A 72,089-nucleotide genomic window follows, 5' to 3' on the forward strand; every position below is an offset into this window, starting at 1 on the left:
ATCTATCTATCTATCTATCTATCAATAGAATGAGATAGATAGATAGAAGGAATTAGATAGATCTATAGATAATAGATAGATATTATCTATAGATTTATCTATCCCATATCTATCTATCTATCTATCTAGAATTCCAAAAAAAGAGGCAGCACTTCATTGTTTCTCTATCTATCTATCTATCTATCTATCATCTATCTATCTATCTATCTATCATCTATCTATCTATCTATCTCATTCCTTCTATCTATCTATCTATCATCTATCTATCTATCTATCTATCTATCTCATTCCTTCTATCTATCTATTATCTATCTATCTATCTTTCTATCTCATTCCTTCTATCTATCTATCTATCTATCTATCTATCATCTATCTATCTATCATCTATCTATCTATTATCTATCTCATTCCTTCTATCTATCTATTATCTATCTATCTATCTATCTATCTATCTATCTATCTATCTATCTCATTCCTTCTATCTATCTATCTTATTCCTTCTATCTATCTATCTATCTATCTCATTCCTTCTATCTATCTATCTATCTATCTATCTATCTATCTATCTATCTATCTATCTATCTATCTCATTCGCACATACCCTAAGTTTACAGGTACTTCTCAAAAAATTAGCATATAGTGTTAAATTTCATTATTTACCATAATGTAATGATTACAATTAAACTTTCATATATTATAGATTCATTATCCACCAACTGAAATTTGTCAGGTCTTTTATTGTTTTAATACTGATGATTTTGGCATACAACTCCTGATAACCCAAAAAAACCTGTCTCAATAAATTAGCATATCAAGAAAAGGTTCTCTAAACGACCTATTACCCTAATCTTCTGAATCAACTAATTAACTCTAAACACATGCAAAAGATACCTGAGGCTTTTATAAACTCCCTGCCTGGTTCATTACTCAAAACCCCCATCATGGGTAAGACTAGCGACCTGACAGATGTCAAGAAGGCCATCATTGACACCCTCAAGCAAGAGGGTAAGACCCAGAAAGAAATTTCTCAACAAATAGGCTGTTCCCAGAGTGCTGTATCAAGGCACCTCAATGGTAAGTCTGTTGGAAGGAAACAATGTGGCAGAAAACGCTGTACAACGAGAAGAGGAGACCGGACCCTGAGGAAGATTGTGGAGAAGGACCGATTCCAGACCTTGGGGAACCTGAGGAAGCAGTGGACTGAGTCTGGTGTGGAAACATCCAGAGCCACCGTGCACAGGCGTGTGCAGGAAATGGGCTACAGGTGCCGCATTCCCCAGGTAAAGCCACTTTTGAACCATAAACAGCGGCAGAGGCGCCTGACCTGGGCTACAGAGAAGCAGCACTGGACTGTTGCTAAGTGGTCCCAAGTACTTTTTTCTGATGAAAGCAAATTTTGCATGTCATTCGGAAATCAAGGTGCCAGAGTCTGGAGGAAGACTGGGGAGAAGGAAATGCCAAAATGCCTGAAGTCCAGTGTCAAGTACCCACAGTCAGTGATGGTGTGGGGTGCCATGTCAGCTGCTGGTGTTGGTCCACTGTGTTTCATCAAGGGCAGGGTCAATGCAGCTAGCTATCAGGAGATTTTGGAGCACTTCATGCTTCCATCGGCTGAAATGCTTTATGGAGATGAAGATTTCATTTTTCAGCACGACCTGGCACCTGCTCACAGTGCCAAAACCACTGGTAAATGGTTTACTGACCGTGGTATTACTGTGCTCAATTGGCCTGCCAACTCTCCTGACCTGAACCCCATAGAGAATCTGTGGGATATTGTGAAGAGAAAGTTGAGAGACGCAAGACCCAACACTCTGGATGAGCTTAAGGCCGCTATTGAAGCATCCTGGGCCTCCATAACATCTCAGCAGTGTCACAGGCTGATTGCCTCCATGCCACGCCGCATTGAAGCAGTCATTTCTGCCAAAGGATTCCCGACCAAGTATTGAGTGCATAACTGAACATTATTATTTTTTTTTTTTGTTTATTAAAAAACACTTTTATTTGATTGGATGGGTGAAATATGCTAATTTATTGAGACAGGTTTTTTGGGTTATCAGGAGTTGTATGCCAAAATCATCAGTATTAAAACAATAAAAGACCTGACAAATTTCAGTTGGTGGATAATGAATCTATAATATATGAAAGTTTAATTGTAATCATTACATTATGGTAAATAATGAAATTTAACACTTTATGCTAATTTTTTGAGAAGGACCTGTATACTGTAATAGCTTGGTACGTGGCTATACACCTTTTGTATTTTTAGGATACAGTAATTTGAAGAGTGAGAAAACATTATGGGAACTGACTCTTTAAACGTCTTTCTTTTTATGGCACGGGGCAGTATTTTCTCAGAATCCTGAGTCTCTGTCGCTCGGAGATGTGTTTAGGCAGAAGTTAACGAGTTCTCTTATTATAGATCCACATGAAAGTATCGCCACGTGTTTTCTGTGTGATTTCTTCCATACATTGATATTTTTAGCACGTTGTCATATAATGGTTCCTTTAGCCGTGCTGCGTACCTGACTGCGATCCATCAATGTGTCAGTTGTATGCAATGAGTTGGAGCTCAGGGAATCTACAGGCTGGGCAGGATGTCACAAGTAAAGTGAAAACGTTCCATAACCCAGGACTTACTCTAAAATATTCTAAAAATGCTCTTTAGTTCGCATTCAGTGTATGGACAGGCAGTAAAAGTAGGGTAAGAAAAAAGCCAACGTGTTCCAAACTCTACTGGTCGTTGGTATGATATGAACATATAGAAAACAATCAAATAAATGCAAGTACTAAATAAAACCTCTATTAAAGGGGATCATGTAAAAAAAAAAAAAGGTTAAGCTGCCTGGAGCTCGTACTGAGAGCCCCGCTGCCAGGAGGAAATTAGTTTTAAGCCACTTCCTCTCCCAGTAGCCCTCAGGCTTTCAGTCATAGAGGTGGGCCACCTCGGCATCAGCCATCGCTTACGGCAGCTCCCAGCTCTGATCGATGGCTCACCAATAGGAAATAGAAATCCTAAATCTCAATATCAACCATTTAATGAGCCTTGAAACATGACTTAAGATAAAAATCAAGCCAGACTCTCGATATGCAGACACATGTTTTGGGGGATATCCTAAGTCACGTGACTAGGCTTGCTAAAGGGTCAATTATAACTTTTAGGATTGCTACTTCCAATAGGTGGCGTTAGAGCTCAAGTTCTCGTCACTTTGCCTATACGTATTGCATGGCCTACAAGTCTCCTTACACTGGTATGTTGCTCCCCAGAAAGAAATACGTATCCCAATAACGGAGAGAAAAATGTATCTAGAGTAGCGAAACACAACGGGAACTTTGAACACTTCCATTTGGATTCTGCAACTGGCCCCAAGAATACCCATAAGTAGGAATTACGAATTATTTCATATTTATTAGTGACTATTTTGTTAGTTTTGTGATGGTTTTCCTATATTCATACTAATACCATTTGAATCATCATACTCTTACTCAGGATTTATAACATTAAGAGTTAATTAAGAATGATACAGTTTGGTCTGACATATGCTTATAAATTATTGTATTTTGTATACTCATATTTTACTATTATTATTATCATTATTTATTTATATAGCACCATGGTGCTATGAGTAATGACCAGTAGAGTTCGAAACGCATCATTTTTTCTTATCATACTTTCTCATAGAGGCTGTCTGTCTAGAACTTTTTCAATTTATTTACATTAATACTGGGTTTGGGTGATAGACCCAACAGCCGTTATATTATGTTACAAGTGTAAGGGTTAACCACAGTTTACTGTATTGTTGGAGATTTGTGATGTAATACATGATCTGTCCAGTAGAGAGCAGCGGCAAGAGGCCGGAGTTGGAGCATGGGGGTTTTTGGCGGTTGGGAGGAATCAAAGTAGAGTGCAGGTGTAAGTGAAACTGCGGATCCTTGGAGAAAGTTTGGATAGGGCACGGCGACTCTGGATCTGTTGTTGGGGACTCGGGAAAATGTTGTTCAACTTGACATGAGACAACTCAGTGAGGACAATCAATTGAACAGCATCTTGAGCTAGGCCACTTGAGGCCTTAGCTCTAAGGACTTAGGGAAGAACTGCGTTGGAGAGATCGGCATTCCCTAAGAGCTTCAAGACGGCATTTCTAATTGTTCTGGACTCAGCCCAGCAAGGACCTTTCTAGTTTAGCTTCAGGACATACAAGTACCATTTTACATCTGAATATATATGTGCATAAGACCATCCTTTCCTTTGTATTATAAACTGGTTAGTAAATATTCATATTATATTATCTAATCTTTGTCCGTGTCTGCTGATTGTTGCTGTACCCCTCACCCTGTGGCCGTCCCTCGTCCACGGTTCACAAGGATGATCCCTCCCATAATAAGAACGATAAAACAGGAGTATCTAGTAATGTAGAAGGCAGAGGACAGGGTTCGAGGAGGAGTGCAGGAAAGAAGTGAGGAACCTACTCAAGGAATCGGTTTATAGAGCTGTGTTGGGCTAAACAACTGGGCTGTGGTGCTTCTACCCTCGCTGGTTGGGGCTTAGTGGTCATAAGATATTGTGACCTACATTGGCTCATATGGCGACTATAGACTTTTTGATGAATCTGCTTTGTCCTTCCATACGAAGCCCTAATTGACCAACAGAAGTCTTGACATGATGTCCAAATCCTTGGTAATCTCTCAAATTGTGTTGTGGAACAGTTATTTTTTCTAATAAACAGTTTGAAATTTCTTAACTTTTGTTATCAAATTACCAAAATTTTACCAAAATATTCTGGTATATGTCATCATTATGTGCAAGGAATAACCGCTAAATTTTCTGTGCTCAACAGATGAGTATGTGATTTACTAGGTACTTACTTTTATAGTTCCCACTAATCGCAGTTACTATTGACAAGCGCCTACAATGACTCATGAGGTATTTACAGGCCCTGACTAGAATCTAAATGTCCTAAATTCTTTTTAATTTCACCATCGAATTATCAATGTTTTGGAGAAGTAATGTTTTTCCTACAAGCAGTTTGAAATTTCTCTTCGTTAACAATTTTACCCAAAATGTTCCCAATATTTTCATATGTATGGTCATCACAAGGCACATGGAACTGCTACTACTGTCATCTCTAGTAGGTAACAGCACAATCTATGATTTATTGGGCACTTCTTTGTGCTGTCTACTAATCTAGGATACCATAGGCAAGTAATTACATTGGCCAATGTGGTGTCTATAGATATTTTGATAAATCTGGGTCACCCCTCTCCACTGGCCTAAACTGTCCAGAAGGCGTGTTTAAGGAAATTTGCTAATTTCTGCATTGGGTTGTGGAACATTTATGTTTTTCTTATCAACGGTGTGAAATTTCTGTACAATTGTTAGCAATTTACCAAAATTTTACCAAAATATTTTGGTACAGTATAGGTTATCACAGTGATACACAACTGTCCCGGGTCCGGGCTCTGCTCCCTTCACCCCGATCCACTAAACTCTCTTGTGCAAAATGTTGAGTTTTGCCAGTATCCCGACACACTCCCATGTGATGATCTACCTAAGCCTCTATAAGGCCCACCAAGACATACACCTGTGTCTTGGTATTTAGACTCTTCGTTTGACAGTGTACCACTACTTGCTCCATACCTGTTTCCCTGTGTCCTGTCTTCCTGCACCCTCCAGTGCTTCAAGTTCCTTTTTCCCGCATGCCTTACCGGGCTGCACTGACACCCGTGTCCCATGTGCCCACCCGGACCTGAGGCTTAGAATATCCACCTAAGAAAATGAGCCCATAACTCACCGGGCCTAAAGAACAACTACTACATCTTCTGTAGGCAACAGTTTAGTCTATGATTTACTGGACACTTATTTTAGTTCTGCCCGCTAATCTATCTTAATTTAGGCAAGTGCCTAATTTGGCTCAATTGGTACCTGTACATTTTAAGATAAATCTGAAAGGGCTCCAAAATATATCTGGATTGGGTTTCTTAATCCTTGATTGTTTCATCATAGTATCCTCAGTGTTATGAAATAGTAATTTTTTTTTTACAAACCGTTTGAAATGTCCCTATATCTGTTTCAATATACTAAAATTTTACCAAAATTTTCTCATGTGGTCAACACAAAGGATGTGAAACAGCTACTGTAATTTTGTAATTGTAGTAGATAATAATTTAATCTATGATTTATTGGATGCTAATTTTTGTTTAAAATGTATTTGAAAATCTTACATTTCTGTGTCTTCTTATCAGTTTACCAAAATTTTCAGATGTATGGTCAATCAGCACAGGGCACATGGATCAACTACTGTAAATTTGTAATTTTAGTAGATCATGGTTGAATTTATGATTCATTGGGCACTTACTTTTGTTTAACATGTATTTGAAATTTGACTTTTTTGTGCCTTGCTATCAATTTACCCAAAATTTTACCAAAATTTTCTCATGTGGTCAACACAAAGGATGTGAAACAGCTACTGTAATTTTGTAATTGTAGTAGATAACGATTTCATCTATGATTTATTGGATACTTATTTTTATTTAAAATGTATTTGAAATTTATGTGCCTTGTTATCAATTTACCAAAATGTTACCGAAATTTTCTCATGTGGTCAACACAAAGGACATGAAACAACTACTGTAAATTTGTAATTGTAGCAAATAACTATTGAATCTATGATGTATTAGTTGTTTACTTTTGTTTAAATGTATTTGAAATTTCTGTGCCTTGTTATCAATTTACCAAAAATTTTACCAAAATTTTCTGATGTCAACACAAAGGATGTGAAACAACTACTGTAAATTTGTAATTGTAGTAAATAACAATTGAATCCATGATTTATTAGTTGTTTACTTTTGTTTAAATGTATTTGAAATTTCTGTGCCTTGTTATCAATTTACCAAAAATTTTACCAAAATTTTCTGATGTCAACACAAAGCATGTGGTACAACTACAGGAATTTATGTAGGAAATAGGTGAGTCATTCAATTAGATGGCATTAATTTTTGTGTTGCCCACTAATCTATGCTACTTCAGGCAAGTGCTTACATTGGCTCATATGATTTCTATAGACTTTTTGAAACATACTTTGACCTTGAAGACTACGGAGTAACGTTGTATTGAGTTGGCCCAGGCAAGATGTCATAGATATTGAGCCCATCTGTACAAATAACTGAGGTTTGTAATCAAAGTAGAGTTCCCACTGCATAGTACAATTAGCCCTGTAGACCACGCATATGATGAGTAATGACACAGACACATTCGTATAACCTGATAACGTATGTATTGATGATATTATAATGGCAGACATAGAAAATTAGTGCCAATTACCAGCCCTGTCTATGGCAGACAAACAGATCGGTTGGTTCATCTGCGCTACAGTAGCCTGACAACCACCGGCGCTTTCCCCATCACATACGGATGCATTGATGTAAAGTTAATGTTGAAGCCAGGGTTCATGGTTATAACTCTTTAGGACTTGCGGATGAGATGGACAACCCTTCCCGTTACATCCTCCCAATGCCCGCCCTAAGCTATCTTAAAAAAAGGTGGCTTTGCCGGTCATCTCTTGACATTCACAAACAAACAAAGCAAAAGAGTCTCAGTCGCTTAACATTGTGCTGCGCCTCTCGGGCACCTTGTGGGGTTCTCAGTCCAAATTGTGAAAGCCACCATCACCTTCTACCTCGAAGCTTCTTCCTTAAGTTCTTTGTTTTTCCTTACTTCTTCTGCATGTTTGTCCTGGAAAGAAGGTAATGTTTCTTTTAATTGTAGATATAACATGTATATAATATGTTTAGAAGATGAATCCATCTCCTGATTTGCCATTTTGAACCCTCTCGTGACTCATTACCCCGGAGAAAATGTAAAAGGTTAAAATCTAACATTTTGTACCAATTTGCATTATTTTATAGAGAGATAATAAGCACTACACCAGCTTAGAGTAAAGATCAGTTCACGAGACCAAACACTGGCCCATTGACATCCTTTGATTAGGTTAGGATGAAGTCTAACCTCATCGTGCTGTGATACTCCCCCAAAAATGGATTATAGTGACCAAATACGTGTTTTCAAAGCCCCATTGTTTACGAAGGTCAGATCCGATTGGAGGAGAAATGTCATAGACATTGAGGTGCCACCTTAACCAAAATTGTTGGTCAATCAAGGCTTGGGGTCTTGCCGTAATTCAGTATGAGTCAACGTTTGCAGGTAGACAATCCCTCAACTTTTCCTCAGATGTAGCACTAGGTCATCGTGTTGTGATACTCCTCCAAAAATGGATTATAGTGACCAAATACGTGTTTTCAAAGCCCCATTGTCTACGAAGGTCAGATCCGATTGGAGGAGAAATGTCATAGACATTGAGGTGCCACCTTAACCAAAATTGTTGGTCAATCAAGGCTTGGGGTCATGCCGTAATTCAGTATGAGTCAACGTTTGCAGGTAGACAATCCCTCAACTTTTCCTCAGATGTAGCACTAGGTAACATAAGCTTTTACACTTGGGAACTCAGGGACAGAAGACAGACTTAAACAGAAGTGAAGAACGTATTGTGACCAACTTTAACTGACCTTTAACTAACCTTCTCCTGCAGACGTTCGATCATGGCGGCTAAGTGGGCTTCCCTGTTCTCCTTGTTGACTTCCATTTTCTGGGTTAGTTTTTCCTTGGCCATTTTGCTGAAGTTGTTGTTTTCTTCTATCGCTTTCTGGATGACTTCACGCTCGTGCTCCCTTTTCTCCGCCAGGTGCTTGAGCAGCTCGGCCTCCTGACACTGCGAGAAGAAAAAGCAAAACAATGTCAGTCTTACAGGTTTACAATAGTTTCATACTTAACAGGATTGAAAAAAACACAGAGGTCAATCAAGTCCAAACTATAATCCTAACATATTGAGGAGGGGAGGTTATCGCAAATTGCCCCACATTGGTTGGAAAATTCCTTCTAGACTCTGGTTCGATGCTCCATTTCCAGAAATATAACTTGTAATACTATACTTTTAAGAGAAGCATTCATTCCCCTCTTGGTGAGGCAGAGAAAGCCATAGTATAATTGCTCTTATAGTAAAGAATCCCTTTTGTGAAGGCGGTGAAAGCTCCTTTTCATTTGACCAGTCTCACGTTTCGAAGAGCACTTGAAGAACTCAAAATTATACTATCTAAACTGGTGACTGAGACATTAATCCAGTGAGTCAACTCATTATCACTTGACTAGAGTATGGTCTAAGCTAAACTTTTCATTTTTCTCAATGACCTTGGGATATTGTCCACCTCCAGGTCATAGGAAGGAACCCACCTCAAGTATATTGGAGAAGGAACATAGTAATCTTGATCAGGAGTGGACATCCAGGTCTATTGTCCTCTACTATCAATTTTTACCTTGAATTTGGCCCTGGGCAAGTCCTGAGCAGATACCTTGGGGGTTGTCCAACATCCTCAATTGGCCGAAATGATTCCCTACCGAATGCTACCCCATGTCACATCACACTGTTGGGTCCAGTTATTCCAAGTCATCTTGTTCTTACCTTGCGTCTTTCTTCAGCGGCTTCCAGTTTTTTCTGAATCTCTTCCAAGGATGGGTCTCGTCGCTGAGGGAGGGCATTAAATTCTGGGACTCCATCGAATGAAGATGGTTTTAGGATGACTTCAAAGGCGTGTCCTGAGGCTCTCTTATTTAACTCTATGACTTCCATGTCTGAGATGACGCACCACGTGAGGTCCACAGTGTCTGCTGTAATAAGGGGAGATACAGAATAGGTTACATTGTATCTAACATTCAGAATCTTCATATAACTAAGGTATCGGCGGCCAACAAAAGCCCCTCAACCAGACATTTCCTGGTCCTTTACATAGAAGACCATGATAGCTTAGAGTAGTGAGACCCTTCAGGGGGCTCCAGTTTTACTAGGACATTCCTTTTAGGAGTTATTGAAGCTAGTAGGACCCAATGCAAAAAATATGACCCTCCCAAGCATTATTAGTAGCATCTCATGCCGTTCTATGTGGCAGACGGGACTTTGGTTCTACTGTAACCTCTGTACCCAAAGGGTCAAGATGCTACAGCGCGGTTCTCACTATTGGGGGCACTGGGGTAAGGAAGTAAATTGTAAATTATACAGCATTCATTTAGCAAAAAGTGGAAATGGGTTTTTAGTGAAACATCGCCTATAGACTGCGGAAGCAGGTGCTGATTTGCCAGATATGTGACTTGTGGTTTTCTATGACGTATGGCCCAAATCTATGGATAACGATGAACAGGTAACATCTATTCCACATCTTATCACCAAGGTCTACAATCACAGAGTACGCCATTAGGATTTCTGTTGAAGATCCACAGATCGTCCTATTATCTCAGCCTCTACTCACCATCATATTTGTACGTCTGCTTCTTTGTCGGATCAGAGAGGAAACAGGAACAGAAAAGAGACACGAGAGGAAGCTCCTTCATCTTCTCCTTGTAGGCTGCGGACAACATGTAACCAGGTCATTCCCTCATAGACTATTCATGTTCTTATAGGAATGAGGTTATCTATCAATAAGTCAGTCTATAATCTATCTATCATCTAACTACTATCTATTATCTACCTATTATCTATCTACTATCTATCTATTATCGGTCTATTATCCATCTATTATCTATCTATAATCTATCTATTATCTATTTATTATCTTTCTATCTATCTATCATCTATCTATTATCTATCTACTATTTATTATCTATCTATTTATCTATTATCTACCTATTATCTCTCTACTATCTATGTACCATCTATTATCTATCTATCTATCTACAGTATCTATGTATCTATCTATCTATTTATTATCTATCTATATCTATCTATTATCGTTCTATTATCTATCTACTATCTATTTATTATCCATCTATTATCTATCATGCATCTATTATCTATCTATTATCTATCATCTATTATCCATTATCTATCTAACATCTATCTATTATCTATCTATCATCTATTTATTATCCATCTATTATCTATCTATTATCTGTCCATTATATCTATCTATTATATATATCTATTACATCTATCTGTTATCTGTCTATTATATATATCTACTGTATTATATCTATCTATTATCTGTCCCTTATATCTATCTGTCTATTATATCTATCTATTATATCTATCTGTTATCTGTATGTTATATGTATCTATTATATATATCTACTGTATTATGTCTATCTATTATCTGTCCATTATATCTATCTATTATATATATGTATTACATCTATCTGTTATCTGTCTATTATATATATCTACTGTATTATATCTATCTATAATCTGTCCCTTATATCTATCTGTCTATTATATCTATCTATTATATCTATCTGTTATCTGTATGTTATATGTATCTATTATATGTATCTACTGTATTATGTCTATCTATTATCTGTCCATTATATCTATCTATTATATGTATATATCTATTATATCTATCTCTCCATCAGTCCTTACCTGCCAGAGTCATGGTGCTGAGGTTCTTGATTGCGATCTCTGAGGTTATAGATTGAGGTACGTCACCTATTAATAGTAAAAATGACAATACATTCAGGGATATTTACGACTCAGGGTAAAGATATTTGTCTGATTATTTGCAGTAAAACAGAATTAATTCTAGAAATATCTTTCTTCTCGATCAGAGAATTACAGAAGCGTCCTCAGCTAATCTCCGCTCTAATGTCTGAATCTTTGGTGATCCTGTGATTTCGGCTCCAGCAGCCGCCTGTAAATCCCACGACGTTCTGCCGAATAATGTACAGACACCGAACGAGGAGAAACTGGGACACAATCCGGCAGCAGCCGACGTACGGACGATGATAACGCTGCGTTATCTTATTCACTCGGAAATTGGAAAATCTAGGAAGCTTGATGACATATATCGAGGTGAGATACATTATAGGGAGTCAGGCTCATATATAGTGGATAGATTTCCTTTAAAGGGGAAAATAAATACAGAAAATATCGATGTATCTATGACCGGGTTTGTAATCTGGCAGCAGAGACCCTGATTACAGCAATGCCTCACTTACTGGGCTGTGTTTTGCTGTTTCAGTAAAATCAGTGTTTTATCAGCAGGAGATTATCACTTCAGGACTAGTGCCTCCTAGTCCAGCCACACCCCCAACACTGATTGGCTATTTTTCTCTTTATTTATTGGGGTCTTTTCGTGCCCCCACCCAGATTCAGGACCTCCTGGTGCTCCTTGTCTTTTATTATACCACAAAACAAAGGAAGGAGCCAAAACAGCGATCACAGGGTAACAATATACGGTCTGTCCTGCGCAGCCATCAGCAGGACGGGCGCTGAGGACACATTACGCGGGATAAGCCATTTCTGGTGGATGTTTTGCCAAAAAGGAACCTGTCATTCACTTTATGGAAAGAAACAAACGAAGCGTCCAAGTGATGTCACCTTGTTTATGAGGAGCCGAATATCCAGGCGTCACATACAAGGCATCTTATAGTGTAAGGCACTACAACTCCCAGCATGTTCTCACAGCCTGCGGCTGACTGGCTATGCTGGAAGTTTTGCAATAAGTACAGGTTGGAGACCACTGATCAAAGGGATTTCTTTTGGCCCATATGTGTACCATTTACCAGAAGTTAAAAGTAAAGAATAAATAATAATAATAATAATAATAATAATAATAATAATAAAACTCTTACAGTATTATTTGTCTATTATGTTCTTAACATACACACATATATATACACGGCTCAAAAAAATAAAGGGAACACTTAAACAACAGAATATAACTCCAAATGGATCAAACTTCTGTGAAATCAAACTGTCCATGCATGAGACGGACTCAACAACCTACACAAGTGGCTCAGGTAGTGCAGCTCATCCAGGATGGCACATCAATGCGAGCTGCGGCTAGAAGGTTTGCTGTGTCTGTCAGCGAGGTGTCCAGAGGCTGGAGGCGCTACCAGGAGACAGGCCAGTACACCAGGAGATGTGGAGGGAGCCGTAAGAGGGCAACAACCCAGCAGCAGGACCGCTACCTCCGCCTTTGTGCAAGACCGGTTGGCCCTGGATTCCTCCTAATGCAGGACAATGCCAGACCTCATGTGGCTGGAGTGTGTCAGCAGTTCCTGCAAGATGAAGGCATTGAAGCTATGGACTGGCCCGCCCGTTCCCCGACCTGAATCAGATTTAACACATCTGGGACATCATGTCTCGCTCCATCCAACAACGTCCCGTTGCACCACAGACTGTCCAGGAGTTGGCGGATGCTTTAGTCCACGTCTGCGAGGAGATCCCTCAGGAGACCATCCGCCGCCTCATCTGGAGAATGCCCAGGTGTTGTACAGTAGGGAGGTCATACAGGTACGTGGAGGCCGCACACAATACTGAGCATCATTTCCTAGTCATGAGGCATTTCCACTGAAGTTGGATCAGCCTGCAATTTGATTTTCCACTTTGATTTTGAGCATCATTCCAAATCCAGACCTCCGTGGGATATTTATTTTGATTTACTTTGATAATAATGTTTTATTGTTCTGAACACATTCCACTATGCAATGAATAAAAATTTGCAACTGGAATATTTCATTCAGAGATATCTAGGATGTGGAATTTTAGTGTTCCCTATTTTTTTGAGCAGTGTATATATATATATATAAATTTCAAAAAGAAAAATATAATCATATATATCATTATATAACTTATATATTATATGATTATTTATATATTTATTTTTTATTCTTAGAAATGTATGCTTTTTTTCATTTATTTTCTTTTTAACATTATATTTTTTTATTATTCCTATTGTTCTGCAGCGTTTCATTCAATATGTCTATATCACATATGCAGTATATCTATCTAACTACACGTATGATATATACACTATATGCAACATATAATTTATATTTAATAATTTACTATATAAATATATTATATTATTCTATACAAATACATATCTATAGCTAAATATATATTATTAAATATCCATCTATCTATATATTTCAACAGCGTAGAAAAAGTTCATTTCTATTTATCAGTGAATTCATTTTATTATTATGCCTTTTATATGATTTTTTTTTTTTTTTACAAAAAAAAAAAAAAAATTCCTTTCATCTACTTGACTTTAAAAAGAACAAAGTAAAAAAAAAAAAACTAAAATCCTCGTCCGGGTAAAATATAAGTGACTCGTTCATGTAAACAAACCTCCCGGAAGCTGCGTGTAAGGCGAATGTGACCTAACAGTCAGGTGACCGCTCCCCGTCATCTGACTTATGTGCCGCGTGATCGAAACTACATGTGATTTTTCCATTTCCCAAAGTATCTTTTTTTTTATTAGAATTTGTTATTACTTTTTGGTTTCTTTGTTTTTTTTCTCCAAATTATTTTTTACATTTTAGCTGTAACTGTATAAAACATTCTATAAAAGTTGAACTTTTTACGATGAGGATTCTAAGCGTCGTCCGGGTAGGTGATACATAATATGGCGCTAGTTCGGAGGTAGAAGCCTATAGAATATGTTTTCCTCCAAGATGTCTACGGCTTCTCTCCCCAGTCTTGGGTATAAATGTATCCACACTAGTTACAAAGTAACTCTGTGCATAGGAACAAGCGATTTGGATACTTTTCCAGCAGTGCAGACCACACCAGTGATTGGGGCACATGATTATGCTCCCTGACACTGAGGGTCCTCATTAACCCTTGTGGGTGCTAACTGGTAATGCCATGGGGGTAGGGGGGGTGCAGGTAGGGGTGCAGGAGATATATATATATATATATATATATATATATATATATATATATATATATATATATATATATATACTCTTCTTCCTTCCTCCTCCGATGCACATTATTCATGACATCATTTCTGTCCATGCAAGTCATAGGGGGCTTTCAGGATCAGGGTGTAAAAAAAAAATGCAAATATGAGCTGTATATACAGAGAATGTATCAGGGTATGAAGAATTCTATTAAAAAAAAAATCCAGATACCTCCCTGGATAGGAAAAGGAAATAATATGACATAATAGACTCCTTTCCAGCGCTTAAGTGGTTAAAAACACAGAATCAAACCCCCGCTCCCCAAATTTTGCCGGTTTAACCCTTTCAGATAATGATGATGTCACGTCTGCCGCGGCTCCCAGATGACACGGACACATGTGGTTCGTTTTACTGATCCCCGGGCGAGACTACACCCTAATTACCTCTTGTCACCCCCCCCCCCATATTCCTGGCGGTATTCGTACAGGTGACCGCTACGTTGCATAAAGGGCGAGACCTTCGCAATAATACATATGTAACAACATAAAAAATACAGAGAAGTAAATACATAAACGATACATTGTAGCAAGTAAACGGCACGAAGCGACAACAAAGCTTTGCAACAATGTTACAAGTGTTATTTTAAATGACTATTTAATAATAGTCTTAAAAATATATATAAATAAAAAACAGATACATTTACTATCGAAATATTACAGTATATACGGGTGACCTTTGCTTTTAGTATGACTTCAGCGATTTCAGTACATTTTTAAACAATCATGAAATAAAAATGTTATTAAGCAAAAAAAAAAAAAAAATCGAATAAGTAGATGAAATAAGTTGAGTAAATGTTGCGGCGGCGTCACTCACCTTTGTCTGGCAGAAGACTGCGCTCCGACCAGATCAACTCCCTGAATTAAATCCCTGGAAGAGACGGAGGCAGCATCAGTACCAGCGCTCGGCTCTCCCCATGACATCATTTCTAAGCCCTCTGATTGGCTGCGCCTGCGAGTCCTGCCATTGGACGGTATCATCCTGGGGAAGCTCGTTCTGGCCAACACGAGGCTTATACAGGAGGAAAAGGATGATGTCACATAGAAACCGGGATCCTCCATCACATCAGGAGCAATGGAGCAAAACAGCAGAGAACGAGCGAACCGGATCCGCACAGCCGAGGAACCCCGGCACTAATCAGGAGGCATCACACACTGCTGACATCATTATATGGGACCGTGATACATGGTGTACAGGAGATGCCCAGGTTATACCGGCTGTACATATATAATTATATACAGGAGATGTCCAGGTTATACCGGCTGTACATATATAATTATTTACAGGAGATGCCCAGGTTATACCGGCTGTATATATATAATTATATACAGGAGATGCCCAGGTTATACCGGCTGTACATATATAATTATTTACAGGAGATGCCCAGGTTATACCGGCTGTATATATATAATTATATACAGGAGATGCCCAGGTTATACCGGCTGTACATATATAATTATTTACAGGAGATGCCCAGGTTATACCGGCTGTATATATATAATTATATACAGGAGATGCCCAGGTTATACCGGCTGTACATATATAATTATTTACAGGAGATGCCCAGGTTATACCGGCTGTATATATATAATTATATACAGGAGATGCCCAGGTTATACCGGCTGTACATATATAATTATTTACAGGAGATGCCCAGGTTATACCGGCTGTATATATATAATTATATACAGGAGATGCCCAGGTTATACCGGCTGTACATATATAATTATTTACAGGAGATGCCCAGGTTATACCGGCTGTACATATATAATTATATACAGGAGATGTCCAGGTTATACCGGCTGTACATATATAATTATTTACAGGAGATGCCCAGGTTATACCGGCTGTATATATATAATTATATACAGGAGATGCCCAGGTTATACCGGCTGTACATATATAATTATTTACAGGAGATGCCCAGGTTATACCGGCTGTATATATATAATTATATACAGGAGATGCCCAGGTTATACCGGCTGTACATATATAATTATTTACAGGAGATGCCCAGGTTATACCGGCTGTATATATATAATTATATACAGGAGATGCCCAGGTTATACCGGCTGTACATATATAATTATATACAGGAGATGCCCAGGTTATACCGGCTGTACATATATAATTATATACAGGAGATACCCAGGTTATACCGGCTGTACATATATAATTATATACAGGAGATGCCCAGGTTATACCGGCTGTACATATATAATTATATACAGGAGATGCCCAGGTTATACCGGCTGTACATATATAATTATATACAGGAGATGCCCAGGTTATACCGGCTGTACATATATAATTATATACAGGAGATGCCCAGGTTATACCGGCTGTACATATATAATTATATACAGGAGATGCCCAGGTTATACCGGCTGTACATATATAATTATATACAGGAGATGCCCAGGTTATACCGGCTGTACATATATAATTATATACAGGAGATGCCCAGGTTATACCGGCTGTACATATATAATTATATACAGGAGATGCCCAGGTTATACCGGCTGTACATATATAATTATATACAGGAGATGCCCAGGTTATACCGGCTGTACATATATAATAATATACAGGAGATGCCCAGGTTATACCGGCTGTACATATATAATTATATACAGGAGATGCCCAGGTTATACCGGCTGTACATATATAATTATATACAGGAGATGCCCAGGTTATACCGGCTGTACATATATAATTATATACAGGAGATGCCCAGGTTATACCGGCTGTACATATATAATTATATACAGGACATGCCCAGGTTATACCGGCTGTACATATATAATTATATACAGGAGATGCCCAGGTTATACCAGCTGTACATATATAATTATATACAGGAGATGCCCAGGTTATACTAGCTGTACATACAATGCCTACAAGTAGTATTCAACCCCCTGCAGATTTAGCAGGTTTAATAAGATGCAAATAAGTTAGAGCCTTCAAACTTCAAACAAGAGCAGGATTTATTAACAGATGCATAAATCTTACAAACCAAAAAGTTTTGTTGCTCAGTTAAATTTTTATAAATTTTAAACATAAAAGTGTGGGTCAATTATTATTCAACCCCTAGGTTTAATATTTTGTGGAATAACCTTTGTTTGCAATTACAGCTAATAATCGTTTTTTATAAGACCTGATCAGGCCGGCACAGGTCTCTGGAGTTATCTTGGCCCACTCCTCCATACAGATCTTCTCCAAGTTATCTAGGTTCTTTGGGTGTCTCATGTGGACTTTAATCTTGAGCTCCTTCCACAAGTTTTCAATTGGGTTAAGGTCAGGAGACTGACTAGGCCACTGCAACACCTTGATTTTTTGCCTCTTGAACCAGGCCTTGGTTTTCTTGGCTGTGTGCTTTGGGTCGTTGTCTTGTTGGAAGATGAAATGACGACCCATCTTAAGATCCTTGATGGAGGAGCGGAGGTCCTTGGCCAAAATCTCCAGGTAGGCCGTGCTATCCATCTTCCCATGGATGCGGACCAGATGGCCAGGCCCCTTGGCTGAGAAACAGCCCCACAGCGTGATGCTGTCACCACCATGCTTGACTGTAGGGATGGTATTCTTGGGGTCATATGCAGTGCCATCCAGTCTCCAAACGTCACGTGTGTGGTTGGCACCAAAGATCTCGATCTTGGTCTCATCAGACCAGAGAACCTTGAACCAGTCAGTCTCAGAGTCCTCCAAGTGATCATGAGCAAACTGTAGACGTGCCTTGACATGATGCTTTGAAAGTAAAGGTACCTTACGGGCTCGTCTGGAACGGAGACCATTGCGGTGGAGTACGTTACTTATGGTATTGACTGAAACCAATGTCCCCACTGCCATGAGATCTTCCCGGAGCTCCTTCCTTGTTGTCCTTGGGTTAGCCCTGACTCTTCGGACAAGCCTGGCCTCGGCACGGGAGGAAACTTTCAAAGGCTGTCCAGGCCGTGGAAGGCTAACAGTAGTTCCATAAGCCTTCCACTTCCGTGTGATGCTGCCAACACTGGAGACAGGTAGGCCCAACTCCTTGGAAAGGGTTTTGTACCCCTTGCCAGCCTTGTGACCCTCCACGATCTTGTCTCTGATGGCCTTGGAATGCTCCTTTGTCTTTCCCATGTCGACCATGTTTGAGTGCTGTTCACAAGTTTGGGGAGGGTCTTAAAAAGTCAGAAAAGGCTGGAAAAAGAGATAATTAATCCAAACATGTGAAGCTCATTGTTCTTTGTGCCTGAACTACTTCTTAATACTTTAGGGGAACCAAACAGAATTCTGGTGGGTTGAGGGGTTGAATAATAAATGACCCTCTGAAAAGACTTTTCACAATTTAAAAAAAAAATAAACAAAGAAATAACATTCTTTTTTGCTGCAGTGCATTTCACACTTCCAGGCTGATGTACAGTCCAAATGTCACAATGCCAAGTTAATTCCAAATGTGTAAACCTGCTAAATCTGCAGGGGGTTGAATACTACTTGTAGGCACTGTATATAATTATATACAGGAGATGCCCAGGTTATACTAGCTGTACATATATAATTATATACAGGAGATGCCCAGGTTATACCAGCTGTACATATATAATTATATACAGGAGATGCCCAGGTTATACCGGCTGTACATATATAATTATATACAGGAGATGCCCAGGTTATACCAGCTGTACATATATAATTATATACAGGAGATGCCCAGGTTATTCCAGCTGTACATATATAATTATATACAGGAGATGCCCAGGTTATACCGGCTATACATATATAATTATATACAGGAGATGCCCAGGTTATTATTATTATTTATATACCACCACTGATTCCATGGTGCTGTACATGAGAAGGGGTCACATACAAGTTATAGACTGGTACAGAGGGGTGAGGAACCTGCCCTTGTGGTCTTACATTCTACAGGATGGTGGGGCGGTGACAGTAGGTTGAGGGTTGCAGCAGCTCCGATGGTTGTGGTGGTCCTGGTTATAGCAGAATGCTCCACATTACTATGTATAAGAGGACGTCTTGCTTTTACCTCTGATCTGTAGGGATTTGTCCGGTTGGTTAGTTTCAGCCATGAGCACCAGACCCCGGTCGCTGGATGTATGTGATGTGTTGGCTCCCACCATGGTTCCCAGTGGGGAAGATCAGGGTTGTGGCGCTCGAATGTCAGGGATTACATTGTTGTACGCACAGTATTCTCTAGTCTTTGATGTATTACTACATGTGTGCCGTTTATTAATTTACTGGGAGAACCCCTTGAAAACATCTCTGTATTTTTCCTGCAGTCCTATGTAAATGTAATAAACTGTAATACCACACACAGCCACTAAAACCATCGCAAATGCTGAAATGTGCATACAATGCAAAGAAATGCAAAGAGCCAGCACACGTATTCCGCCATGTTTCGATAGTATTCATATATCTGTGAGTAGTGATACTAGCTCTAGCTGCTCTCTGCTTCCTGACATGTATATAAATGCCTAGACCTGATGTTACTGGTATAATTATGTCAAGATTTGTGGCAGAATACCTGAGTAACCCTATAGAAAAATTTAAAGTAAATCTCCACTTACCTGATTGACAGCGGCACAAAGTCCCTCCTCCCTGCTGCTGCTGAATCTCTACAAAAATGGCCAGTGTTACAGCTCCTCAGTGTCCCTCCTCCCTGCTGCTGCTGAATCTCTACAAAAATGGCCAGTGCTACAGCTCCTCAGTGTCCCTCCTCCCTGCTGCTGCTGAATCTCTACAAAAATGGCCAGTGTTACAGCTCCTCAGTGTCCCTCCTCCCTGCTGCTGCTGAATCTCTACAAAAATGGCCAGTGCTACAGCTCCTCAGTGTCCCTCCTCCTCGCTGCTGCTGAATTTCCACCCCTATACACTAATGGACAACTTCTCAGTGACCCTTCTTCTCCCTACTACTATTTAATCTCTGCCCACCCGGAAGTAATAACAACTCCTCACAGTTACTGGCAGCTCCTCAGTGTCCCTCCTCCCTACTGCTGAATATCCACCCAAAAAACCTGAATGACAGCTCCTCAGTGTCTCTTCTGTCTAAAAACCTGAATGACAGCTTCTCAGTGTCTCTTCTGTCTAGTAATAAATCTCCAGCCACATCACATACAGTATGTCAAACTTTGGCAAGAGGGCCAAATCTGGTCCGCAATGCTTGGTGGGTCGCCTGAGTATATTTGGCCCTTGACGCCTATGTGGGGACATTGTACTATATGGAGCACTATGTGGGGCCATTATACTGAATGAAGCACTATGTGAGGCCCATTATACTGTATGGAGCACTATAAAAGGCCTATTATATTATATTGAGCACTATATGAGGTTATTATACTGTATGGAGCACTATGTGGTGCCCATTTTACTGTATGGAGCACTATGTGTGGCCCATCATACTGTATGGAGCACTATGTGAGGCCATTATACTGTAAGGAGCTCTATGTGGGGCCCATTATACTGTATGGAGCAGAATATGGGGACCATTATTCTGTATGGAGCACTATGTGGGGCCATTATACTGTATGTAGCACTATCTAAGGACATTATACTGTATTGAGCACTATGTTGGGCCATTATACTGTGTTGAACACTATGTGGGGCCCATTATAACTATATGGAGCAAAATATGGGGACCATTATTCTGTATGGAGCACTATGTGTACCTATTATGCTGTATATAGCACTATGTGGGCCCAGTACACTATATAGAGCAATATGGGGACCATTATACTGTATGGAGCACTATGTGGGCCTAGAATACTGTATTGAGCACTATAGCGGCCCATTACACCATATAGAGCACTATGTGGGTTTATTATACTATATGGAGCACTATGTGGACCCATTATACTGTATGGAGCACTACTGTACAGTATGAGGGCCCATTATACTGTATGGAATACTTTTTAGGGCCATTATACTTTATAAAGCAATATTATGTGGGGGTTATCATATAGTATGGAGCACTATGTTGGGCCAATATACTGTATGGAGCACAAAGTGGGGCACATTATATTGTATGGAGAAATATGTGATGCCCATAATACTGTATGGAGCATTATGTGGCCCTTTTATACTGTATTGAGAACTATATTGGCCCATTACACTGCATGGAGCACTCATTGGGGCCAATATACTGTATTGATCACTATGTGGGCCCATTATGCTGTATAGAGCACTATGTGGACCCATTATACTCTATGGAGCACTATGTGGGCCCATTATACTGTATGGAGCGCTATGTGATGCTCATAATATTGTATGCAGCACTTTAATGTATGGAGCCATTTCTGTGGCCATTATACCGCGTGGAGCACTTTGTGGTGCCACTATACTGTAAGAAGCGCCATATATGGCCATTATACTGTATGAAAGACTATGTGGGGCCTATTATACTGTACGGAGCACTTTTGTGGCATCATTATAATGTATGGAACTTTTTCTGTGGCCATTTTAAGGTATGGAGCACTGTGTGGGGCCAGTTACACAGTAATGAGCACTTTTTGTAGGGCCATTATAATGTATGGAGCTCTTTCTATGGTCATTATACTGTATAGAGCACTATGTGGGGCCATTATACTGTATGGAGCACTATGTGGCGCTATAATACTGTATCAGTCACTATATGGGGTCTATTATACTGCATGGAGCACCTTATGTGGGGCCTTTATACTATTTGGAGCCCTTTCTGTGGACATTATACTATATAGACCACTATGTGGTTCCACTATACTGTATTGAACATTATGTGTGGCCATTAAACTATATGAAGGTCTATGTGTGGTCATTATACCGTATGGACCACTAAGTGAGGCTATTATACTGTATGGAGCACTATGTGGGGCTATTATACTGTATCGGTCACTATATGGGGCCAATTATACTGTACGGAGTATTTTATGTGGGGCAATTATAATATATGGAGCCCTTTCTGTGGACATTATACTATATAGAGAACTATGTGGTGCCACTATACTGTATTGATCACTATGTGTGGCCATTAAACTGTATAAAGGACTATAATTAATTATGTGGGCCCATTATACTGTATAAAGCACTATGTGGGCCTATTATACTGTATGAAGCACTATGTGGGCCCATTATACTGTATGGAGCACTATGTGGTGTCTATTATACTGTATGGAGCACTATGTAGGCCCATTATACTGTATGGAACACTATGATGGGCCCATTAAACTGTATGAAGTACTATGTGGGCCCATGATACTGTATGGTGCATTCTTTGGGGGCGTTTATAGTTTATCAAGCACTATGTGTGCCGATTATACTGTATAGAACACTCTGTGGGCCCATTATACTTTATGGATCACTATTGGGGTCTGTTATGACCTGGTGGTCAGGACAATAATGAATGGACCTGGTGGTTAAGAGCACACGGAATGACCTGATAGTTACTGATAATAAGGACGAGCTCTGGGACGTGGGAACTCTGCTGACCGCAATCCCTAAACCTATCAAACACACTAGAAATAGCCGTGGATTGCACCTAACGCTCCCTATGCAACTCGGCACAGCCTAAGAAACTAGCTAGCCCTGAAGATAGAACAATAAAGCCTACCTTGCCTCAGAGAAATTCCCCAAAGGAAAAGGCAGCCCCCCACATATAATGACTGTGAGTAAAGATGAAAATACAAACACAGAGATGAAATAGATTTAGCAAAGTGAGGCCCGACTTACTGAACAGACCGAGGATAGGAAAGGTTACTTTGCGGTCAGCACAAAAACCTACAAAAAGACCACGCAGAGGGCGCAAAAAGACCCTCCGCACCGACTCACGGTGCGGAAGCGCTCCCTCTGCGTCCCAGAGCTTCCAGCAAGCAAGACAACAAATTAAATAGCAAGCTGGACAGAAAAATAGCAAACCAAAGAAATACAAGCTGGAACTTAGCTTCTGATGGGAAGACAGGTCACAAGAACGATCCAGGAGTGAACAGACCAATACTGGAACATTGACAGGTGGCATGGAGCAAAGATCTAAGTGGAGTTAAATAGAGCAGCAGCTAACGAATTAACCTCGTCACCTGTGAAACTCAGAAACACCCACCAGAGGAAGTCCATGGACAGAACCAGCCGAAGTACCATTCATGACCACAGGAGGGAGCCCGACAACAGAATTCACAAATTCACAACAATACCCCCCCCCTTGAGGAGGGGTCACCGAACCCTCACCAGAGCCCCCAGGCCAACCAGGATGAGCCAAATGAAAGGCACGAACCAGATCGGCAGCATGAACATCAGAGGCAAAAACCCAGGAATTATCTTCCTGACCATAACCCTTCCACTTGTCCAGGTACTGGAGTTTCCGTCTCGAAACACGAGAATCCAAAATCTTCTCCACCACATACTCCAACTCCCCCTCAACTAACACCGGGGCAGGAGGATCAACGGATGGAACCACAGGCGCCACGTATCTCCGCAATAACGACCTATGGAACACATTATGGATGGCAAAAGAAGCAGGAAGGGCCAAACGAAATGACACAGGATTGATAACCTCAGAAATCTTATACGGACCAATGAAACGAGGCTTAAACTTAGGAGAGGAAACTTTCATAGGAACATAACGAGACGACAACCAAACCAAATCCCCAACACGAAGTCGGGGACCTACACAGCGCCGGCGGTTAGCGAAACGTTGAGCCTTCTCCTGGGACAATGTCAAATTGTCCACCACATGAGTCCAAATCTGCTGCAACCTATCCACCACAGTATCTACACCAGGACAGTCTGAAGACTCAACCTGCCCTAAAGAGAAACGAGGATGGAAACCAGAATTGCAGAAAAACGGCGAAACCAAAGTAGCCGAGCTGGCCCGATTATTAAGGGCGAACTCAGCCAACGGCAAAAAGGACACCCAATCATCCTGATCAGCAGAAACAAAGCATCTCAGATATGTTTCCAAAGTTTGATTAGTTCGTTCGGTTTGGCCATTTGTCTGAGGATGGAAAGCCGAGGAAAAAGACAAATCAATTCCCATCCTAGCACAAAAGGATCGCCAAAACCTTGAAACAAACTGGGAACCTCTGTCAGAAACGATGTTCTCCGGGATACCATGTAAACGAACCACATGCTGGAAAAATAATGGCACCAAATCAGAGGAGGAAGGCAATTTAGACAAAGGTACCAAATGGACCATCTTAGAAAAGCGATCACAAACCACCCAAATGATCGACATCTTTTGAGAGACGGGGAGATCCGAAATAAAATCCATAGAAATATGCGTCCAGGGCCTCTTCGGGACCGGCAAGGGCAAAAGCAACCCACTGGCACGAGAACAGCAGGGCTTAGCCCAAGCACAAGTCCCACAGGACTGCACAAAAGAACGCACATCCCGCGACAAAGACGGCCACCAGAAGGATCTAGCCACCAAATGTCTGGTACCAAAGATTTCAGGATGCCCAGCCAACACTGAACAATGAATCTCGGAGATAACTCTACTAGTCCATCTATCAGGGACAAACAGTTTCTCCGCTGGGCAACGGTCAGGTCTATCAGCCTGAAATTTTTGCAGCACCCGCCGCAAATCAGGGGAGATGGCAGACAAAATTACCCCCTCTTTGAGAATACCCGCCGGCTCAGGAACACCCGGAGAGTCAGGCACAAAACTCCTTGACAGGGCATCAGCCTTCACATTCTTAGAGCCCGGAAGGTACGAAACCACAAAATCAAAACGGGAGAAAAATAATGAAAAATCGAGCCTGTCTCGGATTCAACCGTTTGGCAGACTCAAGATAAGTCAAATTCTTGTGATCTGTCAAGACCACCACGCGATGCTTGGCTCCTTCCAGCCAATGACGCCACTCCTCGAATGCCCACTTCATGGCCAACAATTCACGATTACCAACATCATAGTTACGCTCAGCAGGCGGAAACTTTCTAGAAAAGAAAGCACATGGCTTCATCACCGAGCCCTCAGAACTTCTTTGCGACAAAACAGCCCCTGCTCCAATCTCAGAAGCATCAACCTCAACCTGAAACGGAAGCGAAACATCTGGCTGGCACAACACAGGGGCAGAAGAAAAACGATGCTTCAACTCCTGAAAAGCCTCTACAGCCGCAGAAGACCAATTGACCACATCAGCACCCTTCTTGGTCAAATCAGTCAACGGTTTAGCAACAGTAGAAAAATTAGCGATGAAGCGGCGATAAAAATTAGCAAAGCCCAGGAACTTTTGCAGGCTCTTCACAGATGTCGGCTGAGTCCAATCGTAAATGGCCTGGACTTTAACAGGGTCCATCTCGATAGTAGAAGGGGAAAAAATGAACCCCAAAAATGAAACCTTCTGAACTCCAAAGAGACACTTTGACCCCTTCACAAACAAGGAATTCGCACGAAGGACCTGGAACACCATTCTGACCTGCTTCACATGAGACTCCCAATCATCCGAAAAGACCAAAATATCATCCAAATACACAATCAGGAATTTATCCAGGTACTCTCGGAAGATGTCATGCATAAAGGACTGAAATACTGATGGAGCATTGGAAAGCCCGAATGGCATAACCAGGTACTCAAAATGGCCCTCGGGCGTATTAAATGCTGTTTTCCATTCATCGCCTTGTTTAATACGCACAAGATTATACACCCCTCGAAGATCTATCTTGGTGAACCAACTAGCCCCTTTAATACGAGCAAACAAATCAGACAGCAACGGCAAAGGTTACTGAAATTTGACTGTAATTTTATTAAGAAGGCGGTAATCAATACAAGGTCTCAAAGAACCATCCTTCTTGGCCACAAAAAAGAACCCTGCTCCTAACGGTGATGGCGATGGGCGAATATGGCCTTTCTCCAAGGATTCCTTTATATGACTCCGCATAGCGGCGTGTTCTGGCACAGATAAATTGAACAATCGGCCCTTAGGAAACTTACTACCAGGAATCAAATTAATTGCACAATCGCAATCCCTATGAGGAGGTAAGGCACTGGCTTTGGGCTCCTCAAATACATCTCGGTAATCTGATAAAAACTCAGGGACTTCAGAAGGAGTGGAGGACGAAATAGACAAAAATGGAACATCACCATGTACCCCCTAGCAACCCCAGCTGGACACAGACATAGATTTCCAGTCCAATACTGGATTATGAACCTGTAGCCATGGCAACCCCAAAACGACCACATCATGCAGATTATGCAACACCAGAAAGCGGATATCCTCCTGATGTGCAGGAGCCATGCACATGGTCAATTGGGTCCAGTACTGAGGCTTATTCTTGGCCAAAGGCGTAGCATCAATTCCTCTCAATGGAATAGGATACTGCAAGGGCTCCAAGAAAAAACCAGAGCGCCTAGCATACTCCAAGTCCATCAAATTCAGGGCAGCGCCTGAATCCACAAATGCCATAACAGAATAGGATGACAAAGAGCAAATCAGAGTAACAGACAATAGAAATTTAGACTGTACCGTAACAATGGTGGCAGACCTAGCGAACCGCTTAGTGCGCTTAGGACAATCGGAGATAGCATGAGTGGAATCACCACAGTAAAAACATAGCCCATTCCGACGTCTGTGTTCTTGCCGTTCAGCTCTGGTCAAAGTCCTATCACATTGCATAGGCACAGGCCCATGCTCAGATAGTACCGCCAAATGGTGCACAGCTTTACGCTCACGCAAGCGTCGATCGATCTGAATGGCCAAGGACATAGACTCATTCAGACCAGCAGGCATGGGAAACCCCACCATGACATCCTTAAGGGCTTCAGAGAGACCCTTTCTGAAGATTGCTGCCAGGGCACATTCATTCCACTGAGTGAGCACAGACCACTTTCTAAACTTCTGACAATATATCTCCGCTTCATCCTGACCCTGACACAGAGCCAGCAAGATTTTCTCTGCCTGATCCACTGAATTAGGTTCGTCATAAAGCAATCCAAGCGCCAGGAAAAACTCATCAACATCACGCAATGCCGGATCTCCTGGCGCAAGGGAAAATGCCCAGTCTTGAGGGTCACCACGTAACAAAGAAATAATGATCTTTACTTGTTGAACAGGGTTACCTGAGGAGCGAGGTTTCAAGGCAAGAAACAATTTACAATTATTTTTGAAATTCAAGAACTTAGATCTATCACCAAAAAACAAATCAGGAATTGGAATCCTAGGCTCTGACATCGGATTCTGAACCACAAAATCTTGAATGTTTTGTATCCTTGTAGTGAGATTATCCATCCAAGAGGACAGACCTTGAATGTCCATGTTTACACTTGTGTCCTGAACCACCCAGAGGTAAAGGGGAAAATAGAGACAAAACACACTGCAAAGAAAAAAAAAATGGTCTCAGAACTTCTCTTATCCCTCTATTGAGATGCATTAGTACTTTGAGCCACCTGTACTGTTATGACCTGGTGGTCAGGACAATAATGGACCTGGTGGTTAAGAGCACACGGAATGACCTGATAGTTACTGATAATAAGGATGAGCTCTGGGACGTGGGAACTCTGCTAACCGCAATCCCTAATCCTATCAAACACACTAGAAATAGCCGTGGATTGCGCCTAACGCTCCCTATGCAACTCGGCACAGCCTAAGAAACTAGCTAGCCCTGAAGATAGAAAAATAAAGCCTACCTTGCCTCAGAGAAATTCCCCAAAGGAAAAGGCAGCCCCCCACATATAATGACTGTGAGTAAAGATGAAATTACAAACACAGAGATGAAATAGATTTAGCAAAGTGAGGCCCGACTTACTGAACAGACCGAGGATAGGAAAGGTTACTTTGCGGTCAGCACAAAAACCTACAAAAAGACCACGCAGAGGGCGCAAAAAGACCCTCCGCACCGACTCACGGTGCGGAGGCGCTCCCTCTGCGTCCCAGAGCTTCCAGCAAGCAAGATAACAAATTAAATAGCAAGCTGGACAGAAAAATAGCAAACCAAAGAAATACAAGCTGGAACTTAGCTTCTGATGGGAAGACAGGTCACAAGAACGATCCAGGAGTGAACAGACCAATACTGGAACATTGACAGGTGGCATGGAGCAAAGATCTAAGTGGAGTTAAATAGAGCAGCAGCTAACGAATTAACCTCGTCACCTGTGAAACTCAGAAACACCCACCAGAGGAAGTCCATGGACAGAACCAGCCGAAGTACCATTCATGACCACAGGAGGGAGCCCGACAACAGAATTCACAACAGGGGTCATTATACTGTATGTAGCACTTTTTGTGGGGCCATTATAATGTATGGAGCCTTTTTGTGGCCAGAATTCACAACAGGGGTCATTATACTGTATGTAGCACTTTTTGTGGGGCCATTATAATGTATGGAGCCTTTTTGTGGCCATTATACTGTATGGAAAACTATGTGGGGCCACAATACTGTATGGAGCACTATGTGGGCCATTATAGTGCCTGAAGGACTATTGTGGGGTCATTATACTGTATGGAGCACTATGTGGGGTCATTATACTGTATGGAGCACTGTGTGGGGTCATTATACTGTATGGATCACTATGTGGGGTCATTATACTGTATGGAGCACTGTGTGGGCCCATTATTCTGTATGGAAGACTATGGGGGTCATTATACTGTATGGAGCACTTTTTGTGGGGCCATTATAATGTATGGAGCCTTTTTGTGTCCATTATACTGTATGGAAAACTATGTGGGGCCACGATACTGTATGAATCACTATGTGGGCCCATGATACTATATGGTGCATTCTTTGGGGGCGATTATAGTGTATCAAGCACTATGTGTGCCCATTATACTGTATAGAACACTCTGTGGGCCCATTATATTTTATGGATCACTATTGGGGTCATTATACTGTATGTAGCACTTTTTGTGGGGCCATTATAATGTATGGAGCCTTTTTGTGGCCATTATACTGTATGGAAAACTATGTGGGGCCACAATACTGTATGAAGCACTATGTGGGGCCATTATAGTGCATGAAGGACTATTGTGGGGTCATTATACTGTATGGAGCACTATGTGGGGTCATTATACTGTATGGAGCTTTGTGTGGGGTCATTATACTGTATGGAGCACTATGTGGGGTCATTATACTGTATGGAGCACTATGTAGGGCCATTATACTGTATGAAGGACTATTGTGGGGCCATTATAATGTATGGAGCCTTTTTGTGGCCATTATACTGTATGGAAAACTATGTGGGGCCACAATACTGTATGGAGCACTATGTGGGCCATTATAGTGCCTGAAGGACTATTGTGGGGTCATTATACTGTATGGAGCACTATGTGGGGTCATTATACTGTATGGAGCACTGTGTGGGGTCATTATACTGTATGGATCACTATGTGGGGTCATTATACTGTATGGAGCACTGTGTGGGCCCATTATTCTGTATGGAAGACTATGGGGGTCATTATACTGTATGGAGCACTTTTTGTGGGGCCATTATAATGTATGGAGCCTTTTTGTGTCCATTATACTGTATGGAAAACTATGTGGGGCCACGATACTGTATGAATCACTATGTGGGCCCATGATACTATATGGTGCATTCTTTGGGGGCGATTATAGTGTATCAAGCACTATGTGTGCCCATTATACTGTATAGAACACTCTGTGGGCCCATTATACTTTATGGATCACTATTGGGGTCATTATACTGTATGTAGCACTTTTTGTGGGGCCATTATAATGTATGGAGCCTTTTTGTGGCCATTATACTGTATGGAAAACTATGTGGGGCCACAATACTGTATGAAGCACTATGTGGGGCCATTATAGTGCATGAAGGACTATTGTGGGGTCATTATACTGTATGGAGCACTATGTGGGGTCATTATACTGTATGGAGCTCTGTGTGGGGTCATTATACTGTATGGAGCACTATGTGGGGTCATTATACTGTATGGAGCACTATGTAGGGCCATTATACTGTATGAAGGACTATTGTGGGGGTCAATATACTGTATGGAACACTGTGTGGGGCCATTATACTGCATGGAGCACTTTTTGTAGCTATTATACTGTATTGAGGGCTGTGTCGGGATTACAGTTAAAAAATCATTCTGTGATGGGGTATGTTTGCTTCTTTTTTTATGTTTTGTCAGGGGAAATGAGGGAGAGAAGTACAGTAGGGTCATCATACTGTGTGTGTGGAAAATACTGTGGATGAATTCAGTGTGGGTGTATCATATTGTATTATCTGTTTTATTCAAGCTTTTTTATACTTTGTTATTACATATTTATGTTAGGCCATTGGGCCATATACTTTGTAGTGTTCTTACATAACATATTATATTATTCCAATATCTATGAATTAAAATACACTTTGTTCGTGGCACAACCCCATTAAGTTGTTTCCATATGAAAAAGTTTGTTATTATATTTGCTGATCGGGAAAACGTCCTCAATTGCAGACATTTTTAAAAAATAAATATTCAGGTTGGCCCCAACTTTGTCCAGGCTTTAAATTTTGTCCCCCTGTGTATTTGAGTTTGACATCCCTGACATATGGATCGCCCCCAGATACAGGGCCGCGGGGTACTCGGTACCGGTCCTCTCTGTCTCAGTTCTAGGGGCGTCACGGTGGCTGGACCCGGTCCGTGACCCTGCTAAGGGGCGTCCAATGAAAGGTGATGCAAGTTTGTCAAGGATTCACGACGCCACCTGTGGTGTTCGGTCAGGGTGACCGACGCTGCTGAGGGGTCTTCTGGGGTGATAGAATGGCAGCTGGATGGTATACCTTCCCACAGGTGAAGTATGTCCCCAGGGCTTCCCAGTAAGGTGGATGGCGATGATGTGAGGCGCAGGTAATAACGAGGACACAGGGTTGCAGTCTCTTTACCTTTTTTACCGAAGACTTCGGGATCTGCAATCCAGAGCACGGTTAACAGGGCTCTCAGAGACCGGCCTGTCTGAAGGCACATCCGGAGTTCCCTTTGCAGATGGAAAACGTTGCCTACCACTAGCGCCTGTGTGTTGTAGTCCTACCCTGCTGAGCACCTGCTGAGCACCTGCTGAGCACACTAAGTCCTCACAACTCTCGTATCAGTTCTTTCTCTTCTCCGTCCCCCAAGTTTATCTGGATAGGACGCACTCGTATGACGGGTAGGCTCGGAGCTATTCTGGGACCCTAGAGACTCCCCTCTCCACGTTTGCCCCCTATGTCTGCTTAGGTGATTTAAGGTAGACAGCCAACCTGTAATCAACTGTCCTGCGGTATTTGAAGTAATGCTTGGAGTCAGTTACTTCCTCGGCGTTCCGGCCACCGGCTACGCGCCTCAGTAGGATGTTGCCGATCTCGGGGCACGACTCCTACTGGTTTTATCTCCTTGTGCTGTGATCTCGTTTCTCACTTCTCCACAATAAACTTCGCTTCGTGTCCTTTCCTAGGATGCCGCCGCAGGGTAGCGCAGGCGCGGCTCCATCACGTTCTGTCCTTTCTGCTAGGTACCTGCCAGGAACCCACCCCTGACAGGTCCTCCCTGTAGCTCTCCCAGGTTGCTTTCTTTCTAACTTCCTATCCAACCCCCAGTTTTACCAGAGTGTGAGGAGTGGCCTAATACATAGAGCCTTTTGCTCCCCCTGGTGGCCGGAGTGTGAAGTATAATGTGTGACTGTGGTACCTGGTCAGGTGAACTCCTTTAGTGCAATCAGATATAACATCACTCCCCTTAGTGGCAGAGTGACATTACCGCAACGACCAGGACTCTGGGGCGCTGCACTCCCCCCCCCCCCCCCCCGGTTAAATCCAGTACTCCCGGACTGGGAAAAGAAGAACAACAATAGATGTTAGAAAAAGACATACATAGTTTGAAATGATTTGAACAATGTAAATATTACAATGCTTCCCTTTATGGGAGGTGAGGTCACTTGAACGTTACAAACAGAAACATATTGAAATCTTTTAAATAACATTCTAATCTACTGACTATAAATAATTGCTATTACCCAGCTGGGTATTCTATCTACTAAGTGCAAATTTTGAACAATAATTTAACTTCTCCTTTAAGGGCGTATAAGCTGAACCCACTAAAGGTTGACTATAAAACTCTATGGTACAAAGGTAACCTTTTTCTTCTTCAATTTCACATATGCAGGACCGCCTAGCCACTTGTCTGGGCCTACTGCATCTCTCCTTCTCGGTTCACAACATGAGACCTATCAACCATCTCTCTATGGCTTTCAGGAGGACTCACTAACCCCTATGGGTTCACTTACTAGCTTTCTAGCTAAAACATTATTACTTAAGGCAACAAGTAACATTCCCTTTAAGAGGGAAAATCAGTCTTCTTCGAGGTAGTGCAAACAATCACCAAGTCTCTAATAAACTGTAAGACACAAGAAACTTTCACGTCGTCACCTGGAATAGTTTCTTCGCAAAGTCTTCTTTCCTTGTAAAACCAGTAGAGAGCACCTTTAAGAAGGCGCAAACTATTTACAAAACCAGTTCGTGAATCATTCACCCTCCATGATTCGGCAGTCTCTTGAAACAATGATAAACTTGTGCAAAAACATAAAACAATAGGGATCCCGGGTGAACAAAGGGATCCCTTTAAGGATTAAACCTAAACGGGTTGAAGCAGCAAGAGAGCAGGAAACATACAGTTAACTATTTACATGTTCGGGGTTTTGAGGTTTACTCCTGCTCCGGTGATCTCCACCAGGGCCAAACCAGGCAGGTAGGCCTCTGTGGCTTGGGAAGGCTCGCATCCAAGTCTGCTCCCGGCGCCAGGTGCGCCTGATGAGTCCAGTGAACGATTCCAGGGACGTTAGCGGCGGCTGCCGCCGCTTCAGCAAGTTCCTCCTCTAAGGTCTTGGAGACGACTAAGACAGCGGTACATCGCTGGATATCTCGGGCCCACCAGCCATGGCCCCTTTGGTATCGACGATAACTTACTGCATCCCCCGGCGTCAGGACGGGACCTTTACTGTTGCCACTCAGGCAGGACTCTACCTCTTCCCGGGTGATGTGGACCCTTACTGACGACCCGATCTCCTGGACGAAACCTTTTCCCCTCTGGGCTGGTAGACGATCACCACTCCCCATTTCGGTAGGGAACCATCCAGCAACTCACCGCGGGCCTCTCGGTCCACCTCTCTAGCATATTCCACAATTAGGTGCCTCCGATAGTCCCTCCAGGGGTAGGGCCCAAGATACCACCCACACGATTCCGGGCCTGATAGTGGGGACTCCGGAGCTCCGTCAGCCATGGTGAAGGTCGGGTCCAAGGTCGGAGGAATACCGACTCCCGGTCTGTCGGGACACCGAGCTCTCTCACAGGTGGGGGCTCTGCCGGCGCCACGCCACTCCTCTGGGGCTGCCGCCAGAGCTGGTACCGGCAGCGGAGGCTCCGCGGACAGCTCCCAGGGATCGATCCTTTCCAACGGTGGCATGCCGGTGTAATCCTCCGGTGATGGGGATCTATGCAGGGCCATTCTCTTTCGTAGACCTTCTCTGCTCTCCAGTTCCACTTCATCTGAGTCATAGTTTCGTTTCTTCAGCCTCCGCCCGCCATAGAGAATTAGGAGGCGGACCTCGGCTGCTGACGGACACGTCCTCAAGACACAGAAATTTTTAGACTGGGCGGCCATTGTTTTTCGCGCTTCTCAGTTCGTTCACGCCCACAGCTCCACGCCCTTCTTCTTCTCCTGCGCTCCTCGTGGCGCTATAATGGCAGCAGTTTTGGCGGGATTCTTTGCGGCAGTTAGCAATACACAGTCTTTGCAATAAATCACAGTTCAAGCACGATTCAATCACAGTTCCAAGGCTCACATGACCTGATTCTTCAGGCTTAAGTAGATCCTGTTCGTGACGCTAAGTTGGAGCGCCCCCAGACGCAGGGCCGCGGGATACTTGGTACCGGGCCTCTCTGTCTCGGTCCTGGGGTTGTCACATTGGCTAGACCCGGTCCGTGACCCTGCTAAGGGGCGTCCAATGAAAGGTGATGGTGCGTGGTGCAAGACGCGATGAATAACGAGGACGCAGGGTTGCAGTCTCTTTACCTTTTTACTGAAGGCTTTGGGATCCGCAATCCAGAGCACTGTTAACAGGGCTGGCTGAGACCGGCCGGTCCAAAGGCACATCCAGAGCTCCCTTTGCAGCTGGAAATCAGTGCCTACCCACCAGCGCCTGTGTGTTGTAGTCCTTCCCTGCTGAGCACCACGGGATAGTCCTTACAACTGTCGTGTCTGTTGTCGATGTTCTCTCTCTCTCTGTCCCCCAGATGATATGGTTAGGACACACCCGTATGACGGGTAGTCCTGTAGTTATTCTGGTACCTTAGAGACGCCCCTCTCCCACAATTGCCTCCTATGTCTGTTTAGGTGATTTAGGTGAGACAGCCAACCAGCATGGCTACCACAGCATCTTGCAGCGGCATGCTATTCCATCCGGTTTGCGTTTAGTTGGACCAGCATTTATTTTTCAACAAGACAATGACCCCAAACACACCTCCAGGCTATGTAAGGGCTATTTGACCAAGAAGGAGAGTGATGGGGTGCTACGCCAGACCTGAACCCAATTGAGATGGTTTGGGGTGAGCTGGACAGCAGAGTGAAGGCAAAAAGGCCAACAAGTGCTAAGCATCTCTGGGAACTCCTTCAAGATTGTTGGAAGACCATTCCCGGTGACTACCTCTTGAAGCTCATCAAGAGAATGCCAAGAGTGTGCTAAGCAGTCATCAAAGCAAAAGGTGGCTACTTTGAAGAACCTAGAATATAAGACATACTTTCAGTTGTTTTACACTTTTTTGTAAAGTATATAATTCCACATGTGTTAATTCATAGTTTTGATGCCTTCAGTGTGAATTTGCAAATTTCATAGTCATGAAAATACAAAAAAATCTTTAACCCCTTTACCCCCAAGGGTGGTTTGCACGTTAATGACCAGGCCAATTTTTACAATTCTGACCACTGTCCCTTTATGAGGTTATAACTCCGAAATGCTTCAACGGATCCTGGTGATTCTGACATTGTTTTCTCGTGACATATTGTACTTCATGATAGTGGTAAAATTTCTTTGATAGTACCTGCGTTTATTTGTGAAAAAAACGGAAATTTGGCGAAAATTTTGAAAATTTCGCAATTTTCAAACTTTGAATTTTTATGCAATTAAATCACAGAGATATGTCACACAAAATACTTAATAAGTAACATTTCCCACATGTCTCCTTTACATCAGCATAATTTTGGAACCAATTTTTTTTTTTGTTAGGGAGTTATAAGGGTTAAAAGTTGACCAGCAATTTCTCATTTTTACAACACCATTTTTTTTTAGGGACCACGTCTCATTTGAAGTCATTTTGAGGGGTCTATATGATAGAAAATGCCCAAGTGTGACACCATTCTAAAAACTGCACCCCTCAAGGTGCTCAAAACCACATTCAAGAAGTTTATTAACCCTTCAGGTGTTTAATAGGAATTTTTGGAATGTTTAAATAAAAATGAACATTTAACTTTTTTACACAAAAAATTTACTTCAGCTCCAATTTGTTTTATTTTACCAAGGGTAACAGGAGAAATTGGACCCAAAAAGTTGTTGTCCAATTTGTCCTGAGTACGCTGATACCCCATATGTGGCAGTAAACCACTGTTTGGGCGCATGGGAGAGCTCGGAAGGGAAGGAGCGCTATTTGACTTTTCAATGCAAAATTGACAGGAATTGAGATGGGACGCCATGTTGCGTTTGGAGAGCCACTGATGTGCCTAAACATTGAAACCCCCCACAAGTGACACCATTTTGGAAAGTAGACCCCCTAAGGAACTTATCTGGATGTGTGGTGAGCACTTTGACCCACCAAGTGCTTCACAGAAGTTTATAATGCAGAACCGTAAAAATAAAAAATCATATTTTTTCACAAAAATTATATTTTTGCCCCCAATTTTGTATTTTTCCAAGGGTAAGAGAAGAAATTGGACCTCAAAAGTTGTTGTCCAATTTGTCCTGAGTACGCTGATACCCCATATGTGGCAGTAAACCACTGTTTGGGCGCATGGGAGAGCTCGGAAGGGAAGGAGCGCAGTTTGACTTTTCAATGCAAAATTGACAGAAATTGAGATGGGACGCCATGTTGCGTTTGGAGAGCCACTGATGTGCCTAAACATTGAAACCCCCCACAAGTGACACCATTTTGGAAAGTAGACCCCCTAAGGAACTTATCTAGAGGTGTGGTGAGCACTTTGACCCACCAAGTGCTTCACAGAAGTTTATAATGCAGAACCGTAAAAATAAAAAATCATATTTTTTCACAAAAATTATATTTTTGCCCCCAATTTTTTATTTTTCCAAGGGTAAGAGAAGAAATTGGACCTCAAAAGTTGTTGTCCAATTTGTCCCGAGTACGCTGATACCCCATATGTGGCAGTAAACCACTGTTTGGGCGCATGGGAGAGCTCGGAAGGGAAGGAGCGCCGTTTGACTTTTCAATGCAAAATTGACAGGAATTGAGATGGGACGCCATGTTGCGTTTGGAGAGCCACTGATGTGCCTAAACATTGAAACCCCCCACAAGTGACACCATTTTGGAAAGTAGACCCCCTAAGGAACTTATCTGGATGTGTGGTGAGCACTTTGACCCACCAAGGGCTTCACAGAAGTTTATAATGCAGAGCCATAAAAATAAAACAAAATTTTTTTCCCACAAAAATTATTTTTTAGCCCCCAGTTTTGTATTTTCCCTAGGGTAACAGGAGAAATTGGACCCCAAAAGTTGTTGTCCAATTTGTCCTGAGTACGCTGATACCCCATATGTGGGGGGGAACCACCGTTTGGGCGCATGGGAGGGTTCGGAAGGGAAGGAGCGCCATTTGGAATGCAGACTTAGATGGAATGGTCTGCAGGCGTCACATTGCGTTTGCAGAGCCCCTAATGTACCTAAACAGTAGAAACCCCCCACAAGTGACACCATTTTGGAAAGTAGACCCCCTAAGGAACTCATCTTGATGTGTTGTGAGAGCTTTGAACCCCCAAGTATTTCACTACAGTTTATAACGCAGAGCCATGCAAATAAAAAATATTTTTTTTTCCACAAAAATTATATTTTAGCCCCCAGTTTTGTATTTTTCCAAGGTTAGCAGGAGAAATTGGACCCTAAATGTTGTTGTCCAATTTGTCCTGAGTACGCTGATACCCGATATGTGGGGGGGAACCACCGTTTGGGCGCATGGGAGGGCTCGGAAGGGAAGGAGCATCATTTGGAATGCAGACTTAGATGGATTGGTCTGCAGGCGTCACATTGCGTTTGCAGAGCCCCTAATGTACCTAAACAGTAGAAACCCCCCACAAGTGACCCCATATTGGAAACTAGACCCCTCAATGAACTTATCTAGATGTGTTGTGAGAACTTTGAACCCCCAAGTGTTTCACTACAGTTTATAACGCAGAGCCGTGAAAATAAAAAATCTTTTTGTTTTCCCACAAAAATTATTTTTTAGCCCCCAGTTTTGTATTTTCCCAAGGGTAACAGGAGAAATTGGTCCACAAAAGTTGTTGTCCAATTTGTCCTGAGTACGCTGATACCCCATATGTTGGGGTAAACCCCTGTTTGGGCACACAGGAGAGCTCGGAAGGGAAGGAGCACTGTTTTACTTTTTCAACGCAGAATTGGCTGGAATTGAGATCGGACGCCATGTCGTGTTTGGAGAGCCCCTGATGTGCCGAAACAGTGGAAACCCCCCAATTATAACTGAAACCCTAATCTAAACACACCCCTAACCCTAATTCCAACGGTAACCCTAACCACACCTCTAACCCTGACACACCCCTAACCCTAATCCCAACCCTATTCCCAACTGTAAATGTAATCTAAACCCTAACCCTAACTGTAGCCCCAACCCTAACCCTAACCCTAACCCTAGCCCTAGCCCTAACCCTAGCCCTAACCCTAACCCTAGCCCTAACCCTAGCCCTAACCCTAGCCCTAACCCTAACCCTAACCCTAGCCCTAACCCTAGCCCTAGCCCTAACCCTAGCCCTAACCCTAACCCTAGCCCTAGCCCTAACCCTAGCCCTAACCCTAATCCTAGCCCTAACCCTAGCCCTAATGGGAAAATGGAAATAAATACATTTTTTTTTATTTTTCCCTAACTAAGGGGGTGATGAAGGGGGGTTTGATTTACTTTTATAGCGAGTGTTTTAGCGGATTTTTATGATTGGCAGCCGTCACACACTGAAAGACCCTTTTTATTGCAAAAAATATTTTTTGCAATACCACATTTTGAGAGCTATAATTTTTCCATATTTTGGTCCACAGAGTCATGTGAGGTCTTGTTTTTTGCGGGACGAGTTGACGTTTTTATTGAAAACATTTTTGGGCACGTGACTTTTTTTATCGCTTTTTATTCCGATTTTTGTGAGGAAGAATGACCAAAAGCCAGCTATTCATGAATTTCTATTGGGGGAGGCGTTTATACCGTTCCGCGTTTGGTAAAATTGATAAATCAGTTTTATTCTTCGGGTCAGTACGATTACAGCGATACCTCATTTATATCATTTTTTTATGGTTTGGTGCTTTTATACGATAAAAACTATTTTACAGAAAAAATAATTATTTTTGCATCGCTTTATTCTCAGGACTATAACTTTTTTATTTTTTTGCTGATGATGCTGTATGGCGGCTCTTTTTTTGCGGGACAATATGACGCTTTCAGCGGTACCATGGTTATTTATATCTGTCCTTTTGATCGCGTGTTATTCCACTTTTTGTTCGGCGGTATGATAATAAAGCGTTGTTTTTTGCCTCGTTTTTTTTTTTTTTTTCTTACGGTGTTTACTGAAGGGGTTAACTAGTGGGACAGTTTTATAGGTCGGGTCGTTACGGACGCGGCGATACTAAATATGTGTACTTTTATTGGTTTTTTTTTTTTATTTAGATGAAGAAATGTATTTATGGGAATAATATTTTTTTTTTTTTTTCATTATTTTGGAATATTTTTTTTTATTTTTTTTACACATTTGGAAATTTTTTTTTTTACTTTTTTACATTGTCCCAGGGGGGGACATCACAGATCAGTGATCTGACAGTTTGCACAGCACTCTGTCAGATCACTGATCTGACATGCAGCGCTGCAGCCTTCACAGTGCCTGCTCTAAGCAGGCTCTGTGAAGCCACCTCCCTCCCTGCAGGACCCGGATCCGCGGCCATCTTGGATCCGGGGCTCGAGCAGGGAGGGAGGTGAGGAGACCCTCGCAGCAACGCGATCACATCGCGTTGCTGCGGGGGGCTCAGGGAAGCCCGCAGGGAGCCCCCTCCCTGCGCGGTGCTTCCCTGCACCGCCGGCACATCGCGATCATCTTTGATCGCGGTGTGCCAGGGGTTAATGTGCCGGGGGCGGTCCGTGACCGCTCCTGGCACATAGTGCCGGATGTCAGCTGCGATAAGCAGCTGACACCCGGCCGCGATCGGCCGCGCTCCCCCCGTGAGCGCGGCCGATCGGCTATGACGTACTATCCCGTCCAGGGTCAGATAAGCCCAGGGCACCTCGACGGGATAGTACGTCTAAGGTCACAGAGGGGTTAAATGAGAAGGTGTGTCCAAACTTTTGGTCTGTACTGTATATATATATATATATATATATATATATATATATATATATATACATTTATATTTCATATAGTATATATATATATATATATATATATATATATATATATATATATATACACACACACTAGATGGTGGCCTGATTCTAACGCATCGGGTATTCTAGAATATGTATGTATGTATGTATATAGCAGCCACGTAGTACAGTCATGGCCAAAATTTGTGAGAATGACACCAAAATTATATTTTCACATGATCTGCTGACCTCTGGTTTTATTAGTGTTTGTCTGATGTTTATATCACATACAGAAATATAATTGCAATCATATTATGAGTACCAATAGGTTATATTGACAGTTAGAATGAGTTAATGCAGCAAGTCAATATTTGCAGTGTTGACCCTTCTTCTTCAAGACCTCTGCAATTCTCCCTGGCATGCTCTCAATCAACTTCTGGACCAAGTCCATTCTTGCATAATCAATGCTTGCATTTTGCCAGAATTTGTTGGTTTTTGTTTGTCCACCCGTCTCTTGATGATTGACCACAAGTTCTCAATGGGATTAAGATCTGGGGAGTTTCCAGGCCATGGACCCAAAATCTCTGTTTTGTTCCATGAGCCATTTAGTTATCACCTTTGCTTTATGGCAAGGTGCTCCATCATGCTGGAAAAGGCATTGTTGGGCGCCAAACTGCTCTTGGACGGTTGGGAGAAGTTGCTCTTGGAGGACATTCTGGTACCATTCTTTATTCATGGCTGTGTTTTTAGGCAAGACTGTGAGTGAGCCGATTCCCTTGGCTGAGAAGCAACCCCACACATGAATGGTTTCAGGATGCTTTACAGTTGGCATGAGACAAGACTGGTGGTAGCGCTCACCTCTTCTTCTCCGAATAAGCTGTTTTCCAGATGTCCCAAACTATCGAAAAGGGGATTCATCAGAGAAAATGACTTTGCCCCAGTCCTCAGCAGTCCACTCCCTGTACCTTTTGCAGAATATCAGTCGGTCCCTGATGTTTTTTCTGGAGAGAAGTGGCTTCTTTGCTGCCCTCCTTGAAACCAGGCCTTGCTCAAAGATTCTCCGCCTCACAGTGCGTGCAGAAGCACTCACACCAGCCTGCTGTCATTCCTGAGCAAGCTCGGCACTGCTGGTAGTCCGATCCCGCAGCTGAAACAGTTTTAAGATACGGTCCTGGCGCTTGCTGGCCTTTCTTGGGCGCCCTGGAGCCTTTTTGACAACAATGGAAGCTCTCTCCTTGAAGTTCTTGATGATGCGATAGACTGTTGACTGAGGTGCAATCTTTGCAGCTGCGATACTCTTCCCTGTTAGGCCATTTTTGTGCAGTGCAATGATGGCTGCACGTGTTCCTTTAGAGATAACCATGGTTAACTGAAGAGAAACAATGATACCAAGCACCAGCCTCCTTTTAAAGTGTCCAGTGATGTCATTTTTACTTAATCATGACTGATTGATCGCCAGCCCTGTCCTCATCAACACCCACACCTGTGTTAATGGATCAATCACTAAAACGATGTTAGCTGCTCCTTTTAAAGCAGGACTGCAATGATGTTGAAATGTGTTTTGGTGGTTAAAGTTCATTTTCTGGGCAAATATTGACTTTGCAAGTACAGTAATTGCTGTTAAGCTGATCACTCTGACATTCAGGAGTATATGCAAATTACCATTAGAAAAAATGAAGCAGTAGACTTTGGAAAAATTAATATTTGTCTCATTCTCAAAATTTTTGTCCATGACTGTATATAGCACACGCCACGAAGTATATAGGAGCCATTTAGTATATAGCAGACAAATACTACATGGCCTGTGCTATATACTATGTGGCTGCTATATACATACATACATATTCTAGAATACCCGGTGCGTTAATACAGGCCACGCAATATATAACAGTGGCCACGCAGTATATAACACAGCCCAAACAGTATGTAATACAGCCCACGTACTATATAACACAGCTCACGTACTATATAACACAGCCCACGCAGTATATAACACAGCCCACGCAGTATATAGCAGCCACGCAGTATATAAAACAGCCCATGTACTATATAACACAGCCCACGCAGTATATAACACAGCCCATGTAGTATATAACAGCCCACGCAGTACATAGCAGCCACGCAGTATATAACACAGGCGATGTAGTATATAACACTGGCCACATAGTATCTAACACTGGCCACGTAGTATATAGCAGCCACGCGGTATCTAACACAGCCCACGTAGCATATAGTATATATCCCCGTTAAAAAAAATAATTAAAATAAAAAAGTTATATACTCACCCGCCGGGATCCAGCGAAGCTCTGGTGATGCGCGGGCGGCTGCCGCCATCTTCCGTTCCCAGGATGCATTGCAAAATTACCCAGATGACTTAGCGGTCTCGCGAGACTGCTAAGTCTTCTGGATAATTTCGCAGTGCATCTCTGGGATCGGAAGCTTGCGGCAGGCGCGCGCGGCTCGGCGGACTACGGAAGGTGAGAATAGCAGGTTTTTTATTTTTATTATTTTTACCATTGCATCTTTTTACTATTGATGCTGCATAGGCAGCATCAATAGTAAAAAGTTGGTGACACACAGGGTTAATAGCAGCGGTAACGGAGTGCGTTACCCGCAGCATAATGCGGTCCGTTACTGCTGGCATTAAACCTGTGTGAGCGGTGACTGGAGGGGAGTATGCGGGCACTGACTGCGGGGAGTATGGAGCGGGCACCGGGCAGTGACTGCAGGGGAGTAGGGAGGGATGTTATGATCTGGTGGCCTAGGAGCAGCATGAGACGTACTCTGGAGAAGGTGGTACCTGTACTGACCGCAGACCCTGAACTTAACACCGCAACTAGAAGTAGCCGTGGGATGTACCTAACACTCCCTAGACACCTCGACACAGCCGGAGGACTAAATACCCCTAGAGATAGAAACAGGAAAACTATCTTGCCTCAGAGAAAATCCCCAAAGGATAGACAGCCCCCCACAAATATTGACTGTGAGAGGAGAGGGAAAAGACATACGCAGACTGAAATCAGGATTTAGCAAAGGAGGCCATTCTAGCTAAAAAGAAAGAATAGGATAGAGTACTATGCGGTCAGTATTAAAACACTAGAAAATATCCACCACAGAAAATACAAAATCTCCACATCTGACTAAAGACATGGAGGGTATATCTGCATCTCCAGAGATACCAGCTTGGCTGAAAAAATCCTTACACAGACAAAGCTGGACAAGACAAAACATGGAAATGCACTGAACTATAAGGCATGCGGTGGGACTGCAAAAACAAAGCCAGAACTTATCTTTGTTGAAATGAACAGCAAAACAGGAGAGACCAGGCAGGGATGTGAATCCTCCAAAAACAATGGACAACTGGCACTGACTAAAGAATCAAGCAAGACTAAATAGCCCAGTCCGAATTGCAATAAGTGGACACACCTGATGAATGCTGCGATCCAAAGACAGCAGCACTACCACTCATAACCACCGGAGGGAGCCCAAGAGCAGAATTCACAACAGAGGGACTAATCAGACTGTTGCCATCGCTGATTGGTCATGGCAGCCATGACAGGCAGCTGGCGAGACCAATCAGCGACGCGGGATTTCCGTTACGGAAGCTGCAGACAGAAAGACGGACGTCCCCCTTAGACAATTATATATATATATATATATATATATATATATATATATATATATATATATATATATATATATATATATATATATATATATATATATATATATATATATATATATATATAGACGGTATATACAGTTAGGGCCAGAAATATTTGGACAGTGACACAAGTTTTGTTATTTTAGCTGTTTACAAAAACATGTTCAGAAATACAGTTATATATATAATATGGGCTGAAAGTGCACACTCCCAGCTGCAATATGATAGTTTCCACATCCAAATCGGAGAAAGGGTTTAGGAATCATAGCTCTGTAATGCATAGCGTCCTCTTTTTCAAGGGACCAAAAGTAATTGGACAATGGACTCTAAGGGTTGCAATTAACTCTGAAGGCGTCTCCCTCGTTAACCTGTAATCAATGAAGTAGTTAAAAGGTCAGGGGTGGATTCCAGGTGTGTGGTTTTGCATTTGGAAGCTGTTGCTGTGAGCAGACAACATGCGGTCAAAGGAACTCTCAATTGAGGTGAAGCAGAACATCCTGAGGCTGAAAAAAAAGAAAAAATCCATCAGAGAGATAGCAGACATGCTTGGAGTAGCAAAATCAACAGTTGGGTACATTCTGAGAAAAAAGGAATTGACTGGTGAGCTTGGGAACTCAAAAAGGCCTGGGCGTCCACGGATGACAACAGTGGTGGATGATCGCCGCATACTTAATTTGGTGAAGAAGAACCCGTTCACAACATCAACTGAAGTCCAGAACACTCTCAGTGAAGTAGGTGTATCTGTCTCTAAGTCAACAGTAAAGAGAAGACTCCATGACAGTAAATACAAAGGGTTCACATCTAGATGCAAACCATTCATCAATACCAAAAATAGACAGAAAAACACCTCAAGAAGCCAGCTCAGTTCTGGAAAAGTATTCTATGGACAGATGAGACAAAGATCAACCTGTACCAGAATGATGGGAAGAAAAAAGTTTGGAGAAGAAAGGGAACGGCACATGATCCAAGGCACACCACATCCTCTGTAAAACATGGTGGAGGCAACGTGATGGCATGGGCATGCATGGCTTTCAATGGCACTGGGTCACTTGTGTTTATTGATGACATAAGAGCAGACAAGAGTAGCCGGATGAATTCTGAAGTGTACCGGGATATACTTTCAGCCCAGATTCAGCCAAATGCTGCAAAGTTGATTGGACGGCGCTTCATAGTACAGATGGACAATGACCCCAAGCATACAGCCAAAGCTACCCAGGAGTTCATGAGTGCCAAAAAGTGGCACATTCTGCAATGGCCAAGTCAATCTCCAGATCTAAACCCAATTGAGCATGCATTTCACTTGCTCAAATCCAGACTTAAGACGGAAAGACCCACAAACAAGCAAGACCTGAAGGCTGCGGCTGTAAAGGCCTGGCAAAGCATTAAGAAGGAGGAAACCCAGTGTTTGGTGATGTCCATGGGTTCCAGACTTAAGGCAGTGATTGCCTCCAAAGGATTTGCAACAAAATATTGAAAATAAAAATATTTTGTTTGGGTTATGTTTATTTGTCCAATTACTTTTGACCTCCTAAAATGTGGAGTGTTTGTAAAGAAATGTGTACAATTCCTACATTTTCTATCAGATATTTTTGTTCAACCCTTCAAATTAAACGTTACAATCTGCACTTGAATTCTGTTGTAGAGGTTTCATTTCAAATCCAATGTGGTGGCATGCAGAGCCCAACTCGCGAAAATTGTGTCACTGTCCAAATATTTCTGGCCCTAACTGTATGTTTTTATGAATATTTGAGGCCATGGATCCTTTCTATGTCCATTTTGCAAGCTGGTGAGATTTTCTCGCCATACGGATGCCATACGGATGACACACGGATAATTTTTGGAGAAAAAAAATCGCATCCTCGCATTGAATATGGATCACTGTTCAGGAAATTTTCTGCGTATCTCGGCCATCAAAAACGGACCGTATTTTTATGCATTGTGTGTGACTCCAGCCTAACACTCTCACATCTCTCCAGTCCGTCCTTAATTCTGCTGCTTGACTAATCCATCTCTCTCCTCGCTACTCCTTCGCTTCTCCCCTCTGCAAATCCTTTCACTGGCTCCCAATTCCCCATTGTATCCAGTCAAATTCCTAACACTGACCTACAATGCCGTCCATAATCTGTCTCCTCCATATATCTCTGAGCTAATCTTACAGTATCTTCCAACATGTAATCTCCGCTCCTCCCAAGACCTCTTTCCCTCCTTCCTACATATTCATTCCTCACCCAATCACCTCCAAAACTTCTCCTACGTTTCCCCCATCCTCTGGAATTCTGTGCCCCAACATGTCCGATTATCTGCTACATTCGGAACTTTCAGACAGACCAGGCTGGAGCGAGCCGCCCCACCCCCTCTCCCGGGCGACGTACGTGAAAGCCGACATGACAGGGGGTTTGGAGCAGGGAAAAAGGGGGTGTGGAGTCTTGTTCCCGCTCTGAGGACCTGTGAGCAGGAAGCACCAGCAGCTTACCATGGCAGCCATTGAAGGAGTCCTGTCACAGCTGCGGGCGGCGGCATCACAGCCTCCAGGCTGGTTGGGGGCTCTGGTGTCCAGCATCCTCGGCGGTGGCAGCGGCAGCAGCGGTGCGGATCCCCCGGCGGTCGGGCCCAGTGAGCGGCGGTCCAGGTGAGTGCGGCCCCCGCAGCGCTTATCCCCCGATGTCACCTGGGTGTCTCAGCGGCGGCGCAGGAGCACCTCAGCGGACCCTCCAGGCTGCGTGCCTGCTCAGAAGCGCCCCAGCAGGCCGCGGTCTGGGAGGAATCCGCCAGCCGCGCTGAGGCCTGCGGCGGCAGTTAGGCCTTCTCCCCCAGCACGCCAGGGGGCGGGGCCTATGCGCACCAGAGCTACTAACGGCCGGAGTGACATCACGGTGGGCCACCGCGGTGATGACCAGGCCAGGTGGCCTGCTTCCTGTGGCAGCGCGAAACGGCTGGGGAGCCTCCCAGCGGCGGGCAGCGCCCCAGACCCAGCGGGGCTGCTGGACACAACCGGGGGGCACCATTCCTTTCAAGCACCGGCGACCGGGCCTGTATCCTCTCAGGTAGCGGCGTCAGACAGCAGCGTTTAGGACGGCGGGTCCGGGTCTGGGCCTACAGGACATCAGGCGGTCACCTCGGCTGACGGATTCAGCACGGTCCCATCTGCAGGGGGCAGATCGGTTGGAGCGGTATTGCGGAGCGAAGTTCACATCCGGGAGGGCCCAAGGATGGCTTCAGGATCGAGAGGTGGCTGGACGGCGACAGCGTCTGCGGCTGGCGGGATCACAGCTCCCTTGCAGCCTGGTGAGAATCCATCTATGTATTGTTTGTCCCCGGCGTTTTCGACGCCGACTTTGACTTCTGTGAATCGGGTTGAGGGGTATGTGGAGCGCGGTAATGGAGTCGGTATGCGGGCTGATGCGAGTCGTGAGGGGGTGGGGGAGTTGTTGTCGGGTGTACGTGAGCTGTTGTCACGGTTGGGCATTGGTAGGCCAGGGCCATCCCCTTTGTCAGCTTGGGTCAGATCGTCTGGTCCGGGGTTGGCGTTATCCGGCAGCGGGTCTGCCGAATCGGGCAGGTTGACCGAGCCGGTCTCGGTATCTGTGCAGACTGAGAAAGAGAAGGAAGGGGGCATTCGGTTGGATGATAATACGCGGGGCGAGGTGTATGTTTGCTTTGAAGGGCCGTTGGGGGAGCACTTCAAAAAGGAGGTGTGTGAGAAGATTTGGAAGGACGAATATGTCGAGATATGTTCGCTTTTGCCGTTGGAAAAATGTAACCTTGATAAGAGTAAAAAGGAAGATCGTAAGAAGGAGGACGAGGAAAAGCGGCGATGGCGCCTTATTCCTCAGACGTTTGTAAATTGGCATCAGGCGTTCGCGATTTTGGCAAACGTTGTTGGCGAGAAGGCTCCCGAGAACTGCTCCACCTTGTTTTGTTATGTGGATTCCATAGGTGAGGCGCGTAGGGCTTATGGTGGGCAAGCATGGTTACAATACGATGAGCAGTTCCGGCAGCGGAAGGCGGTCCGTCCGGCGATCCGGTGGGATCAGAAGGACATTGGTTTGTGGTTACGGGTGATGGCGCCAACAAAGTTTGGTCACTCCTTTCAAAGCGGGGCCGGAACTTCCGGCCAAAGCGCTTCGCAGGGGGTGACTTCGGTGAGGTTGGACGCGATGGCCCCCTATCTAAATAGGTTTCCCAACAGGGAGAGAGCAGAGTTGCTCCGGGCTGGTTTAGTGTTGTTTTTTGTATACCTGCCCCGGCTTTTGTGGTACCACCGAGTTTAAAGAACCTCAGATCGGCCTTGTTGCATGCATCAGTCGTGTCAGAAAAGTTGGGCAAAGAGGTGGCTTTGGGTAGGATGTCTGGACCGTTTCCAACTCCTCCCTTGGACGATTTGGTGGTGTCGCCGTTGGGTGTGGTTCACAAGAAGGAGCCTAATAAATTTAGGCTCATTCAGCATTTGTCCTACCCGAAAGGGAGGTCCGTGAATGATGAGATCGATCCAGAGCTTTGTTCGGTGGTGTATACGTTGTTTGATGAGGCAGCCAGGTGGTAGAGGGGCATTGTTGGCTAAGACCGATATTGAGTCAGCCTTTCGTTTATTGCCGGTTCACCCCGATAGCGTGAGGTTGTTAGGCTGTTATTGGGACGGCGGGTTTTATGTTGACCGTTGTTTGCCGATGGGCTGCTCGCTGTCGTGCGCTTATTTTGAGGCCTTCAGTTCTTTTTTGGAGTGGGCGGTGCGGGATGTGTCCGGTTTGGATTCAGTGATTCATTATCTGGACGACTTCTTGTGCATAGGGCCTGATCAGTCGCAATTTTGTGAGGTCCTGTTGAGGACAGTTGTTTGGGTTGCGGAGCGTTTTGGGGTCCCGCTGGCACCAGGCAAGACTGAGGGTCCGTGCACGAGTCTGTCTTTTTTGGGTATTGTTAGTTATCGATTCTGTGAAGTGGGAGTTTAGGTTGCCAGTTGACAAGGTGTTGGGTTTGAGAGACGAGGTGGCCCGTGCTAGAAGTTTGAAGAAATTGCCGCTGCGAGAGGTGCAGTCGCTTATGGGAAAATTGAATTTTGCATGCCGAATTATCCCAATGGGGAGGATTTTTTCACGTAGATTGGCTAGCGCTACAGCCGGGATTACCGCCCCACATCATTTTGTTCATTTGTCGTCCGAACACAAGGCCGACTTGGAGGTTTGGGACCGTTTTTTGTCATGTTACAACGGGCGTTCATTGTTGATGGAGGAAGCAGTGGGTAACGCGGATTTGGATTTGTTTACCGACGCCTCAGGCGGTATTGGATTTGTGGCCTTTTTCGGGGGCCGTTGGAGTGCTGCTCGATGGCCGGAAGCTTGGTTTGAAACAGGGTTGGTACGGAACATTACTTTGTTGGAGATTTTTCCGATTTTGGTGGTGGTGCAGCTTTGGGGCGACGATTTTCGAAACAAAAGGGTGCGCTTTAACTGTGATAATATGGCGGTCGTGTGTGCCATTAACAGTTTGACGACAGCGTCGCCCCCCCGTGATCAGAGTTCTTCGGCAGTTGGTTTTGTCTTGTTTATCCTTGAACGTTTATTTTTTCGGCATCACACGTGCCCAGTGTTAATAACTGCATTGCCGATTCTCTGTCTCGTTTCCAGTGGGAGCGTTTTCGGTCGCTGGCTCCGGAGGCCGAGGAGACGGGGCTGGGATGCCCAGCGGAGCTTTGGAGCGTGGTATCCGGGCTGCAGAACCTTTAATTCAAGTGTCCTTGGCGCCGAGTGCGTGGTCGTGTTATCAAGCGGTATGGAGTTCGTGGCAGAGCTGGTTGGCGTCTTGTGGTGTTGCGGGTACTGGTCGGGAACAAGTGGGGGCGTTGTTGTTGTGGATGAGGCACGGGGCAGACCAGGGATGGTCGGCAGCAAAGGTTGATAGGATGAAAGCGGCTTTAGCTTTTGGTTTCACGCTCCGGGGCCTGCAGGACTTGACAAAGTCCTTTTTGGTAAGGCAACCTGCGAAGGGGTTGAGAAGAACGGGTAGCCGTGGCGATTGCAGGCGCCTGGTGTCTTTTGAGATGTTGGAGCGGTTGGGGGAACGTATGGGCGATATGTGTTTCCGGTTTTGAGGTTGCGCTATTTCGTCTGGCTTTCTCGTTGGCCTTTTACGGGGCCTTGAGGGTGGGGGAGTTGGTGTCCCCCACTACAGTTCATCAGGGGGGCCTTTGGGCGGGGGACTTTTTTGTTTCCGAGGGGTTGTTGCAATTTTGGAGTCGGAGGTCTAAGACGGATCAGATGGGACGGGGTAAAAGGGTGGTTTTGGGCGCCGTGCCGGGTCCGTTATGTGTCCTGTCCGTTGCTGGCAGGATTTTGATAGGCTTTACCCGCGGGGTGATGGGCCTTTGCTACGTCATGAGGACGGGTCTTTTCTGTCTAAATACCAGTTTGTAGTGGTTTTTCGGCAGTCTTCGGAGGCCATTGGCGTGGATTCTTCCAGGTTCGCCTCGCATTCTATTTGGATCGGGGCCGCTACGGAGGCGGCGCGAAGTGGTTGGGCTCCTGCGGTGGTACAGAGGATAGGGCGGTGGGAGTCTGGTCGTTATCAGAGTTACGTGAGGCCCTGAGAGGCTGGTGACTGTCGGTCATTGTACTCGTTGTTGGCGCGTGCCTAAGTTGTTTATGTTTTTCAGGTTCATCCTCGCTGTTGGTGTGGATTGTCGGCCACTCTTACGTGTACTGGGGCGCAAAGCAAGCAGACGTCTGATGGGATGGAAGACAGCTCGTCTTTTCCAGGGACGTGGCCGTCATCAGGTGGTTGGGGTTTCGGGGCTTAGGTTAGAACAGAGTCCTGGAGGAGGTACACAATGGCGTGCGGTTGGACACGCCTCCCGACATTTTGGTTTTACACGTTGGGGGAAACGACTTGGGAGTTCATCCTTGCCGTGAGTTGATCTGGGACATTAAACATGACTTGCTACGGTTATGGGTCTCTTTTCGGGACATGTCTATTGTGTGGTCGGAGATTGTTCCACGGAAATCCTGGAGGTACGCTAGGTCGGTGGACAAGATTAATAAGGCCCGCATCAAGGTGAATCGGGCCGTGTCTGGTTTTGTCGTACGGAATGGGGGCTTTGCCGTGCGTCATTTTGAGTTGGAGGGTGGTGGTGACCAATATCTTTTGGGTGATGGCGTTCCTCTGAACGCGGTGGGCATTGACTTGTGGGCCCTTGGGCTACAGTCTGGAATTGAGCGGGCCATAGCGGTTGGTGGGGTCTCGGATACTTGAGGGGGTCAAGTATCCTCGTGGTGGCGGGCGGAGGAGTCCTTGGAGTTGGTGCTAAATTGGCCTGGGGGGTCCGTCGGGATACGGATTCTCCAGTTGGTATAAGTTTTGGTTGCGGGTCTGGTGATTTGGGGGAATCTTGGTAATGGTGGGCCAGATTCCTAAGTTGGAAGTGGACCAGGGTAACCCTTCGGGGTATTTTGGTGCTCTCGAGCCTGTGGGGTAACGGCTGAGAGTAATCTACGGTTGGTCTCTTGTCCACTTGTTTATACTATGGTTGACACCAGACTTTTAGCTTCAAGGACCCCTTCCCATCTCATGTTACGGTTAAATGTTTTGTTTGTTTATAGTAAAGGCCGCTGTGGCCAATTATATCCAACTTGAGACTCATGTCATTATTCGGATGCTGGGAAGAAAAGGGGTCGGAGACCCTTGGGGCGACACTTACTCATGGTGGTCGACAATACCAATGTCAAGAACTTGAAAACGCATCTCTTGAAGAAAGCTTACAGCCTGCAATGACCAACCTCACCACCTATTACCTTCCCCATTACCCGGCAGGCAGTAAGCCCGCAAGGGCAGGTCCATCTCCTTTCTGTATCAGTCTGTCTGCCATGGAATCAATGTGCTTTAAAAATATGTAATACTGAATATATTTTCCATGTATGATATGACATATTTTTTATGGACACCCCTTTTTGTACTTGTTTTTGGATTTATCATTCAGTCCTATTACCGCCGGTGTTTAACATCTGATCTGTCCCCACGCATTGCTCCACCTATCTCAGAGCTGAACAGGATTGGTTTTAACCCCTTCATGCTGCAGCCCTTTTTCGTTTTTGCGTTTCTGTTTTTCTCTCCGCTTCTTCCCAGAACCATAACTTTTTTAATTTTTCCGTCAATATGGCCGTGTGAGGGCTTATTTTTTTTGTGGGATTAGTTGTATTTTTGAACGACATCATTGGTTTTACCATGTCGTGTACTCGAAAACGGGAAAAAAAAATTCCAACTGCGGTGAAGTTGCAAAAAAAAGTGCAATCCCACAACTGTTTTTTTTACATTTTTTTTTATCCTACCCACCAAATGCTAAATCTGACCTGCCATTATGAATCTTCAGGTCATTACGAGTTTCTAGATACCAAACATGTTTAGGTTGTTTTTTATTTAAATGGTGAAAAAAAATCCTAAGTTTGTTAAAAAAATAAAAAAAATTATCGATGTGAATACTTTTCTGCCCACTGATGACAAAAGTATTTAATATTGCTTCTCTAAGGGAGACTAGAAGCTGCGATACCCCGATCACAGGCGATGATCAGGGCAGCAGGGTGGCTCAGTGGTTAGCACAGCAGCCTTGCAGCACTGGAGTCCTGGGTTCAAATCCCATCAAGGACAGAATCTGCAAACAGTTTGTATGTTTTCCCCGTGTTTGTGGGGGTTGTCTCTGGTTTCCTCCCACATTCCAAAGACAGACTGATAGGGAATTTAGATTGTGAGCCCCATCGGGGACAGCGCAGATAATATGTGCAAACTGTAAAGCGCTGCGGAATATGTTAGCGCTAGGGTTGAGCGAAACGGATCGTTCATTTTCAAAAGTCGCCGACTTTTGGCAAAGTCGGGTTTCATGAAACCCGACCCGATCCCTGTGTGGGGTCGGCCATGCGGTACGCGACTTTCGCGCCAAAGTCGCGTTTCGTATGATGCGCTTGGCGCCATTTTTTCAGCCAATGAAGGAGCGTGGGAAGAGTGATGACATAGGTCTTAGGGGTGTGGACGCCTATCGCCATGTTGTCACTTGTGATTTGCAATGTGTAACACCAGCTTTTCAGTTGAGAGAGAGAGAGAGAGAGAGAGAAAATTCCCATTGTCTTTGCATTGGGTTTCGGTCGATCCTCGACTTTTCGCCATAATCGGCCGATTTCACTTGACTCGACTTTTGAGATAGTCGGGTTTCGCAAAACCCGACTCGACCCTAAAAAGCTCAAGGTCGCTCAACCCTAGTTAGCGCTATATAAATATTATTTATTATCAGATCGCCTGCATGTAGCAGAAAAGCTTACTTGCTATGAGCGCCGGCGGAGCGTCTAGCAGCGCTCATAACAATCCGGCAATGACAACCATAGAGGTCGATCCATCAGTGACCTGCGATCATGTGAGTCACCGATGGGCAGGATTAGTGATCCGCTTCCAGAGCGATCACATTAAATGCCACTGTCAGCGATTGACTGCGGCATTTAATGGGTGGATCGCGATTCCAACCGCAGCTGTTAGGGGCACATGTCAGCAGTTCAAATCAGCTGACATGTGCCGAAAAAGATGTGGGCTCCGGCGCTGAGGGAGGGATACGACATGCGGCCCATGTCGTGAAGGGGTGAAAACACCCAACTTAAAAAAAAAAAAAAATCATGCCAGAATTCTGGAGAAAACTGGTGAACTGGGGCCTGTGTATTTTCAGATTTTTTGTAATGTAATTAATGGGACATTTTTCTTAATAGATTAATTTTTATTTTATGATTTACTTCAATACCATACAAGCATGTGTGACACATTCTATCAGTGTTTTTGGTCAGTATTATATTAGTGTTTGTAGCTAAAACCAGTAGCGGCTTCAAATCACATGACTTTTGGATATGGGATGGACCCCACTCCTTCTTAAAACCACCATAACTACTGTAAACCTAGGTACTAAAATAAATACACAAAACACATTATTTTGGTTGTCAAAATGGCCACAGCTTTTATTCAAATCACAGGATTAAATAATCACAGTAGGAGTCAGGTGGAGTGCTAGTACATTGGGATTCACAAGTACTGCGATATCCCCAGCTGTCTGACATACAGCACCAGGACAGACAGCCATAAAGGGGCGGCATGCACTGGCTTGCCATTCAAGCAGAGCCAGTAAACTTTCAGGGCACCAATGACCCTATTATCCTCACTCCTGTGCTTAACCACTGTGCCCGCCCCTGATTGATGTTACCATTACAACGTCCTTGAGGCTGGCCACCAAAGCCGAGCCTGCTCACCACCATGAGGTTTTACATCCTCTATTAGTTAAAATGAGTCCACCTTAACTTGTCTGCAACTTCCACCTGACTCCTAAACCGCAAAGCCGTGACGGGTTATAAATTCCAAGTCTCATTTGACACCTTTTTTTTTTTTTTTTATAATTAAATCATTTTTGCAAACTTAAAAACTAGGAGTCCCTGCAAAAGCATTAATGGGACTAACCTTGGCAAACCCCCGACTCACAAAGAGTCATCCTACAGCGCTCAGGAGAGGAAAAACCCCCTGTGGAGGAAACCTCCAGGGAACCATGGCTGAAGGATTGCCCTTCCCTTGGGCTTAGAAGGTTACCGCAAATAATAACTCTTTATAGCCAATATACAATTGAACCTGGTACAAGATATACAATGACAAATTCAAAAATACAATAAAGCATTTATCATTATACAAGCAATAATTAAAAAGTTTAAGGACAGAGATTATAAACAGGGCGGGAGGGCGGGTAATATTTCCTCCTGTCCATCGTTTGAGAGAAAGAGGGAGAGCCAGAGTTGCCTCCCCTATAGAAGCCCCACCCTCCTCACAGTAATAGACCAGGCACAAACATCTAAACTCCTTCCTCTTAAAGCAACAACACTCTTGTTTAAAATCTACACTGCAATACAAACAAAGGCTGCAGGAGTTCTCAGTCCACCCATCCCCAAGTCATGTCCACCTCCGTCTAGTCTCCGGTGGTTTCTTGACTTTTGGATATGGGATGGACCCCACTCCTTCTTAAAACCACCATAACTACTGTAAACCTAGGTACTAAAATAAATACACAAAACACATTATTTTGGTTGTCAAAATGGCCACAGCTTTTATTCAAATCACAGGATTAAATAATCACAGTAGGAGTCAGGTGGAGTGCTAGTACATTGGGATTCACAAGTACTGCGATATCCCCAGCTGTCTGACATACAGCACCAGGACAGACAGCCATAAAGGGGCGGCACGCACTGGCTTGCCATTCAAGCAGAGCCAGTAAACTTTCAGGGAACCAATGACCCTATTATCCTCACTCCTGTGCTTAACCACTGTGCCCGCCCCTGATTGATGTTACCATTACAACGTCCTTGAGGCTGGCCACCAAAGCCGAGCCTGCTCACCACCATGAGGTTTTACATCCTCTATTAGTTAAAATGAGTCCACCTTAACTTGTCTGCAACTTCCACCTGACTCCTAAACCGCCACCAGCGAGGCCATTTGACACCTTGAATGGACTCGACCCCCATCACCCATGCCTAATAAAGTCATCAACCAGCTCTGCATGCTATGGAAAGACTGTGCATATAAGGAACAAAATTCCAGGACTGCAACAGATTAATTTTATCAATGCAACACTACCAAATTATGATCGATAATACGGTAACTACAGCAAAACACCAGCCGCTAAACATCCTGCAATTTGGATCCTATAATGGGGAATGCAGAAACTAAACCACAATAAAGGGGTAGCCACAGTATGACTACCTGTATAATGACATCTGTGATGCCTCAAAAACTATTATACTGCATGTATTGTAGCCAGCTCTAATAACTCACTAATTCACAGATTTCAGTTCAAGAAACCACCATTACATACAGTAGCTGGGCTGTGCAGTAACCAATTCTTAAACCCACTTACTATTACTACCCAAAAAGTGATGAGTGTATAGAAAGAGAAAGATACTATAAACAAGGAGTAATTAAAAGCCATACACAATATAATATCGACATTATAACCGATCATTAAATAATTTAAATAATTTCTGCAATATTTGGACATGGCAAATGAAATAAGCCTATAGCAGAAAAGTCTACAAAGACATTATTAATAACCAGGGGCGTAGCTAGAGCTTTTGCCGCCCGGGGCTGCTCCCGAGTTTGGCGCCTTCCCCCCCCCCCCCCCCGGCTCAATACACACAAAGGTTACCAAAAATAGGGCAACACACATGATAGGGTCTGCAAAAAAAAAAAAAACAAGTTCTGCTTACCTGACCGCGCTCCTGCTCTCTCCACGCAGCTGAAGCGTGCACTCGCCGGCGACTGACAATGACGTCAGAAGCCGTCGACGTGTGCGCTGCGGCCGACTTCAGCTGCCAGCCTCCAAATGGCTGGTGGCTGTTGTTAACTATTGACGTACGGGCGCGGGCCCGCACGTCAATAGCGTTAAACAGCTATGATGCAGATACAGCAGAGAAATATAGCATAGCCACATAGCATATAACACAGCCCACGTAGCATATAGCACAGCCACGTAGTGTATAACACAGCCCACGCAGTATATAGCACAGCCCACATAGCGTATAGCACAGCCACGTAGTATATAACACAGCCACGTAGTATATTGCCCAGCCACGTAGTATATTGCCCAGTCACGTAGTATATTGCCCAGCCACGTAGTATATAACACAGCCACGTAGTATATTGCCCAGCCACGTAGTATATTGCCCAGCCACGTAGTATATTGCCCAGTCACGTAGTATATTGCCCAGCCACGTAGTATATTGCCCAGTGATGGAGTATACAGCACAGAGCCACGTAGTATACAGACTTAAAATAAAAAATAAACATATACTCACCCTCCGATGAATTCTGGCCCTGTATCGCACGAGGCAGCTTCCAGTCCCAGGGTTGGTATGAGAGCAGGACCTGTGATGACGTTGCGGTCACATGACCGTGACGTCATGGCAGGTCCTTCTCACATACCATCCTTGGCACCGGAAGCTGCCACTTGCATGGAGCGGGCACTGGAGCGTTGCGAGGAGCGGGAAAGGCGATGGAGGGTGAGTATAGCAGGTTTTTTCATTTTTTTATTATTTTTAACATGACCTATTTTTACTATTGATGCTGCATAGGCAGCATCAATAGTAAATAGTTGGGGACACACAGGGTTAATAGCAGCGGTAACGGAGTGCTATTACACCGCGGCCCGTTACCGCTGCTATTAACCCTGTGTGAGTGGTGACTGGAGGGGATTATGGAGCGGGGGCTGATTGTGGGGAGTATAGAGCAGGCGCCGGGCACTGACTGCAGGGGAAGGACTAATCGGACTGTGCCCGTCGCTGATTGGTCGCGGCAGCCATGACAGGCAGCTGCCGAGACCAATCAGCGACAACAGACAGAGGCCGCGACCAATGAATATCCATGAAAGAAAGAAAGACAGAAGGACAGACAGAAAGACGGAAGTGTGACCCTTAGACAATGATGTAATATATATATATATATATATATATATATACATATATACTTCTCACCTGTGTCTTGCCTCTCTGTTATTTTCTGTCTCTGTTCTCACATCTTTTCTGTCTCCCGCTCTGATTTTCATATTTCCTTCTGCCTCTTCTTCCTGCTTGTCCGTGGCTCCGCCCCCGACATTTAGCCCCGCCCCTCCATGGCTCTTCACATTGTGAGAGCTGTGACGCTGCTGGAGGGGCGGGATCGGAGCTTCTGCTGCTGACTGCAGGTGCGGGGGTGAGTCACAGCGTGTGTGACTGTGTGCCCCTGCTACACTGCAGCCAGCAACTCTGCACGGCCACGCGCACTGCCAGCGCTCTGCTCCAGTCCTCATAATGCAGGGAGGAAGGAGCAGAGAATGAGTGCGCGCAGCCGCGCTGATAGCCGCCCCCACATTGTGCCGCCCGGGGCGGCCCGCCCCCCCCCGCACCCCCCTTCCTACGCCACTGTTAATAACCTTGCCACGCCATTGTTAATTGCTTTACAGGCACTTGATAACATATACCATTAACCTTCTCCAACTGGGACAAAGGCATTGGGAATAGGCACATTGCCCTTCGTGTTAATGCACCCCTAGCCGCTCCCACTGGCTCAAGGGCATCGGGATGCACTTTATTACTTTTCTCTTAGTCACTCATACTGACTCCAGGGAACCCATATTAGGTACATTGCTCTTCAGTTTATTGCCCCAGATTACTGCATTGTCCAGACAACAACCTTGAAAGAAATAGGAGTTGGTCAATATAAACAGTCAAAATCTGTGCCTCAGCATTCTCAAGTCACAGGTACTATTCAGGACCTCATCCAACACCCCAGGCATATGACCTGTCCAGGTGCTATTCAGGACGTCAGTCCAACACCCCAGGCATATGACCTGTCCAGGTGCTATTCAGGACATTAGTCCAATACCCCAGGCATATGACCTGTCCAGGTGCTATTCAGAACGTAGTCCAACACCCCAGGCATATAACCTGTCCAGGTGCTATTCAGGACATCAGTCCAACATCCCAGGCATATGACCTGTCCAGGTGCTATTCAGGACATCAGTCCAACATCCCAGGCATATGACCTGTCCAGGTGCTATTCAGGACATTAGTCCAATACCCCAGGCATATAACCTGTCCAGGTGCTATTCAGAACGTAGTCCAACACCCCAGGCATATGACCTGTCCAGGTGTTATTCAGGACCTCGTCCAACACCCCAGGCATATGACCTGTCCAGGTGCTATTCAGAACGTAGTCCAACACCCCAGGCATATAACCTGTCCAGGTGCTATTCAGGACATCAGTCCAACATCCCAGGCATATGACGTGTCCAGGTGCTATTCAGGACGTCAGTCCAATACCCCAGGCATATAACCTGTCCAGGTGCTATTGAGAACGTAGTCCAACACCCCAGGCATATGACCTGTCCAGGTGTTATTCAGGACCTCGTTCAACACCCCAGGCATATGACCTGTCCAGGTACTATTCAGGACCTTGTCCAACACCCCAGGCATATAACCTGTCCAGGTGCTATTCAGGACATCAGTCCAACATCCCAGGCATATGACGTGTCCAGGTGCTATTCAGGACGTCAGTCCAATACCCCAGGCATATAACCTGTCCAGGTGCTATTGAGAACGTAGTCCAACACCCCAGGCATATGACCTGTCCAGGTGTTATTCAGGACCTCGTTCAACACCCCAGGCATATGACCTGTCCAGGTACTATTCAGGACCTCGTCCAACACCCCAGGCATATAACCTGTCCAGGTACTATTCAGTACCTTGTCCAACACCCAATTTGTATGCATGTAGAATATGATTGCCATGACCACAGGGACTTTACCCTAATAGGGTCTAGTAAGATATAAATGCTTCTGGAGACTAGGGGGCCATACCGTGATGGTCACTCCTCCACACCAGGGGGCCATACCAAAGATGGTTACATCTCCATTCCAGGGGGTCATACTATTATGTACACCCCTCCATCCAGGGGCCACACCCGAGATGTTTACTCCTCCACACAAGGGGTGATACTATGATGAACACTTCCCCCCTAAACAGAGGGTCCATCCCTGAGATGGTTACCCCTACTGACCAAATTATAATTAGCTTCAAGGACCCACTAAAAAAGAAACAAGTGCTTTTTTTTTTTTTTTAAATACACACCTTTATTAATACAAACATACAATAACCCAACAAAGCATAAATAACCTTAGCTAGCTGGGAGGAGTCCTTGAAGCTCATAAGATCTGGAGATTACCAAGCATAAAGTGAACATAAAATGTACCAACAATTACTCCCAGCCGTTACCCCACTAGCTCGGGAGCACCATAACCACAGGGTTCCAATGTTCACTTGAACATCCTGAGGATCGGACAAACCTTTGCCGAAACTCCCCTCCACATTTCACCAGATCAGAACCATATTTAATACCAAAAGGAAGAATCCATATCCCAATGGATCCCCCAGACCAATTTGTAACGAACTTCAAGGAACCCCCCAACTGCCCGGCTCCATGTAATCCACTTAGTCTGTGCTATCCACCATCTTAGGTAATATAAAATTTAGCACTCAGTGGATATACACCATTCCTGCAAATATATGAAGGGGACAATATAAGAATTAAAAACAGCATACAATAAAACATCAAAGCATAAAGAACATTAACATGCAGGGAGGAGTCCTTGAAGCTCATAAGATCTGGTGATTACCAAACAAAAAGTGAACATAAAATGTACCAACAATTACTCCCAGCCGTTACCCCACTAGCTCAGGAGCACCACAACCACAGGGTTCCAATGTTCACTTGAACTTCCTGAGGATTCAACAAACCCTTGCTGAAAATCCCCTCTACCATTCACCAGATCAAGAACCAAATTAAATTCCAAAAAGAGGAATCCATATCCCAATGGATCCCCCAGACCAATTTATAACCAACTTCAAGGACCCCCCCCCCCCCCAACTGCACAATAAGTGGGATAAGTGAAGATGAAAACACCATGTAAGTTTACAACCAAGGCATATTACAGGTTGATCCTGGAAAATGTCCCATCATAAGGTCAGATACATTCGATGATGGGCAATGCTGTTATAAGAAGCCGCCTGCTCCTCTACAGCAGTTACAGACAGGCTCTCTAATCACCAGCTGCACATACATCATAAGAAAATATAATATGTAGGTCTAGTATAAGCTGCCTGCAGCCATAAGTGTATGTGCAGAAAACTGCAAGGTCTGTGTCCCCAGTCAGTCACACTACCTATATAGACGAGAGACAGGGCTGAAAACTGGGCCCATGATGTGTTCTCAAGAGCAAGGTGCAGCATCACACTAGGAGTGCCCACTCACTGCCCGCCATGTGCTGAGTTATTAGTGCCCACTCACTGCCCCCGCCATGTGCTGAGTTATTAGTGCCCACTCACTGCCCGCCATGTGCTGAGTTATTAGTGCCCACTCACCACCCCACCATGTGCTGAGTTATTAGTGCCCACTCACCACCCCACCATGTGCTGAGTTATTAGTGCCCACTCACTGCCCCCGCCATGTGCTGAGTTATTAGTGCCCACTCACCACCCCACCATGTGCTGAATTACTCCCCGAATAATTATTGACACCTGATAAAACATATATAGTAAGGCTCCAGGTAATCCACTCAGGCTTGTGATAAGCTGCCTGCAGCCATAAGTATATACAGAAAAAGGGGTGGATATATCAGGCAGGACAGCATGCAACATAATGAGACTAAAGGCTGCCTTATCTCCAGAAATTATATGTGCAGCAAGGAAAATAACCTGGAGACCCGTGATCTAACATGTACTCAAAGTCTGTATACATGATAAGCATGCTGCGCAGAGATGGAGCCTTTTCTCATATATCACATATAGATAGTGAGAGTAACCTGGTTATCACCCAGCATCATCAGACTGTACTGCAGCAGAGATGAGGTCACATGCAGGTCACCAGACTCCATAAATGGGAAGAGGGGAATCAGCACATAGCAGCATGCAATGCACATACATGAAGCCTCTTACCCTCATATATATGAGGTATATATATATATACCATCCCTTTACTGCTCCCTCTCACCAGTGACTAGTCCCTGTAACTGCCCAGCTCCAACGCTACCAATAGCAGACACTGTATGTGCCAATGCTCTGACCCATCACACAGATACACAAAACTCTTGAAGACTCTGTATAATACAGCAGAAATAAGACACAACAGCCATGTCTGTAGGGAGGTCACACAGGAGCCGTCTCTGCAGTGTGTGAGGCAACTTGTAACAGACCCATGAGGGAACATGGCAGCTACATGAATCTCTGAGGTAATATTGCTCCCAAATAAGATGTAAGAGCTGAGACTACACTAATACATGATGAATGTGGAGTAGTATATCAGCCATGTCTCAGGGAGGTACACATGAGGGAACATGGCGGCTACATGAATTTCTGAGGTAAAATTGATCCCATATATGATGTAGGAGCTGATACTACACTAATTCATGATGTGTGAGGTGAATGCGCTCCTATCAGCTATAATGTGAGGTGATAACCCCAGTATTATACTCCCTCAGACTGCAGACATGTTTCCTCCTGTCCATCGTGTGAGAGAAAGAGGGAGAGCCAGAGTTGCCTCCCCTATATAAGCCCCACCCTCCTCACAGTAATACACCAGGCACAAACATCTAAACTCCTTCCTCTTAAAGCAACAACACTCTTGTTTAAAATCTACACTGCAATACAAACAAAGGCTGCAGGAGTTCTCAGTCCACCCATCCCCAAGTCATGTCCACCTCCGTCTAGTCTCCGGTGGTTTCTGAAGAGGTTGGAATCTTTCCATTAGGCCACGTTCACACGGTCAGGATTTGGTCAGGATTTGAAGCCAAAACCAGGAGAGGAACAATCAGAGGAAAAGTCTAACATAAACTCGTCACCGTGTCTGCATTATCAGTATCACCACTCCTGGTTTTTGCTTTCAGATACTGATGTAAAATACTGACCGAATCCTGGTGGTGTCCATTCTGGCACATCGTGGTGATCTCGTCTCCTTCTATGTGATCTTCATGGCCGCCAGTGTCTCTGTTCCTATATTCCCTGATCTTCTGGACCTTTAGCTCCCGGCTCTCTATCCCGCACACCTGCGGATTTCTGCACAGGTGACATGTGGTGCGGAGAGGACTCCATCCTGACTTTTGGCTGCTGTTTTCTCCTTTGGTTCCAGCTCAGGTTTTCAGAATCCTTTGTTACATATAAATCCCAGCTCTGCCTCCAGCCTGAGACTCCTGAGGAAGCTTCTGGGGGCGGTGATACAGTTTGAGCCTCTCTGGCCACGGCGGTCTTGTCTCCAGATTTAGTTGGTAAATTTGCTTCTTTATTTTCTTTTTTGCCTATAGGTCAATGTCATTATTATTTCTTTTACTCTGTTTCTCCACCATGCGTGGTTTTTTTTTTTATGTTGACTAATATGGCTGTTGCCACCACACCTAGCAGGTCTATTCTTTTCTCATTATCTTACCCCCCTCTCAGGTCACATGCACAGTAGTGCTGAGCGAGCGTGCTGGAGTGCTGACAGGCTCTGGTGCGCCATAATACTATGTTAAAGTCACAGTGGCTAGTGCACATGTTGAGTATTTGGTGAGGGTCCCTTTTTTTTTTTTTTTTTTTTTTTTTTAATTTGCGGGACGAGTTGCACTTTTGAACGACACCATTGGTTTTACCATGTCTTGTACTAGAAAACGGTGGAAAAAATTCCCAAGTGTGGTGAAGCTGCAAAAAAAAAGAGGTGCAATCCTACACTTGTTTTTTGTTTGGCTTTTTTGATCGGTTCATTATATGCTAAAACTGAGCTGCCATTGTGATTCTCCAGGTCATTACGAGTTCATAGACACCTAACATGACTAGGTTATTTATTTATTTTTTTTTAAGTGGATGTGGGGGGTGGGGTGGGGTAATAAAAAAAAAAATTGCGCCTCTTTCCGATACCCGTGGCGTTTCCATTTTTCGGGATCTCGGGTTGGGTGAGGGATTGTTTTTTAGCGTGCCGAGCTGGCGTTTTTAATTTCTTTTGATCGTCTGTTATTGCATTTTAATGCAATGTCGTGGCGACCAAAAACTTAATTCTGGCGTTTTCAATTTATTTTTTTCTCACTACGCCGTTTAGCGATCAGGTTAATCCATATTTTTTTTTTTTTTCAATCGAGCGATTCTGAACACGGCGATGCCAAATATGTGTAGGTTGTTGTTGGGCTTGATGTGTGTGTGTGTATATATATCTACACATATTTGGTATTGCCGTGTTCAGAATTGCCCGATCTATCAAAAACAAAGGATTAACCCGATCGCTAAATGGCGTAGCGAGAAAATCGAAACGCCAAAATTACGCTTTTTTGGTCGCCGCGACATTACATTAAAATGCAGTAACGGGCGATCAAAAGAACGTATCTGCACCAATATGGTATCATTAAAAACGTCAGCTCGGCACGCAAAAAATAAGTCCTCACCCGATCACGAAAATTGGAGACGCTACGGGTATCGGAAAATGGCGCATTTTTTTTTTTTACCACTTAGATAAGAGAACCTAGACATGTTAGGTGTCTATGAACTCGTAATGACCTGGAGAATCATAAAGGCAGGTTAGTTTTAGCATTTAGTGAACCTAGCAAAAAATCCAAACAAAAAACAAGTGTGAGATTGCACTTTTTTTGCAATTTCTTCGCACTTGGAATTTTTTTCCTGTCTTCTATTACATGACATGGTAAAACCAATGGTATCGTTCAAAAGTAAATCTCGTCCTGCAAAAAATAAGCCCTCACATGACCATATTGACGGAAAAATAAAAAAGTTATGGCTCTGGGAAGGAGGGGTGCGAAAAACGAAAAAGCTCCAGGGGTGAAGAAGTAAAACTTTTTATCTAAAAAAAAAAAATATATATATATATATATATATATATATATATATATAATTTATATTTTTAAACTCTTGCCATGCTTCAATAGCCTCCATGGCTAGAAGCTGGCACAACTGCATCGACTCTGCTACATAGGAGCGATCATCAGATCGCCCCTATGTAGTAGAATTACAGGCTTGCTATGAGCGGCGACCACAGGGTGGCGCTCACAGCAAGCCGGCATCAACAACCATAAGGGTCTCAAGGAGACCTCAGGTTGTCATGCCGACGCATCGCTGACCCCCGCTCACATGACAGGGGTCGGCGATGCGTGCATTTCCGGCCCGATGGCCGGAAGCGGTAGCTAAATGCTGCTGTCAGCGTTTGACAGCGGCATTTAACTAGTTAATAGCGGCGGGTGGATCGCGATTCCACCTGCTGCCACTGCGTGCACATGTCAGCTGTACAAAACAGCTGACATGTCGCAACTTTGATGTGGGCTCACCGCCGAAGCCCACATCAAAGGGGGAGACACGACAGGCGGCGTACCCAGTGCGGTGCATGTCGTGAAGGGGTTAATCTGTGCTGCAAAAAAAAAAAAAAAAAAATATATATATATATATATATATATATATATATATATATATATATATATATATATATATATATATATATATATATATATATAATTTTTTTTTTTCTTTTTTTTTTTTTTCTCCTCATGTGGACCTGAAGCCTATGTGCTAGTTCACATGGTCAAGATGTCACTGCGGTATGTTGTGCACATGGACAGGAGACAAGTTCTAGTGACCATAGCCTTAGACCTCAGACATCCGTTTTTTGACATACAAGCACATTTTGTTTTTTCACCGACTTATATGGTGTCTGGTTTATAAACCGTGTAATGAGAATCGCTGATTTGGTAAAAACGGACAAACGGATCCAGCTGACGGACAAAGCTCAGTGTGCCAGTTCACGTATCAAAGAGAAATGGACATTTAAATAGTAGATTTCTTATTTTGTGGGATTTTTGGTGCTCGACCTCATGTTTGTCAATTGTAATGAGATCACACGCACTCTTCTGAGGTCCTTATAAACTTGTCCCTTCATATCTTCCCTCTGCTGTCAGAGATGGCGTCTGCAGGTCTTGGAAGAATTGCTGGAATGTTCCATCTGTCTGGCCCTGTATACGGATCCTGTCACCCTGAGATGTGGACACAACTTCTGCCGGGTCTGTATTAATCGGGTCCTGGATACACAGGACGGGTCTGGAATCTATTCCTGTACTGAATGTAGAGAAGAGTTTCGGGAGCGTCCAACGCTGATGAAGAACATAACTCTGTGTGAGGTAGTGGAGACTCTCTGGTCTAACCGTGGGGATAAGGCCTCAATCCGCTGCACTTACTGTGATCACTCTCCTGTACCTGCCGTTATATCCGGTCTACACTGTGAGGCTTCTCTATGTAATAATCACCTGAAAGATCACAGCAAGGAAGAACACGTCCTCCCTGATCCCAGCACTTCCCTGGAGACCAGGAAATGTTCTGTCCATAAGAAGATCCCTCGAACTCATCACCTGATAACGTTAGAATCTCTCTGCTGTTTCTGGGCAAATCTGGTATATCCCTGTCCAGGTCACAGTTTTTAGGTCGTCTGATGAAAGGAGATTATTCTGAGCCGTATTTATATCCAGTAATATGTCTGCAGGATCCTGCATATAGAAGGCCACATTTATATCTCTTATCATAGCAGATAATGATTGTGAGATCAGCTCCACAGCCCAGTCACCTCAGTCGTGGCCGCGTCACCTCCGTCGTGTCCTCCTGTGGCCTCGTCACCTCCGTCGTCACCTCCGTCGTGGCCTCGTCACCTCCGTCGTGGCCTCGTCACCTCCGTCGTGTCCTCCTGTGGCCTCGTCACCTCCGTCGTGTCCTCCTGTGGCCTCGTCGTGTCCACCTGTGGCCTCGTCACCTCCGTCGTGGCCTCGTCACCTCCGTCATGTCCTCCTGTGGCCTCGTCACCTCCGCCGTGTCCACCTGTGGCCTCGTCACCTCCGTCGTGGCCTCGTCACCTCCGTCATGTCCTCCTGTGGCCTCGTCACCTCCGTCGTGTCCACCTGTGGCCTCGTCACCTTGCACAGGATCACACAAGTCACCGGTGTCTAGTTCCTGTAAGACAGTCAGTGGATCTGTCATGTTACAAAGCTCCTCAACGTGCCTCATCTTCCTGGACAGCTCGTCCTTCTTCATTTTCAGTTTCTGTATCACATCAGACAGTGACATCTTCCCTTCCATCCTACTGATGTCAAGCAGGACCCTCTTCTCCAGGTCATACACCCGTCTCCTGACATCTAGAAACAGGGCAGTGACCCTGTCCGTTGCTACAGCTGCTTTTTCTTGAGCTTTTCTCCTTAACTCTTCCAGACTCTGTATTGTTTCTTCAGTCCACTTTCTTATTCTGATCAGTTCCTGCTGAACATTGCTCAGGTTCTTCAGCTTCTTCTTTTCAGAGGCCTCATCCAGTGTCTCCACCCGGTGTCCCCGATGTTCTCCGGCCAAACTGCAGGACACACAGATATAAGCAGCGTCCTCAGTGCAGTAATATTCTAGGGATTCTACACAGGCCGACATTACTGGGATGTGGTGATCAGTGGATCGGGGAAGTGGAGGGTGGGGATGTGTTACCCCCAGTATATTTAGGAAGGGACTTTACTCTTTTATTGGCTATAATAACAAGTCCTGGTGTTTGAGTGGAAAGCAAAGTATAATAATAATAATCAGTATTCAGTGATACATGACCATTATGAGACCCAGTCACCTCGTCAGATCTCCAGTGATGGGGTCAGGATATATCTGGATTATGAGGACGGGCAGTTCTCCTTTTATGAGCGGAGTGACCCCATCAGACACTTACACACCTTCACTGCCACCTTCACAGACGCCCTTTTTCATGTGTTATTTTTATATGAAGGTTCTTTAACAATAGTGGGGGGGCAGCAGATGAGACCCCATCATCATAGACTGATTGGTGTCTTCTAATCTGCACTATATCAATCCATGACGTCACTTGGTTGTAGTACTGAGGCTAAATTACAGTAATATTTTTTAATGTCCCGGATAAGGCCAAATCTAATTGTTTTAATGTAGTTTTTTTTTTTTCCTATTGTGTTGGCAAAGTATCTTAGTTTTCTGGATTCTTTGCTGACAGAACGCCCCAAGTTAGAAAGTGCTGTAGTGTAAAGCAATACACATGAACTCTTCTGCTGATATCCAACGGCACCAGAAGTTTGGCACATGATATTTGCTTCACTTTCAATATAGTTATGTGACATTCAATATACTTGACACTCGCACTGTACCTCTCCTGACCCGAGCGCTACAGCGTGATGTATTTCTATTCGGCTGTGACGCTCGGGGTCAGGAGAGCCGACTGTCAGTTTGAGGATTGCAATGCGATCCTCACCAAAGAAAAACATTGGTCTGTCTGTGCCCTTAGGTTTCATATCAACTTGGTTACTGGGCAAACTGGAAACTTTCCAATACAAAGTAAATGTGGTGTTCCCCAGTCTTGGTTATTAAATACAAGTCGCCTAAATTTGCTGATTGGTGCAGAAACGCTGCTGAAAACCTGCAGCATCGCAAACGCACCAAATCCGCAGGGTGGGGAACTTTTGCCTTTTTAGGTCCCAGCGCTGCATTGGGTCATGTGAAGTTGGCGGTCCTACTATTCAGAGAGGTGCCCTGGATTTTAATGTTGAATACGAATCATCCGCACTGTGAGTCTTTAAGAAATTCTATGATATATATTCAAAAGCTTACATACCCCGGCATAATTTTCTTGGCCTTTTTCAGAGAATATGAATAGCACCAAAACTTTTTCTCCACTTATGGTTGGTGGTTGACAATATATGGCTTCACCCACCCAAACTAATGTTTGTTTTTTTTTTTTTTTTTTTTTTTTTTACCCACACTTTTTAAATCATGACAACCCAAAACATCCAAATGACCCTGATCAAAAGTTCACATACCCCATTTCTTAATACAGTTTACTGCCCCCTCTACCATCAATGACAGCTTGAAGTCTTTTGTGGTAGTTGTGGATGAGGTTCTTTGTTTTCTCAGAGGGTAAAGCTGCCCACTGTTCTTGACAAAAAAGCCTCCAGTTCTTGTAAATTCCTGGGCTGTCTAGCATGAACTGCGCGCTTGAGATCTTCCCAGAGAGGCTCAATGATATTGAGGTCAGGAGACTGAGATGGCCACTCCAGAACCTTCACTTTGTTCTGTGTTTTGGAACGTCCAAGTACGTCCCATGTGCAACTTCAGGGCTGATTGCAAATTTGCCTCCAGTATTTGCTGATGTGCTTAATTCAGCTTTCCTTCAACTCTGACCAGGTTTCCTGTGCTTTGTAGCTTACACATCCCAAAAACCTCAGCGATCCACCTCCGTGCTTTACAGTAGGAATGGTGTTCCTTTCATCATAGGCCTTGTTGACCTCTCCAAATGTAACACTTATGGTTGTGGCCAAAATTAAATTTTGGTCTCATCACTCCAAATTACCTTGTTGCAGAAGTTTTGAGGTTTGTCTCTGTGCTGTTTTGCGTATTGTAGATGAGATACTTTGTGGCATTTGCGCAGCAATGGCTTTCTTCTGGAGACTCGACCATGCTGCCCGTTTTTCTTCAAGTGCATCTTGAAACGGCCGCACTACTAGTTTTCAGAGTCCAGTATTTGAACTGATTGTTGTTTGTGGGTTTTCTTTGGATACCGAACAATTTTCCTGGCATCTGTCACAGGTGAGGATGTTGCCTTTAGTAGCCATTCAGACCCCTTTGTGTCAACTTCTGTGCATGTTATCAGGCCAAAATCGCCAGGGGATGTCCACTTTTGATCAGGGTCATTTTGATGTTTTGGGTTGTCCTTATGATTTATAAAGAGAAAACACAGTAGATGACAATAAATGGCTTCACCCAACCTCTGAGTGGAGAAAAAGTTTTGGTGTTATCATTCATATTCTCTGGTGGGGGGAAAAAAAGGCCAAGAAAGCAAAAATTCTGCTGGGGTATGTAAACTTTTGAGCACAACTGTGTGTATAATACATGCATTTTTACTCATGCATAAACTGAACACCTGACAGGGGAATGAACCACCACCAAGGAGTAAAATCCTTTAACATTCATAGTAACATAGTAACATAGTTAGTAAGGCCGAAAAAAGACATTTGTCCATCCAGTTCAGCCTATATTCCATCATAATAAATACCCAGATCTACGTCCTTCTACAGAACCTAATAATTGTATGATACAATATTGTTCTGCTCCAGGAAGACATCCAGGCCTCTCTTGAACCCCTCGACTGAGTTCGCCATCACCACCTCCTCAGGCAAGCAATTCCAGATTCTCACTGCCCTAACAGTAAAGAATCCTCTTCTATGTTGGTGGAAAAACCTTCTCTCCTCCAGACGCAAAGAATGCCCCCTTGTGCCCGTCACCTTCCTTGGTATAAACAGATCCTCAGCGAGATATTTGTATTGTCCCCTTATATACTTATACATGGTTATTAGATCGCCCCTCAGTCGTCTTTTTTCTAGACTAAATAATCCTAATTTCGCTAATCTATCTGGGTATTGTAGTTCTCCCATCCCCTTTATTAATTTTGTTGCCCTCCTTTGTACTCTCTCTAGTTCCATTATATCCTTCCTGAGCACCGGTGCCCAAAACTGGACACAGTACTCCATGTGCGGTCTAACTAGGGATTTGTACAGAGGCAGTATAATGCTCTCATCATGTGTATCCAGACCTCTTTTAATGCACCCCATGATCCTGTTTGCCTTGGCAGCTGCTGCCTGGCACTGGCTGCTCCAGGTAAGTTTATCATTAACTAGGATCCCCAAGTCCTTCTCCCTGTCAGATTTACCCAGTGGTTTCCCGTTCAGTGTGTAATGGTGATATTGATTCCCTCTTCCCATGTGTATAACCTTACATTTATCATTGTTAAACCTCATCTGCCACCTTTCAGCCCAAGTTTCCAACTTATCCAGATCCATCTGTAGCAGAATACTATCTTCTCTTGTATTAACTGCTTTACATAGTTTTGTATCATCTGCAAATATCGATATTTTACTGTGTAAACCTTCTACCAGATCATTAATGAATATGTTGAAGAGAACAGGTCCCAATACTGACCCCTGCGGTACCCCACTGGTCACAGCGACCCAGTTAGAGACTATACCATTTATAACCACCCTCTGCTTTCTATCACTAAGCCAGTTACTAACCCATTTACACACATTTTCCCCCAGACCAAGCATTCTCATTTTGTGTACCAACCTCTTGTGCGGCACGGTATCAAACGCTTTGGAAAAATCGAGATATACCACGTCCAATGACTCACCGTGGTCCAGTCTATAGCTTACCTCTTCATAAAAACTGATTAGATTGGTTTGACAGGAGCGATTTCTCATAAACCCATGCTGATATGGAGTTAAACAGTTATTCTCATTGAGATAATCCAGAATAACATCCCTCAGAAACCCTTCAAATATTTTACCAACAATAGAGGTTAGACTTACTGGCCTATAATTTCCAGGTTCACTTTTAGAGCCCTTTTTGAATATTGGCACCACATTTGCTATGCGCCAGTCCTGCGGAACAGACCCCGTCGCTATAGAGTCCCTAAAAATAAGAAATAATGGTTTATCTATTACATTACTTAGTTCTCTTAGTACTCGTGGGTGTATGCCATCCGGACCCGGAGATTTATCTATTTTAATCTTATTTAGCCGGTTTCGCACCTCTTCTTGGGTTAGATTGGTGACCCTTAATATAGGGTTTTCATTGTTTCTTGGGATTTCACCTAGCATTTCATTTTCCACCGTGAATACCGTGGAGAAGAAGGTGTTTAATATGTTAGCTTTTTCCTCGTCATCTACAACCATTCTTTCCTCACTATTTTTTAAGGGGCCTACATTTTCAGTTTTTATTCTTTTACTATTGATATAGTTGAAGAACAGTTTGGGATTAGTTTTACTCTCCTTAGCAATGTGCTTCTCTGTTTCCTTTTTGGCAGCTTTAATTAGTTTTTTAGATAAAGTATTTTTCTCCCTATAGTTTTTTAGAGCTTCAATGGTGCCATCCTGCTTTAGTAGTGCAAATGCTTTCTTTTTACTGTTAATTGCCTGTCTTACTTCTTTGTTTAGCCACATTGGGTTTTTCCTATTTCTAGTCCTTTTATTCCCACAAGGTATAAACCGCTTACACTGCCTATTTAGGATGTTCTTAAACATTTCCCATTTATTATCTGTATTCTCATTTCTGAGGATATTGTCCCAGTCTACCAGATTAAGGGCATCTCTAAGCTGGTCAAACTTTGCCTTCCTAAAGTTCAGTGTTTTTGTGACTCCCTGACAAGTCCCCCTAGTGAAAGACAGGTGAAACTGCACAATATTGTGGTCGCTATTTCCTAAATGCCCAATAATTCGAATTTTATTAAATAAATCACATAAAATAGGTGTTACTTTGCTACTGACTTTTATGCATCTAATAATAATCTTTATTTTTATATAGCGCTAACATATTCCGCAGCGCTTTACAGGTGCACACATTATAATTCCCGTTGGGGCTCACAATCTAAATTCCCTATCAGTATGTCTTTGGAATGTGTGAGGAAACCCACGCAAACACGGAGAGAACATACAAACTCTTTGCAGATGTTGTCCTTGGTGGGGTTTGAACCCAGGACCCCAGCGCTGCAAGGCTGCTGTGCTATCCACTGAGC

General features: G+C 43.8%; 1 protein-coding gene across 3 annotated transcripts; it reads right to left on the reverse strand.

The window, feature by feature from the left end:
* Window positions 1-7,254: 7,254 nt before the first annotated feature.
* STMN4 (stathmin 4) lies at window positions 7,255-57,738 on the reverse strand. Of its 3 annotated transcripts, none has more exons than XM_069728434.1 (7): window positions 57,467-57,485; window positions 15,602-15,655; window positions 11,457-11,522; window positions 10,351-10,446; window positions 9,510-9,715; window positions 8,571-8,762; window positions 7,255-7,729 (listed from the first exon to the last, which is right to left on the reverse strand). In XM_069728434.1, exons 3-7 carry the CDS (start codon window positions 11,467-11,469, stop codon window positions 7,670-7,672), a joined length of 567 nt encoding a protein of 188 aa, XP_069584535.1. In that variant the 5' UTR covers window positions 11,470-11,522; window positions 15,602-15,655; window positions 57,467-57,485; the 3' UTR covers window positions 7,255-7,669. The 3 variants fall into 3 exon arrangements, with proteins under 3 accessions (XP_069584535.1, XP_069584536.1, XP_069584537.1); XM_069728436.1 differs by having other exon boundaries at window positions 7,592-7,729; window positions 8,560-8,762; window positions 57,467-57,486; XM_069728435.1 differs by lacking the exon at window positions 15,602-15,655 and having other exon boundaries at window positions 57,467-57,738.
* Between the last annotated feature and the right edge of the window lie 14,351 nt (window positions 57,739-72,089).

Source organism: Ranitomeya imitator, chromosome 5 (genome assembly GCF_032444005.1).
Source record: "Ranitomeya imitator isolate aRanImi1 chromosome 5, aRanImi1.pri, whole genome shotgun sequence".
In the NCBI taxonomy this organism is placed as follows: domain Eukaryota; kingdom Metazoa; phylum Chordata; class Amphibia; order Anura; family Dendrobatidae; genus Ranitomeya; species Ranitomeya imitator.

What these genes read in the sequence shown, in the direction of transcription:
- STMN4 (XM_069728435.1), bottom strand. An exon ending in CCGCTGAAGAAAGACGCAAG is followed by an intron (nt 8,763 to 9,509) that starts GTAAGAACAAGA and finishes TTCTTCTCGCAG; the next exon opens with TGTCAGGAGGCCGAGCTGCT. An exon ending in TCGAACGTCTGCAGGAGAAG is followed by an intron (nt 7,730 to 8,570) that starts GTTAGTTAAAGG and finishes CCTTCTTTCCAG; the next exon opens with GACAAACATGCAGAAGAAGT.